Source organism: Arachis hypogaea, chromosome 1, assembly GCF_003086295.3.
Source record: "Arachis hypogaea cultivar Tifrunner chromosome 1, arahy.Tifrunner.gnm2.J5K5, whole genome shotgun sequence".
Taxonomy (NCBI): Eukaryota; Viridiplantae; Streptophyta; class Magnoliopsida; order Fabales; family Fabaceae; genus Arachis; species Arachis hypogaea.
In genome coordinates, this window is record NC_092036.1 from 79206209 (window position 1) to 79278297 (window position 72089).

The 72089-nt window shown below is 37.8% G+C and overlaps 2 non-coding genes across 2 annotated transcripts; one reads left to right on the top strand and one right to left on the bottom strand.

Annotated features, from left to right (window-relative positions):
- The first annotated feature begins 19228 nt into the window (after positions 1–19228).
- On the top strand, positions 19229–19332 carry LOC112713767 (small nucleolar RNA R71). The gene has a single exon (XR_003158732.1). It is a non-coding gene; the product is annotated as a small nucleolar RNA R71 (small nucleolar RNA).
- A 17043-nt stretch (positions 19333–36375) lies between these two features.
- LOC112712826 (small nucleolar RNA R71) lies at positions 36376–36479 on the bottom strand. The gene has a single exon (XR_003157910.1). It is a non-coding gene; the product is annotated as a small nucleolar RNA R71 (small nucleolar RNA).
- Between the last annotated feature and the right edge of the window lie 35610 nt (positions 36480–72089).

Sequence of the window (72089 nt, forward strand, 5' to 3'; positions counted from 1 at the left end):
TTGGTCTAATTTTAGGTCAAAACCTTTAAAATTAGTATTTTAATTTATATTTTAATCAATTTTACTTCTTCAAATTATAAATTTTAACTTTTTTAATTTCTTTGACTCTTAATTAATTTATTAATTTACCAGATTTTACATACAGTTGCCGGAGGAATTCCTAAAACAAAGCTTCTTAAGGTTAGGGTTTCAAAGACGAGATTAGGTGGTGGATCAACAGCTTCATATCTCATGTAAGTCCTCTTCACAAGTGAGCGTCGTCTGTGCGATAACGTATTCTCCAAAGGCGGAGCAACCATCTTGCATTTGGTGAAGTTTGCCAATGTCGTCGTGAGTGACGGTGTCTTGCCGAAGCAGTTGTTCCAAATTCTCTAGGTGTTCGACATAATGTGTGAACTAATTACTAAATTCGCATTGCTCTTCTCTAATTAACAATGTGAGATAGAAGCAATTGAAGTTTGGAATCAATTCAGGAAAGCAATCTTTGTCTGTCTCTTTCCTTCCTCAATTTTTCCATCTCTCTTTTTTTAGAAAATAAGTAAATTGAATAGTAGTATTGAGATTATAATTTAATATTTTTTGAATAGCAGTAGCAACTACAATAACAATAATAAAAGTAAATAAATTTATGGAAAGAATGTGAAAAAGTAAGAAGAGAGATATGTAAAGAATTATATTAGTAGAGTTAACATTTTGTTATTTTGTCAGATGGAAATAAACTTTGATCGTTACTAAATTTATTTAAATTTTTTGTGGTCAATTTTGTCAGTATCAAAATTTTTCATAGTTAAAAATAACTATTTACTTTTTTATTTTGGCATTAATAATATAAATATCACTCTTAATTTAAAAAATATTCCTTTCAATACAAAGTGCACCTATTATAATATTTTATTATATTAAAGTGATAATAATATATATTTCCTTTTCTTCTTTAATATTTATGTGATTTAGAAATAACAATAATTATCATTAATAACGATTTAACAAGTATTTGTATGTAAGAATATAATGAAATTACCTACGCATACAATGGCCGATAAGACTTTTATTTGAACATAAAATAAAATAATTTTTTTTGTGAAAATATTATTAAAGACGAATTTAACAATTTTATTTTTTAGAAAGACTAATTTATAAAGTAGATTCTTTTATTAAAAACCAATTTAAAAGTTTATGCAAAAATTAATTTTGTGAGTTGATTATGAGATTCACTTTTTTTTGCGTTGAATATGAGGCCTTAAAGTCTTAAAAAAATATTATACCTCTGGAATCAAACGAGAAAAACTACCCTTTTAAATTCATCAAAAATATCGACAAAAAAAAATCCATCAAAAATGGTATTCTTGAGCTTTTTTGATAGAGTATCTAAGATGTGGAAGCCAACTTTTCTATTTGTACTTTTTTCTGCTAACTAGTCTGCTACTCTGTTGTTTTTTCTATAGGTATGCTTTATAATAACTTGCCACTTTTTTGTTATTCGAAAATCTATTTTTCTGATTAGCATATTTAGATGATCTTCTCCTTTTCTTTTGTTAGGGATGCTTTGTACAGCCATAGAGATTGTTTTCATTTCTACTCTTCTAAAGTCTATATTCCATGCTATCTTTAATACATAATAGATTTCCCACAACTCAGTTTGCAAGGTAGTATAATCTCCTATGTTGTGCATGAATCTTGCAATTCACTGTCTAGAACTATTCCAAAAGATTTCGCCACATCCTGCTATTCTAGAGTTTTGTTGGAAAGTTCAGATGAGATTTACCATGACTCTATGAGCTTGATGATAGTGTTTAGACTTTTATGTCTCTTAAGTTGCTGTTGGACATAAACGTTTAGCAAATATATGAGGCCGAGGCTGCATAATGAAGTGGGTCACATTAAAAGGAAAAATAATATATGAATGGAGTTTAATGTTTAATTTTTTTATAATTATGGATGATTTTAATGTGAAATATGAGAATATTTGACTATTTTGATATTTTATACTGATATGATAGTAGCACAAAACATTGTCGATAGTGTACTAGGTATTTTATATTTTAATATGTATAATTACTAAAAACTTTTAGAGTGAATACCCGGTCCGGCCCCTGACAATTTTTGCGAAAGACAACGAGGCCCCTAGGAAAAAAAAATTACATTCCGGCCCCTGAAATTTTTTTCGTTAGACAAATTAGTCCCTACGTCACTAATTTATTTTTGGAGTTAACGGAATGTGAATACGTGGCAAGTTAAGATGGTAATGTGTTCGTTAAGTGCTAGCGTGGATTGGCATATTAATGAATCACCCAACCCGGTCCTTGATAATTTTTTGAAAATATAATTTCGTGTTTTATCTGCACTTCACAGAACATGATGAGCCCTAAACGCCTCTTCCTCCTTCCTTCTTGTGTAGAACCCTAACTGTCTACCACCATGAGCCATGGAGATCATTCTTTGGAAACTAGGAGTCACAACATGTGTGGTTATAGTGTTGGCGAAGAGAGTAAGTGCTGCACCTTTTCTTCTAGAAGAGTTGGACAGCCAAGAAAGAAGAAATTCATATCTCCAAAATGTCACTGTGGGTCCTATGCAATTCTATTCCAATCTTGCACAAAACTTAATCCGGATAGGTTCTTCTTGGGAGCCCTAATTACAATGTAAGTATTAATTTTTTTGTATATTTCTTAAATTTGAAAGATTTATGTAATTTTAGTTTTTTTTAACAATCAAAATTTTTTATTTCCAGGCACCCATCCCACATTGCAAGTATTTCAAGTGGCTAGATGTATTAGTTCACGAAAATATAGATGAGGACATTACTTCTAACAATGCTATTTTAATGGAAAGGAGATTGAAGGAAGTAGAACATAGAATGAAGGAGCTAGAGATGGAATTGAATTTGAAAAATCAAAACAAAATTGGATCTCAAGGTGGTAGATATTACTTCAGATATTTTAGGCTTATAATTTTGGGTACAATTAGTATCATAATTGCTGTATTCTTTAGGACATGTCTTAAGTAATTGTCACAACCGTAGCTGTAACATTTTGTGATAATTATGTTGTGTTGTAATGCTTTCAAGATGTAACTGAATCTGTGTAATATTATGTTTTATGTTAATGAATTTGCTATCACTTTAATCTGAGATGATATTGTATTGAAAGAAATTATATTATATTACAAATGTGGAATCACATATTTCGATGGATGAAGATATAAAAATCTGAGTATGCAATGATTGTAAGCTAAATATATGTTTCATCAAATTAAAAAAAAGTTTGTACAATATGATTTTCATATGTGCTATATGATAATAAAGATGGAACTATAAACACAATCCAAAATAGCAACGTAATGTATTATAATAAACTTAGCACCAAAGTATGATTGTTTGTGCTGTGCAATAGCAAAATAATATGTCTTTAAATTGCCAGTTGTCTAACTTATATACCAGCAAATTCATTTACAACTATTAGGGAACCAAAAGATAATTAATTGAGTTCATAAGATACATATGACTCTTCACTTATAGACCAACAAAATACATGAGTCTTCACTTGGTGCTTTTAATCCATTAATGAATCTCTTCAAGTGTTAGTTGGAGGCCTAAAATCAGGTGTTGGCATGAAGGTAAACAAGCTGCCAAATGTCCCTGAGGTAGCTGGTCCAAGTGGCTCTAATTGGTTTTGAGTGGGTGGTATTGGTGGCCTCACAATGGTTTGCTTCATTCGAAACCCAACAAAAGGTTCAGGAATTTGCTGTGTTGCCTACACAAGAAAGAAGAACCATTTCAGCACAAAAAATGAGTAAGACAAAAGCCACCAAATACAATCCTATACTCACAGGTCCATCATTAGGAGGTGCAGATTGAGATAAATCAATCTCTTCACCAAAATCTACATTGGGCGAGACTTTCAATTTTGGCATCTTTTTCTTATTCTTTTTTGCCTTTGCTTAGAAATGATGATGCAAATATAACATATAGATTCAGCAATTTGCAATCAACAACATAGGACAGACCTAGCAGAATTAATATAATTAAAAAAATAGAATACACAAAATAACAAATGCAACCAATGGATCATGTTGTTGTGCTAGCTTGTTTGTTGCTGCTCCCAATTCTCGTACCAACATGCTATTTCCAATCTCCATGTCACGTCAACTTAAGCAAACTTTGGTTCTATGCTTGACTTTGAATTTTTTTCCAAAAAGTATCCATATGTATATATTGCTATTTTTATTCAACAATTCAATTAGTGATTAAGTACACATACTATTTGGCTATAGTTTAATATCTAGAATCTGTTCCCTGTTTTGTGAACTGTGAAGAATAGGTTGGAAAAATGATCCATGACATGATATAACTGTATTATGGAGGTGTGTATACCATTTAAACATTTTTCAGGCTAAAGTGAAGTCACACCTTTAGGTTAGAAGGTATAAGTAGTAGTGGCTTATTACTACATGATATATATGTAGGACCCTGATGACATATTTTTATGCTCTTCTATAATTTTTCAAATTCAATCTATCTATATTATGTTCATCTACATATAAATTCTTTGAAATCACAGAGCTAGAGCTACAGATTCAGTGATAATTTAGTTTTCAACAATGCTTTACACTTAACAGTCTTCTATGTGGCTTAAGCTGAATATTAGATTTAACTTTCAAATAATAATGCAGGAAAAGAGTTCGATCGGAAAGTAACCAACCAAAAGTTACTTCTTGATTTGATGTGCTATATGCAGTAGCTATGACCCTGGGTTATTAAATATTGATGGTCAATTTAAGGAACTACTAAGTGTTAGCGGCACACAAATTCAGGATCCCAACTTAGAGCACACAATTTTTAGCAGCCTCTAATCACATTACTTGTAGCTTACACCAGTTGACAACACAAGCGAATCCATTCAAAATTCAGAGGGAGCAGGAGCACTGAACGATTTTCATTTGTAAATACATAAGCTTTTCAGTCAAAATATACAGAGCATATTTGTTGTTATTGAATCCTAAGCCATGTTCTAATTCAACCCTTCATGCAAAATTTGAATATAAACAATACTCCAAATCATAGGTTTCAAAACATGTTCAATGACAGAGATTGTTAATAAAATCACATTCAACTTGATCATACACATGCAATGGCAGAGAGAGTGAGTAACAAAGCTTACATCTCAACTATGCAATTCTCCGTCACGGCGCCGTCAATAGCTCCGTCGGGATCAACGTCTTCCTCCAAGTCAAGTGTCTTCAACGAATTTTGGAAGGGAGAGCATTAGGGGTTTTTGTAATTCTAGAGAGTAGAAGAGGAGTTCTTTGTCAGCACGTATGAAATTTGTTTATCCTAAATTGAATTGTTAGGGGCCGGATTGGATGGCCCATTAATCTGCCCATCCAAGTTGGCATTTAACTGTCACGTCATTAACTTAACGTACCACGTAGGCATGGTGAATCAGCTCTAGAGACAAATTATTAACGGAAGGGCTAACTTGTCTAACAGAGTTAAAAAATAGGGGCCGGATAGGGGTTTCTTTTTTCCTAGGGGCCTCGTTGTCTTTTTATGTTATTGTCAGGGACCGTTTTGGTATTTTTCTCAAACTTTTACCCTGTTGCTAGCGTCATTTTCTTATTTTGCTAAGGTTCAGCTTCTAATAAGGATCACAACAAGTTTGTGCATGATAATGAGGAGGATAAGTTTTTTCACTTTGAGGATGAAGATATTATGAAAGGAATGGAAAAATGCATAGAGTCTGGTGGGCAAACTTATGGCATACAGATAATTCAGTGCTGGAACCCTTGATGCGGAGTTATATGCTATATGGAGACAACCAGAGGACTTTAAGGTGATGGACCATAGGGAAAATCTATTCCAATTTCTCTTTGAAAAGGAAATTGACCTGGTTCAAGTAAAGAAGGGAGCACCTGGCTGTTTAGAAATTACATTCTAAACCTATCGAGGTGGTTCGTAGAGATTGAGATCAATGAGAAAGAATTTACTTTAGTTCCCATATGGGTGCAGATGTGGGAACTACCTGAGCAATACAAGATAGCAGGTGATGAGCAGATATTTTATACGCTTTTTGGCATCATTTTCATATAGTTTTTAGTATGTTTTGTTTAGTTTTTATTAAGTTTTTATAGATTTTAATGTTAAATTCATTTTTTTTAGATTCTCCTATGATTTTTTGTTTTTTGTACAATTTCAGATAATTTCTGGCTGAAATTGAGGAGTTGGAGCAAAAGTCTGATTCAGAGACAGAGAAAGCACTGCAGATGCTGTCCGTATCTGACTTTCTTGCACTCAGAAGAGCTTTTCTGGAGCTACAGAAGTTCAAATGTAGCGTTCTCAACAGCTACGAAAATCTGACTTCCAGAGCTTTCCAGCAATGTATAATAGTCCATATTTTGCATCGGATTAGAAGGCCCAAAACAGGCGTCTAACGCCAGCTTCCTGCCCCCTTCCATGCGTCCAGCGCCCAATGAACAGAGATCAGTGTCCAAATGCTCAGAGAGATCCCTCTAGCCAGCGTTCAATGCCCTAGAGGTCCCCTAGCACGTGGATCTCATCAAAGCTCAGTCCAAACACTCACCAAGTGGGCCCCAGAAGTGGATTTTAGCACTAAATAGACTGTTTTACCCTTACTAGTTACTAGTTTAGAATTTAAAAGACTTTTACACGTTTTGTGAGTCATTCTCCAGAGGGAGGATGCATACTTTACACACTTTACACGTTTTTACTTTGTATTTTCCTTTCAGTTTGAGTTTCTAATCCTCCTAGGTTGAGGGGAGGAGCCCTGCTGAGTCCTATGAATTAATAAAAGTATTACTATTTCTTCTTTAATCCGTATTTGATTTGCTTCTAAGATGTATATCTGCTCTTCAACATGGTGAATAGGATGATCAATGACGATGCTCTGTTCATCATACTAAGAAGGACGTGTCTGACAAACACCCGCGTCTACTTAGGTTCATGTGAATACGTGATTGGAAAGTGCGAACCAACAGCTATCTTTATACATCTCTTAGACGGTTAATCCACAACTTCGTTGGGGACTTCTCAAGACACCAGTTCAGCCAATTTCTAGGGGGATTAGGGTCTCCGTGGTATAGGCTAGAATCTAAAGAAGCAACATTCTCTGATCCAGAAGATTCGACCTTGTCTGTGGCATTTTGAGTAGGATCTCCAGGAGAATGACTTGCTAGAGCTTCACCCTCCGTCAGATTGGATGACCATAGCCAATGGCGTTCAATCTGTAGCAGAGGAGATCAATGACCATGGCCCATGGCGTTGATCACATACAGTCTGCCATGGAAGATATCACTCACAAGCAAAGAAGACAGTAATACCAGAGTTAATTCAGAAAGGCAAAGTGACGAACGGATTCTTGTGTGCTCTAGAATTTCACAAATAAATTCTCGTTGCAAGTATAGCTTCTAAACCAACAAAAAATCCCTTCGTACAAAAAACTTGATTGTCACAATTAACAAACCCCTAATAAAATTGATAACCGAAGTATTTAAACCTCGAGTCGTCTCTCAAAGAATTGCAGGAAAGTGTTCTTGTTATTTGTTATGTAAAGGTATATTTTGGGGTTTTATAAGATAAGAAGCAAGAATAGTAAATGGCAAAAGGAATAAACTAATAACTAGAAAAGCTCTTGGCAAGGTATGAGAATTGGATGTCCTATCCTAGTTATCCTTATCAATTGTGATGAGAATTGTTCATTGCTCCCACTTGGTCAACCTCTAACTATGAAGGTATGTCAAGTGGATAAATCAATTTGATTTCCCAGGTCCTAGTCAACTCCTATAGAAAGACTAGAGTTAGTGGAATTCAAATTAACTAGCAAACATAATAATTATCCATCAATAAAGGAGTTTGATAACTCAAGTGTCACCAATTACTCAACCAAAGCCAAGAGATTCAATAACAACAAATGGAGAAACAAACAATAAACATGAAATACCTCAAATTGTATTAATACGAGAAATCAAATCTAACATGAGAATTCATAAATTAAAGTAATAGAATAAATAAAAGTAGAAGAGAAACTAAATCAAAGGAACATTGAACCTGGAATTGGGAAGAAATAAACCTAAAACTAAGAGAAATCCTAAATCCTAAAACCTAGAGAGAGGAGAGAGCCTCTCTCCCTAGAATCTACATCTAAAAGCTAAAAATTGTGTATAATAAAAAGTGTTTGATGAATGAATGATTCCCCCTAGTATTTAAAAACAGCCCAAAAATCGCCCCCAGCGATTTCTGCAGTCACAGTACATTGCGCAAGTCGCGCGTACGCGCCAGGTGCACGTGCACGCCGATGGACTTTTCGACAATGTGCGCGTTTGCGTTGCCTAGATGCATGGCCACTACAATAAATTATATATCATTCTGAAGCCCCAAATGTTAGCTTTCCAACGTAATTGGAATCGCCTCATTTGGATTTCTGTAGCTCAAGTTATGATTGATTGAGTGCAAAGAGGTCAGGGTTGACAACTTTGTAGTTCCTTCATCTTCTTGTATTCTTTCCACTTTTGCATGCTTCTTTTCCATCCTATACGCCAATCCTGCCCTGTAATCTCTAAAAACACTTAACACACATATCAAGACATCAAATGGTAATGAGAGAGGATTAAAATTAGCTAAATTAAGACAAAAGAAACATGTTTTCAATCATAGTACAAAATCAGGAAGGAAAATGCAAAACATGCAATTTACATGAATAAATGTGAGATTAGTGGATAAAATCTACTTAATTAAGCACAAGATGTACCACAAAATAGTGGTCCATCAAATCTCCCCACACTTAAACATTAGCATGTCCTCATGCTAAGCTCAAGAGAAACTTTAAGAGTGAAGAGGAATGGTAGGATGTATGAAATGCAACCTATTCATATGAATGCAACTACATGCAAATGCTTTTACCTACTTGGTAAAAAGTAAACAAATCCTTCAAGAAAAAATATGAACTGGATCTCAGTAATTCAAATCATAAAATAAGGTACAAGTAATCTTGCAAAAGAAAATAGCTCATGAAAGCCGGGAACAAGGAATCGAGCATCGAACCCTCACTGGAGGTGTACACACTTTAATCGCTCAGGTGTTTAAGGTTCGATTCTCTCAATTCTCTACTAATCTTGCTTTCTAAGGCTTGCTCTTCTTCTACCAATCAACAAAGAATTAATGCATAAATACACATATCAAGAGGTCTTTTAAGGGTTGTATTGGGGTTAGGGTCAAGGTAGGATTGTATTTGGTCAAGTGGACTAGAATCTGAATCCTTAATTAACCTAAACTTCCCACCTAACTTAGGACAATCCATGTAATCAAAAGACACAACCTAACTTATCCATTAACCATGTTTTGCACATATTCAAGCACCCGAAATTTAGGTACAACTCATATGCATTGATATTATTACTTAACTTGGGGCATTTTGTCCCCTTTTTATTATTTGCTCTTTTTTTTCTTTTTCTCATATTTTTTTTCATTTCTCTTTTCTTTTCTTATGTTTTTCTCAATGCATATGATTAAAGTATTGCATGCATAAATATGTGCTTAACATTCTTGTTCATATTCTCTCAAGAATACACAACACCCAGGTCTCGAACCAAATGTTTCCAAACCCAATTTCCCCACACTTAATTCATGAGTACTCTCACTAGTCTAAGCTAACCAAGGATTCAAATTAGGGACATTATTGTTTTCCACTTAGAGTTAGTGATGTGGTAAAGTAAAGAATAAATGGGGTAAAATATGCTCAAGATTGGTTTGCAAGGGATAATGAAAGGGTAAGGCCATATGGGTATGTAAGCTCAGAGAAACAAAGGCCTCAATCATATAAGTGTATGCATACATTAAACTATGGAAATATAGAATTAAGCAAGATATAGATCACAATTTTAGAGAGAACAACACACACCAAAACAAAATATTGGTTGATAAAATGCAACCAATCAATTAGGCTCAAAATCTCACTGGTTTTGTGTGTTTGAGCTCTAAACCATGTTCCAATATAATATTTCTTCAAACAAGTTTAACAAAAAATTTATTCAAATTAGTGAAATACTATAAGAAGTTTCTTGAAGAAGAATTCATCATTTCAACCAAGCAGTGGTAGAATATGCACAAAAATAAACAAACAAGCAATCAAACATGCAAATGCAACAATGAACTAACAAAGAAAATCCCACATTGGTGTTGAAAAGGAACTAACTAACCTGCGGAAGTCGGTATCGACCTCCCCACACTCAAAGATTGCACCGTCCTTGGTGTATGCTGAGATGCGCAAGTGGGCGGGTTGCTCCAACTGGTGCCTATCTCGAAAGATTGTGCAACAGACTTGTTTATTGCTCCAGTTAGAGACTTTTCCTTTTTTCTCTTGGTGGCCATCCTGAAAGAAGAGAAAAAGGAAGGGAAAGAACCCACAAGCAAAGATATGAAAAGAAATAAAACATATGTGGGCTAGTACCAAATAATAAGGTTCTCAACTACATGGTAGCTACAACATGTAAGCGAGAAAAATAATTGAAGCACAGGGCATGTCAACTAAATAGCAAACAAGTCAAGAAGCACCAAAATAATGTGAGGAAAGATGCGATAGTTGAATAAGAACATATAACACCAATGGTGAAATAGGAAAGTAGAAAAGGAGATAAAAATATGAATAAAAATAAAACACAATGAAGGAAAGTATGCATATGCAACATGTAAAAGAGAAGGAAAGAGAATAAGGAGGAGAAAGGAGGAGAGAAACTTGAAAGCTAGCGGCGCAGTTGATGCGCACGCGTACGGCACGGGTACGCGTGCATAGAGAGAAAAGAAAGCGCGCGGAGGCGCACAATGCGCGGACGTGTGGGTGGCCATATGTGGAAAAGGACGCGCATGCATCAAGGACACGTACGCGTCGGTAATTTTGTGCCTCGAGCACAGTACCAGCCCCAGTCCAGCATAACTCTCGGGGAAAATAAGGTTTTATGCCGATTTCCCCAACCATGCAGACGCGCCAAGGGTGCGGACGCGTGGGTCACCAAAAGTGAAAACGGCGTGCACGCGTACAGTACGCGTACGCGTGGGTGGGATTGTGCCTAAGGCACATTTCTCGCCAAGCTCCTGCACCACTCTCTGTTCGATCAAACCCTTTTCGCATCCACAAAGGACGCGGACGCGTACTAGGCACTGGCGCATCGATCCCCTCTTCTTCTTTTTTTTAATGCAGAATGCATGTGAAGATGCAAAATGAATGAATGAATGAACACTAATAAAAATAAAACTAAGAACGAAAAGGAACGATCATACCATGGTGGGTTGTCTCCCACCTAGCACTTTTAGTTAAAGTCCTTAAGTTGGACATGTGGTGAGCTCCTTGTCATGGTGGCTTGTGCTTGAACTCATCCAGGAATCCCCACCAATGTTTGCAATTCCAATAGCCTCCGGGGTCCCAAATTAGGCACATACAGCCATCAAGCATTCTAAAGTAAGTGACAAGGCCCCAAGAGTGTTGATTGCTAGAATGAGTTCCGGGGTCCCAAACTTTGCTTTTGCACCCATCTTTGTGTTGATCATTATTGCTCCAACCGGGTGGCAAGCAATTTGAATTCTCACTGAAGCATCCAAATAACTTCCTAGACCCATTTAATTGAGCTCTACACCAAACCTTACCCTTCAATTTGGAGCATGCAACCATATCGAACCTTGCCTGGCAACTCTTACCACTAACCATCTTCCTTTTGCTCTTAATGCCACAAAAAGCTCTAAGTTGACCATCTGTCTCCAGTAGCCCATATTCAAGGGGGAAAGTAAAGGTTAAGGATAGGAATTTTACCCACTTGAATGTTGTATTGGATGGTAATGGCCTTGGGAGAGGTGTTTCTAGTGATCTTGCAAGTTCCATTCCCTTGTGTTCTCCCTGGATAACTTCCACCTCTTTGCAATCTTATTCAATATTAACCTCTTCCTCTTCCACTTGGTAGCTTTCTTCTAATTCAATCTCTTCTTCATTGCTTACCAAGGGCATGGAAGGTTGTGCTTCTTCTTCTTGAATCTCCATCTCTTGATCAACCTCTTCCAAGTCTTCAACCATGATATGCCTTGGAAGTTGTACATTATCCTGAACCTCAATTTCAAACGTCTTGGAAGGAAGCTCTATGACTTGAGTTTCCCGTGGGGGTTTCGCATCTCCTAAGTTTGCAATCACTTCCTCTTCTGTGATAATTTCGGCTTTCTCCACTTGCTTTAATACAAAATGAAACTCCTCCTTGATGATTTCCTTTCCATGACAACTCCCTTCAACTACCCCTTCATCTTCAAGGGTGTCTCCTACCTCCACCTTTAGGGCTTCCTCTAGCTTCTTATGAAGTATGAATTCGCGAAGATGATCCCTTCTCTCTTGTTCCATGTCAATAGCATAATTGGGATCATCTTACTCTTGGATTGATGGATATGGGTATTCTTGCACGGAGGGTGGTGGTGTGCTAAAGCTTGAGGGTTGAATATTGGAGGTAGAGGGTTGGTTCATGCGGGATAAAAGATTTTGGAGTGTAGAGGTGAGACCAATGATATTAGTGTGTTGTTATCCAATGGAGGTTGGGGTGGATATGAGGGTTCATTTGTTGGGAGAAAGGGCTCATAATACAGAGGTGATTCTTCTTGATAAGGGTATGAAGATGGTGTATATTGAGGGGGTGGTTCTATGTATGGTTCATATGGTGGTTGGTATGGTGTATAAGGGTTAGGGTCATATGAAGGTGAATGGTGGAAAGGGGCTTGTGAGTAGGGTTGAGGGCTATATTGAGGAGGTGGTCCAGAAGCATATGGTGGTGGTTGTTGATAATCAAAAGAGTGATCACCATAGCCATTATCTGGATATGCCTCTTGGAATGGCACTTGATCATAGTATGTTGGTGGAGGCTGTTGCCAAGAGGTTGATCAAATCCTTGTGGCTGCTCCCATCTTTGATTGTTCCAACCTTGATGCATATTCTCATTGTAGCTTCTATTTCCCACAACATAGTTTGAACCAAACTCATAGCCAAAGGGATGAGAATTCATAGTAGCAAATAAAAACAAAAACCAATAAAAATAAGCAACTAAGTCCTAAAAACCAACAAAAACTAACAAACAAGCAAAAAAAACAAATATTTACAATAAACAATAATAAGGCACACGTTTGCAATTTTCCGGCAACGGTGCCATTTTTTTGACGAACGGATTCTTGTGTGGTCTAGAATTTCACAAATAAATTCTCATTGCAAGTATAGCTTCTAAACCAACAAAAAATCCTTTCGTACAAAAAACGTGGTTGTCACAAGTAAAAAACCCCTAATAAAATTGATAACCGAAGTATTTAAACCTCGGGTCGTCTCTCATGGAATTGTAAGGAAGTTGGTGGACAAAATTGTGATTCATACTTAAATTGTTATTCGAAATTGATTCCCAGGTAATGGCCCCAAAAACTTGGTGCTCAATACCATGGTCTAAACATAATTTCACAACTTCGCTCTACTAACCAGCAAGTGTACTGGGTCGTCCAAGTAATAAACCTTACGTGAGTAAGGGTCGATCCCACTGAGATGGTTGGTATGAAGCAAGCTATGGTCATCTTGTAAATCTCAGTCAGGCGGATAATAAATGGTTATGGAGTTTTCGAATAATAATAGTAAATAAACAAAAAATAAAGATAAAAATACTTATGTAGATCATCGATGGGAATTTCAGATAGGCATATGAAGATGCTGTGCTCCTTCTGAATCTCTGCTTTCCTACTACCTTCATCCAATCCTTCTTACTCCTTTCCATGGCAAGCTGTATGTAGGGCATCACCATTGTCAATGGCTACATCCCATCCTCTCAATGAAAAAGGTCCAAATGCTCTGTCACGGCACGACTAATCATCTGTCGGTTCTCGATCATGTTGGAATAGAATCCCTTGATTCTTTTGCGTTTGTCATCATGCCGAACAATCGCGAGTTTGAAGCTCGTCACAGTCATTCAATCCCAGAATCCTACTTGGAATACCACAGACAAGGTTTAGACTTTCTGGATTCTCATGAATGCCGCCATCAATTCTAGCTTATACCATGAAGACTCTGATCTCACAGAATGGAAAGCTCGGTTGTCAAGAAAGGGCAACCATGTGTCGTGCATCAGGAATCCAAGTGATATGCGCCCAGTCTAAGGTAGAACGGAAGTGGTTGTAATTCATGCGTTCATAGGTGAGAATGATAATGAGTGTCACGGATCATCACATTCATCATGTTGAAGTGCAACGAATATCTTAGAATAAGAATAAGTTGAATTGAATAGAAAATAGTAGTAATTGCATTAAAACTCGAGGTACAGCAGAGCTCCACACCCTTAATCTATGGTGTGTAGAAACTTCACCGTTGAAAATACATAAGTGAAGGTCCAGGCATGGCCAAATGGCCAGCCCCCAAAATGTAAGAGCGTTGTAAAGGGTCGAGACATTGTTGGTCAACAAATTAACGTGACTTGTGAAGTACAGCAATCATTAGGAAATAATCGAGTTAGAGCTGTAGCTATGAGCGCTACAGATGGTCTAATGAGAGGAATGGAAGTGATTGATACGGGAGCTCCCCTAAGTGTTCCAGTGGGCGGAGCAACTCTAGGACGAATTTTTAACGTACTTGGCGAACTTATTGATAATTTGGGTCCTGTAGATACTCGCACAACATCTCCTATTCATCAATCCGCGCCTGCTTTGAAAATAGGGGGAAGGACCTATGGTCAAAAGACCAAATGGTCAAAGACCTAGAATACAATAGTAAAATGTTCTATTTATACTAGACTAGCTACTAGGGTTTACAGAAGTAAGTAATTGATGCAGAAATCCACTTCCGGGGCCCACTTGGTGTGTGCTTGGGCTGAGCTTGAGCTTTACACGTGCAGAGGCTTCTTTTAGAGTTGAACGCCAAGTTGTAACGTGTTTTTGGCATTCAACTCTGGTTCGTGACGTGTTTCTGGCGTTTGACTCCAGAATGCAGCATGGAACTGGGGTTGAGCGCCAGTTTACGTCGTTTAATCTCAAATAAAGTATGGTATATATTGCGGGAAAGCTCTGGATGTCTACTTTCTAACGCCATTGAGAGCGCACCATTTGAAATTCTGTAGCTCCAGAAAATCCATTTCAGGTGCAGAGAGATCAGAATCCAACAGCATCAGCAGTCCTTTGTCAGCCTTTTATCAGAGTTTTTCTCAGGTCCCTCAATTTCAGCCAGAAAATTTCTGAAATCACAGAAAAAAACACAAACTCATAGTAAAATCCAGAAATGTGAATTTAGCATAAAAACTAATGAAAACATCCCTAAAAGTAGCTAGATTATACTAAAAACTATCTAAAAACAATGCCAAAAAGCGTATAAATTATCAGCTCATGACAACACCAAACTTAAATTGTTGCTTATCCCCAAGCAACTGGAAATCAATTAGGATAAAAAGAAGAGAATATACTATAAATTCCAGAATATCAATGAATATTAGTCCTAATTAGACGAGCGGGACTTGTAGCTTTTTGCCTCTGAACAGTTTTGGCATCTCACTTTTTCCTTTGAAGTTTAGAATGATTGGCATCTGCAGGAACTTAGATATTCAGATAGTGTTATTGATTCTTCTAGTTAAGTATGTTGATTCTTGAACACAGCTACTTTTATGTGTCTTGGCCGTGGCTCTAAGCACTTTGTTTTCCAGTATTACCACCAGATACATAAATGCCACAGACACATAACTGGGTGAACCTTTTCAGATTGTGACTCAGCTTTGCTAAAGTCCCCAGTTAGAGGTGTCCAGAATTCTTAAGCACACTCTTTTTGCTTTGGATCACGACTTTAACCACTCAGTCTCAAACTTTTCACTTGGACCTGCATGCCACAAGCACATGGTTAGGGACAGCTTGATTTAGCCGCTTAGGCCTGGATTTTATTTCCTTGGGCCCTCCTATCCATTGATGCTCAAAGCCTTGGATCCTTTTTACCCTTGCCTTTTGGTTTTAAAGGCTATTGGCTTTTTCTACTTGCTTTTTCTTTTTTTTTTTGCCATTTTTTTTCAAGCTTTTGCTTTTTCACTGCTTTTTCTTGCTTCAAGAATCAATTTTCATGATTTTTCAGATTGTCAATAGCATTCTCTTTGTTCATCATTCTTTCAAGAGCCAACAATTTTAACATTCATAAACAACAAGATCAAAATTATGCATTGTTCAAGCATTCATTCAGAAAACAAAAAGTATTGTCGCCACATCAATATAATTAAACTAAATTCAAAGATAATTTCGAAATTCATGTACCTCTTGTTCTTTTGAATTAGGAATATTTTTCATTTAAGAAAGGTGAAGGATTCATGGAATTATTCATAGCCTTAAGACATAGTTACTAAATACTAATGATCATGTAATAAAGACACAAAACATAAACAAACATATAGCATAAAAATCGAAAAACAGAGAGATAAGAACAAGGAAGTTAAGGAATGAGTCCACCTTAGTGAGGGTGGCGCCTTTTGGAGGACCAATGGTGCTTTTTGAGCTCCTTTATGTCTCTTCCTTGCCTCTGTTGCATGATCCCTAGTGATTTTGGTGCTCCTATCCTTAGTTGCTCCCAATAGTTGTGGAGGAAAATGTATCCCCTAAGGTATCTCAGGAATTTCTTGATGAGGGAATTCCTCATGCTCTCTTGATGTGCAGTCAAATGCTCTATTACTGAGCTATGGACCCTTGAAATGAAAAATTTTTTGTCTTCCCTTTTCTATCCTTTTTTTTAGGTTTCTCTGGCCTTAGGTGCCACCAATGGTTATGGAAAAAGAAAAAAGCTATGCTTTTACCGCACCAAACTTAGAATTTTGCTCGCCCTCGAGCAAGAGAAGAAAGAAAAGAAGAAGAAAAAGAGAAAATATGGATGAGAGGGAGAGAAGTGTATGTTTCGGCCATATGGGTGGGATTAGGTGGGGAAGAGATAGATGGATGTGAGTGGTAAAGAGGTGATAGGGAAGAGAGATTGAGGTGATTGGTGAAGAAGAGAGAAGGTGAGTTGAGGTAGGTGGGGATCCTGTGGGGTCCACAGATCCTGAGGTGTCAAGGATTTACATCCATACACCAATTAGGCATTTAAAATGCCTTTGCATACAATTCTGGCATTTAAATGCCGAAGTGATGCTTATGATGGGCGTTCAACGCCCAATTGTAGCATGTTTCTGGCGTTGAATGCCAGTTCCATGCTTGTTTCTGGCGTTCAGCGCCAGCTCTCCTCAGGGTATACTCCTGGCGTTCAAACGCCAGGATGCTGCTTGTTTCTGGCGTTCAATGCCAGATCCATGCTTTGTTCTGGCGTTGAACGCTAGCCAGATGCTCCTTACTGGCGTTTGAACGCCAGTAAGTCCTTCCTCCAGGGTGTGATTTTTCTTCTGCTATTTTTGATTCTATTTTTAATTTTAGTATTTTTTTCGTGACTCCACATGATCATGAACCTAATAAAACATAAAAGAACAATAAGAGCTTCTTTAATGTCAATAGCTTGACAGTGGGCTCTCATGGAGCCACACAGGTAATCAGGTTAATGTTGTAGACTCCCAACACCAAACTTAGAGTTTGGATGTGGGGATTCAACACCAAACTTAGTGTTTTGCTGTGGCCTCCCAACACCAAACTTAGAGTTTGATGGTGGGGGCTTTGTTTGACTCTGTACTGAGAGAAGCTTTTCATGCTTCCTCTCCATTGTTAAAGAAAAATACCCTTGATCCTTAAACACAAGGTAGTCCCCATTCAATTAAAGGACTAATTTTCCTCTGTTAACATCTATCACAGCTCCTGCTGTGGCTAGGAAAGGTCTTCCAAGGATGATGCATTCATCCTCCTCCTTCCTAGTGTCTAAGATTATGAAATCAGCAGGGATGTAAAGGCCTTCAACCTTTACTAACACGTCCTCTACCACTCCATAAGCTTGTCTTACTGACTTTTCTGCCAATTGTAATGAGAATATGGCAGGTTGTACCTCAATGATCTCCAGCTTCTCCATTACAAAGAGTGGCATTAGATTTATGCCTGACCCTAGGTCACACAGAGCCTTTTCAAAGGTCACGGTGCCTATGGTACAGGGTATTAAGAATTTACCAAGATCTTGTTTCTTTTGAGGTAAAGTTTGCTGAACCCATGTATCTAGTTCACCAATGAGCAAGGGAGGTTAACCTTCCCAAAGTTTCATTACCAAATAACATGGCATTCAACTTCATGATAGCTCCTAGATATTGAGCAACTTGCTCTCCAGTTACATCTTCATCCTCTTCAGAGGAAGAATAGTCTTCAGAGCTCATGAATGGCAGAAGGAGGTTTAATGTAATCTCTATGGTCTCTATATGAGCCTCAGTTTTCTTTGGGTCCTCAATAGAGAACTCCTTCTTGCTTGAGAGACGTCCCATGAGGTCTTCCTCATTGGGATTCACGTCATCTCCTTCCTCTCTAGGTTTGGCCATATTGATTATATCAATGGCCTTGCACTCTCTGTTTGGATTTTCTTCAGTATTACTTGGGAGAGTACTAGGAGGAGTTTCAGTGACTTTCTTACTCAGCTGGCCCACTTGTGCCTCCAGATTTCTAATGGAGGACCTTGTTTCACTCTTGAAACTTAAAGTGGCCTTAGACAGATCAGAGACTAAGTTTGCTAAGTTAGAGGTGCTCTATTCAGAATTCTCTGTCTATTGCTGAGAAGATGATGGATAAGGCTTGATATTACTGAGCCTATTTCTTCCACCATTATTAAAGCCTTGTTGAGGCTTTTGTTGATCCTTGCATGAGAAATTTGGATGATTTCTCCATGATGAATTATAGGTGTTTCCATAAGGTTCACCCATATAATTTACCTCTGCTATTGCAGGATTCTCAGGATCATAAGCTTCTTCTTCAGAAGATGCCTCTTTAGTACTGTTGGATGCATTTTGCCATCCATTCAGACTTTGAGAAATCATGTTGACTTGCTGAGTCAACATTTTGTTCTGAGCCAATATGGCATTTAGAGCATCAATTTCAAGAACCCCCTTCTTTTGAGGTGTCCCATTATTCACGGAATTCCTCTCAGAAGTGTACATGAACTGGTTATTTGCAACCATGTCAATAAGTTCTTGAGCCTCTGCAGGCATTTTCTTTAGGTGAATGGATCCACCTGCAGAATGGTCCAGGGATATCTTTGAGAACTCAGAGAGACCATAATAGAATATATCTATCATGGTCCATTCTGAAAACATGTCAGAAGAACATCTTTTGGTTATCTGCTTGTATCTTTCCCAAGCTTCATAGAGGGATTCACCATCTTTTTGTTTGAAAGTTTGAACATACACTCTAAGCTTGCTCAGCTTTTGAGGAGGAAAGAATTTAGCTAAGAAAGCTGTGACCAGCTTATCCCAGGAGTCCAGGCTATCTTTAGGTTGAGAGTCTAACCATGCTCTAGCTCTATCTCTTACAGCAAAAGGGAAAAGCATGAGTCTGTAGACTTCAGGATCTACTCCATTAGTCTTAACAGTCTCTCAGATCTACAAGAACTCAGTTAAGAACTGGTAGGGATCTTCTGATGGAAGTCCATGAAACTTGCAGTTCTATTGCATTACAGCAACTAATTGAGGTTTCAGCTCAAAACTGTTTGCTCCTATGGCAGGAATTGAGATGCTTCTTCCATCAAACTTGGACGTAGGTGTGGTATAATCATCAAGCATCCTTCTTGCATTATTGTTGTTGGGTTCGGCTGCCATCTCCTTTTCTTGTTCAAAAATTTCAGCAAGGTTGTCTCTGGATTGTTGTAATTTAGCTTCTCTTAGTTTCCTCTTCAGAGTCCTTTCAGGTTCTGGATCAGCTTCAACAAGAATGCCTTTTTCCTTATTCCTACTCATATGAAAGAGAAGAGAACAGAAAAAAGAAGAGGAATCCTCTATGTCACAGTGTAGAGATTCCTTTATGTTAGTAGAAGAAGAAGGGAATAAAGAAAGGAGAATCCAAACACAAGGGTGAGGATAGGGGCAGAGATTTGAGATGAAGAGAAGTGTTAGTAAATGAACAAATAAATAGGATAAGATGAGAGACAGAAGTTTTCGAAAATAATTTTGAAAAGGAGTTAATGATTTTCGAAAATTAAGATAAGAAATAAAATTAAAATTAAAATTTAAAACAATTAATTAATTAAAAAGAATTTTTTGAAAATTAGAGAGAGAAAAGTTGTTAGGTGGTTTTGAAAAAGATAAGAAATAAACAAAAAGTCAAATAGTTAGTTGAAAAAGATTTGAAAGTCAATTTTTGAAAAGATAAGAAGATAAGAAGTAAGAAAAAAAATTTTAAAATCAAAATTTTTTGAAAAAGATAAAATTTTGAAAAAGATATGATATAAAATATAAGATAAAAAGATATGATTAAAATTAAAATTGATTACTTTACTAACAAGAAACTAAAAGATAAGATTCTAGAATTTAAAGATTGAACCTTTCTTAACAAGAAAGTAACAAACTTCAAATTTTTGAATCAATCATATTAATTATTAGTTAAGTTTCGAAAATAAAAATAAAATTAAGAAAAAGATTTTTGAAAAATATTTTAAAGAATTTTCGAAAATTAATAAGAAAAATGAAAAAGATTTAATTTTTGAAAAAGTTTTAAAAAGATAAGATTTTTAAAATTTGAAAATTTGACTTGACTTACAAGAAACAACTAATTTTAAAATTTTTTGACTAAGTCAACCCAAATTTTCGAAATTTTGAGAGAAAAAAAGGAAAAGATATTTTCTTTTATTTTAAAATTTTTAATGATGAGAGAGAAAAACAACAAAAATGACTCACAACATGAAAATTATGAATCAAAACACATGATGCATGCAAGAACACTATGAATGTCAAGATGAACACCAAGAACACTTTAAAGATCATGATGAACATCAAGAACATATTTTTGAAAAATTTTTGATGCAAAGAAAACATGCAAGACACCAAACTTAGAAATCTTTCATGTTTAGACACTATGAATGTAAAAATGCACATGAAAAACATCATGCAACACAAAACAAGAAAATTTAAAGATCAAACAAGAAGACTTACCAAGAACAACTTGAAGATCATGAAGAACACTATGAATGCATGAATTTTCGAAAAATGCAAGAACAAGATGAATATGCAATTGACACCAAACTTAAAACATGACACTAGACTCAAACAAGAAACACAAAATATTTTTGGTTTTTATGATTTTATGAATGTTTTTGTATTTTATTTTATATTTTTCGAAAAACATAAAGGAAAAAGGAAGTAATGAATTCAAAGTCCTCAATCAAAATCCCAGGAATCATACCAGGTTAGTCTAAAGCTTGATTGCCAGCCAAGCTTCAGCATACCATTTTGAAACTCTAGAATTCATTCTTAAAAACTCTGAAGGATTTTTCGAAAACAAAGGGAAAATTTTGAAAAATATTTTTGAAAACTTTTTGAAAAGAAAATAAAAAAGAAAATTACCTAATCTGAGCAACAAGATGAACCGTCAGTTGTCCATACTCGAACAATCCCCGGCAACGGTGCCAAAAACTTGGTGGACGAAATTGTGATTCATACTTAAATTGTTGTTCGAAATTGATTCCCAGGTAATGGTCCCAAAAACTTGGTGCTCAATACCATGGTCTAAACATAATTTCACAACTTCGCTCTACTAACCAGCAAGTGTACTGGGTCGTCCAAGTAATAAACCTTACGTGAGTAAGGGTCGATCCCACAGAGATTGTTGGTATGAAGCAAGCTATGGTCATCTTGTAAATCTCAGTCAGGCGGATAATAAATGGTTATGGAGTTTTCGAATAATAATAGTAAATAAACAGAAAGTAAAGATAAAAATACTTATGTAGATCATCGATGGGAATTTCAGATAGGCATATGAAGATGCTGTGCTCCTTCTGAATCTCTGCTTTCCTACTGCCTTCATCCAATCCTTCTTACTCCTTTCCATGGCAAGCTGTATGTAGGGCATCACCGTTGTCAATGGCTACATCCCATCCTCTCAGTGAAAAAGGTCCAAATGCTCTATCACCGCATGGCTAATCATCTGTCGATTCTCGATCATGTTGGAATAGAATCCCTTGATTCTTTTGCGTTTGTCATCACGCCTAACAATCGCGAGTTTGAAGCTCGTCACAGTCATTCAATCCCGGAATCGTACTCGGAATACCACAGACAATGTTTAGACTTTCCGGATTCTCATGAATGCCGCCATCAATTCTAGCTTATACCACGAAGACTATGATCTCACGGAATGGAAGGCTCAGATGTCAGGCGAGGGCAACCATGCGTCGTGCATCAGGAATCCAAGAGATATGTGCCCGGTCTAAGGTAGAACGGAAGTGGTTGTCAGTCACACGTTCATAGGTGAGAATGATAATGAGTGTCACGGATCATCACATTCATCATGTTGAAGTGCAACGAATATCTTAGAATAAGAATAAGTTGAATTGAATAGAAAATATTAGTAATTGCATTAAAACTCGAGGTACATCAGAGCTCAACACCCTTAATCTATGGTGTGTAGAAACTCCACCGTTGAAAATACATAAGTGAAGGTCTAGGCATGGCCGAATGGCCAGCCCCCAAAATGTAATATGAATTCGAAAATAAGGAGCAGGACCTATGGTCAAAAGACCGAATGGTCAAAGACCCAGAATACAATAGTAAAATGTTCTATTTATACTAGACTAGCTACTAGGGTTTACAGAAGTAAGTAATTGATGCAGAAATCCACTTTCGGGGCCCACTTGGTGTGTGCTTGGGTTGAGTTTGAGGTTTACACATGCAGAGGCTTCTTTTGGAGTTGAACGCCAAGTTGTAGCGTGTTTTTGGCGTTCAACTCTGGTTCGTGACGCGTTTCTGGCGTTTGACTCTAGAATTCAGCATGGAACTGGCGTTGAGCGCCAGTTTACGTAATCTAATCTTGAATAAAGTATGAACTATTATATATTGTTGGAAAGCTCTGGATGTCTAATTTCCAAAGCTGTTGAGAGCGCTCCAATTTAAGTTCTATAGCTCCAGAAAATCCATTTCGAGTGCAAGGAGGTCAGAATCCAACAACATCAGCAGTCCTTTGTCAGCCTTTTATCAGAGTTTTGCTCAGGTCCCTCAATTTCAGCTAGAAAATACCTAAAATCACAGAAAAAAACACAAACTCATAGTAAAGTCTAGAAATGTGTGTTTAGCATAAAAACTAATGAAAACATCCCTAAAAGTAGCTAGATTATACTAAAAACTATCTAAAAACAATACCAAAAAGCGTATAAATTATCCGCTCATCAGAAGTGTTATTGTTATTGGTTATGTAAAGGTATATTTTGGGGTTTTTTTAAGATAAGAAGCCAGAATAGTAAATGGCAAAAGGAATAAACTAATAACTAGAAAAGCTCTTGGCAAGGTATGCGAATTGAATGTCCTATCCTAGTTATCCTTATCAATTGTGATGAGAATTGTTCATTGCTCCCACTTGGTCAACCTCTAACTATGAAGGTATGTCAAGTGGATAAATCAAGTTGATTTTCCAGGTCCTAGTCAACTCCTATAAAAAGACTAGAGTTAGTGAAATTCAAATCAACTAGCAAACATAACAATTATCCATTAACAAAGGAGTGTGATAACTCAAGTGTCACCAATTACTCAACCAGAACCAAGAGATTCAATAACAACAAATGGACGAACAAATAATAAACATGAAATACCTCAAATTGCATTAATAAGAGAAATCAAATCTAACATGAGAATTCATAAATTAAAGTAATAGAATAAATAAAAGTAGAAGAGAAACTAAATCGAAGGAACATTGAACCTGAAATTGGAAAGAAATAAACCTAAAACTAAGAGAAATCCTAAATCCTCAAACCTAGAGAGAGGAAAGAGCCTCTCTCCCTAGAATCTACATCTAAAACCTAAAAATTGTGTATAATGAGAAGTGTCTGATGAATGAATGATTTTCCCACTCTGCAGCCTCTAATATGTGTTTTCTGGGCCAAAAACTCGGTCAAAAACAGTCCAGAAATTGCCCACAGCGATTTCTGTAGTCGCAGTATGTCGCGCATAAGCGCCAGGTGCGCGTGCGCACCGATGGACTTTTCGCTAATGTGCGCGTGCGTGTCAGGTGCACGTGCGTGTCGCCTAGCTGCATGGCCACTATGGCAAATTATATATCATTTTGAAGTCCCGGACGTTAGCTTTCCAACGCAACTGAAACAACCTCATTTGGATTTCTGTAGCTCAAGTTATGATCGATTGAGTGCGAAGAGGTTAGGGCTGACAGCTTTGCAGTTCCTTCAGCTTCTTGTATTTCTTTCACTTTTGCATGCTTCCTTTCCATCCTCTACGCTATTCTTGCCCTGTAATCTCTAAAAACACTTAAAACACATATCAAGGCATCGAATGGTAATGAGAGAGGATTAAAATTAGCTAAATTAAGACCAAAGAAATATGTTTTCAATCATAGCACAAAATCAGGAAGGAAAATACAAAACATGCAATTTACATGAATAAATGTGATATTAGTGGATAAAATCCACTTAATTAAGCACAAGATGTATCACGAAATAGTGGTGCATGACAAAGCAACTCCAATCATTCAACATATTCCTATTATTGATTCCATTTAATTCTTTATCCCTGTTTACCTTTCAAATATTTGATATAAAAAGTAATTTATACAAAGTTAAACCAACTCCTTCTGATTCGCCTGGCTAAGACCTACAAGATAACCATAGCTTGCTTCAAGCCAACAATTCTTGTGGGATCGATCCTGACTCACTCAAGTATTAATTGGATGACACAGTGCATTTGCTGGTACAGCTGTACGGAGTATGGGGATTCGTGCACCAACAGATTTAGGGGAAAAGGTGGGAGAGACGATAAGAAATGTCATAGATACTAATGTGTTCACTATGAGGGGGAAAGAAGAAACAATTCTCAAAATTCCAATACTGTTGGACATAACTAAACCTTTGAGAAGGATTTTAAAAATTTCAAGCAAAAACAACAAAGTCATAAAGACTCAGATAAAGTATAAGACAATTGGAAACTTTTTCCACTATTTTGGTTATTTAAGGTTTGAAATCAGAGCTTGCGGTTAATATTTGGAGGACTTGGTGAATGGAAGTTAACGGGAGGAACAATGGGGACCTTGGCTACAAGCTAAACAATTTGGGAGGAGGATTAGAAACCAAAAGGAAAATCAACACCCGAATTAGAGGAACAAATTTGGAGAAGGAAGAGAGAGAAAGAGATCAAACAAACCAACACCCGTGTGTCTAATCAAAGGTTTTTCCAACCTATCTATCTAGGATAATAATTCACAGCTACGGGGTGATGAATAAGCATCTTATAGTTATTTTCTAGCTAAATAGCTTAATAAAGTGAATAATTGCTGTTAAATCTATTGTATTTTGAGCAAAATCACTCCAATGATCTTGTGTGCATGTTTATAGGAAATTATTGAGAAACAAGGAGAAATGAGCCACTAGAAGGGTGAAGAATAGGGTAGTAGTGGAGCAAGGCTCTTCATGGACATGCAACCTCCTTCATGCCAGAACCACGCTGAGCCAAGTTCGAGAGGGATGGTGAATAAGGATTCATTGAGGGTGTCGCACGTTGCCCACGCTGCCCTCACGCCAGTCATGCATGGTTTGCTCCCAAGGACGTGCCCCAACGTCCTTCATGCCAACAACAACACCCATGAAATCTCTCTAAGAACCCAAGGTCACAGGCGTGCACTCTAGGGACACCAACAACACGCCAATTCATTCCAAAGCATGCATGCATTGAAGGCGTGCCAACCTCCCTCACGCTATTTCATCTAAAGGCAAGTGAGGATCACAGGCATGCACTCCAAGACACGCCCGTTCAAGTCAGGATCGTTGGCGTGCCAGCCTCTCTCACATTCTTCATGCCTGTGCATTCTCCCAGAGACGCCAGTTCATCCTCCTTCTTGCATGCATCGCAAGCATGTCACCACACACACGCAACCTCACGTCCACACATCTCCAGCATTTACTTCATTGAAGGCGTGTCATCCCAACGACGCCAACCTCATGCCAGTTCAAGCCTCCAAGTCTCCTTGTCGCAGGCATGTTCTCCCTCTCACGCCAGCGTCACATCCTTGAGACTCCCTTCTTGCATGAGTCGCAAGCGTGTCTCAAATCCATACTTCCCTCACGCTACACCCATGCCCTTGGAGCCCTCTTCATGCAAGGATCGAAGGCGTCTCTCCACAGCAATGCTAGCCTCACGGCCATGGAGTTCCATCCATGTAAGCATCACATACGCCCCACGTTTAGCACACCCCGGCCACACCCAAGCTTTCCTCCTTCCTTCTAGGGACGTGCTTCATGCCACTGTCATGCCAAGGCCACATTCGGCCAAACTCCAGGGGCTACAAACTTTGGAAGCATTAAAGGTGTGCAAACATTACTCATATCACACACACGCCAGCACTCTCTCATTACACACGTGCAACGTGGCTTACTTAAATCTCATGCCAATATTCCTTCAAGGTGCATCTCTAAGCCCAAAAGCTAATCAAGCCCATGAGGCATCAAAGAATAAGGATCCAACTGAGGAGAAGAATCATGGGGAGTGCATGACTTAGGAAGAAGAGTAAATTTGATGTCATTTGAATTTAATTTGAATTTGAATTTTAGTTTAATTAGGTTAGAGTATAAAAGCCCAAGGAGAACATGTTGTTAGGATTTTTTTTTGTTTTTGATTTTTTATTCTTTTACGTTTTGATCATTCTCTTTGAATTGGAATTTTTCTCACAATCATGAGTCACTAAATTCTCCTTCTTTAAGAGAAGGAGCTCTATTAAATTCTAATGGATTGATATAATTATTTTTCTACCTCTGATTCATGCATTGATTGTTCTTTAAAAAGAATTCTCGTTCTTCATTTTAAGGAATTGAATCTATTGGAAAATTGTTCAATTCTAATTTGCATTTTATGCTCATATGGGAAGAATGGGTTTTAGAAGTATGTTGAAACTCTTTCTCACACTTCTTATGGTTTTAGATCTAAATTTGATAAGTGACATTTACTCAACCAGATTTGGATCTTAAGAGGTGTGTGGTTTTAAATTAGGGAATGTGTTTCACTTCTTTTCATGGACAATTGATTAAGAAATTAGCAATCGATTAAATTAAGAGAAATTGAATTATCAAAAAATTGAGATTTAATTACTTATGATTTTCAGAGATCTATATTTGGATGATTGAGGTGAAAGTCAAAATCATTGATCCTGAGGATTTAGCATCTTTACACCTTAACGTTTTTAATCAACTTACTTTTTATTCCTTTAATTGCTTCTATTAAATCACTTTTCTTTAATTGCTTTCATTTCTATTAGTTCGTTGCTTCTATTCAATTCACTGTTGTTGCTTTTAATTCCTTGTTTAATTGTGATTGCCTTCAATTCAGTCATTATTATTTCATTAGATCTCTGCTTGTTTTTAATTCACTGATATTCTATTTAGATCTTAAATTTAAAATTGAACAATGTTTAACCACATTTTGAATTGTTCAACTAGATTAATCAATTAATCATTGCTTGCTTAATCGTTAATGCTTGTGAAAACGATAACTTACTCACTGTGGTATTACTTGATACGATTTGATGCATGATAAACTCCGATTTTGTGGTTTATCTTGTGCTTATTTTGGGAGATTTTATCACCTTTTCTCACATTTATTCAATGAAATAGCATGGTTTTGCAATTCTCCCTTGATTTGTACTTAAATGTGAAAACATGCTTTTTAGGCCCTAAAATAGCTAAATTTAATTCACTTTAATTTCATTTGATGCCTTGATATATTTGTTGAGTGATTTCAGGTTCATAAGGCAAGTATTGAATGGAAGAAGTGAGGAGAAAAGCATGCAAAGTGGGAGAACTCATGAAGAAATGAAGGAACCGTAAAGCTGTCAAGCCTGACCTCTTCGCACTCAATCGACCATAACTTAAGCTACAGAGATCCAAATGAGGCGGTTTCAGTTGCGTTGGAAAGCTAACATCTGGGGCTTTGAAATGAAATAAATTTTTCCATATGTTGCTTCGCGTATAGGGGCGCGCACGCGCAATGTGCGCGGACGCGCCGATTGAGCACGTGACCCACTAAAGAGCAACTCGTGGCCAGCGATTTCTAGCTCATTTTGGGCCCAATGCAACTCATTTCTGATGCTATTGAACCCAAGGATTGAGGGGGGAATGAACCAAGTAGTCATAGTTGAGTTTTCATCATGTTTTAGGCTAGAATTCTAGAGAGAGAGGCTCTCTTCTCTCTCTAGATTTTAGGGTAGCTTTAGTTAATTCTTCTTGGATCCAAGGTTTAATTCATGTTTTGATTTACTTTTCCTTTACAATTTCTTGTTCATCTACTCTTCCTCTCTCTAATTTTATATTTCATTCTTGCAATTGTTATTTTGTTGTTGATGCACTCTTTCTTCTTCTATTTCCCTTCAATGAAATTTGAAGTAATTCATGTAGATCTTGTTTCTTTTAATTGTTGTGTTAATTCTTTACATTTGATTATTGTTAGATTTAATTCTTGTTGTTGATTTACTATGCTTTCCTTTTATGCCTTCCAAGTGTTTGATGAAATGTTTGGTTGGATTTTAGTATAGATCTTGATCCTCTTGGCCTAGGGAGAGTAATTAGTGACGCTTGAGTTATCTAATTCTTTTGATTGATCGACAATTGGAAGTTGCTAATTGATTTGGATACCACTAACGCTAGTCTTCCCCTTGGGAGTTGGCTAGGACTTGTGGAATCAAGTTAATTCATCGACTTGACTTTTCTCCTTGGTTAGAGGTTAACGAAGTGGTAGCAATAAACAATTTGTGGTCATAATTAAGGAGGATAACTAGGATAGGACTTCTAATTTTCATATCTTGCCAATAGTTTTGTTAGTTGCTAGTCTATTTTCTTTGCCATTTACATTTCTTGTCCAAAATCTCAAAAACCCCAAAATACCTCATAACCAATAATCATACACTTCATTGCAACTCCTTGTGAGACGACCTGGAGTCCAAATACTCCGGTTAATTCTTATTTAGGGTTTGTTCTTTGTGACAACCAAAATTTTTGCATGAAAGGATTATTGATTGGTTTGGAAACTATACTTTACATCGAGACTCCATTAGATGAATTCTAAACCGTCAAGAATCCGATCATCAGTGCACTTGCCGATAGTTTGTGAATTTTTTGCATCAAGTTTTTGGCACCATTGTCGAGGATTAATCATGATTAACAACTACCATATTAATTGATTACCTAGATTAGACACTTTTTCGTTTGTTTTTGTTACTTACTTCACTGGAAATTCCCTTCACTTTGATGTAAGAAATTTTAATTTCTCTTTCTCTTGGTGTCTTTATGTTTATGTAGGGAAATCAAGAAGAGGAACCTCTTTAATTTTATCTTGAAATTGAACAGACCCTCTAGAGATTGAGAAAAACAAGCTAGAAACAAGAGGGTGGTAGAAGAAATCAAAGAGGAATCAGAGAACAACATGGCAGACAATCACAACAATGTTGTCAATGGCAAAAATGCTATCCATGGTCATCAAGCTAGAAGGATACTTGGATCCTACACTACTCCCAATCTTAGGAATTGTGGGAGTAGCATTATAACACCCACTGTGAAAACTAACAATTTTGAGCTGAAGGCATAACTTATCTCATTAGTACAACAGAATTGGCAATTTGGAAGAAGTTTTCAAGAGGATTGGTGGACGAAATTGTGATTCATATGTTCTTGTATTTTGTAAAATTTATTGCTTTTTCTTCCCTTGGCAATGGCGCCAAAAACATGATGCCAATACCATGGTTCACAACTTCGCACAACTTAACCAGCAAGTGTACTGGGTCATCCAAGTAATACCTTACGTGAGTAAGGGTCGATCCCACAGAGATTGTTGGTATGAAGCAAGCTATGGTCACCTTGTAAATCTCAGTTAGGCAGATTAAATGGTTTATGATAAGTTCGAAAATTAATAATAAACAGAAAATAAAATAGGATAGAAGTACTTATGTAAATCAATAGTGGGAATTTCAGATAGGCGTATGGGGATGTTGTGCTCTTCTTGAATCTCTACTTTCTTATTACATTCATCCAATCCTTCTTATTCCTTTCCATGGCAAGCTGTATGTAGGGCATCACCATCGTCAATGGCTACTTTTCATCCTCTCTGGAAAATGGTCCTATGCGCTGTCATTGCATGGCTAATCGTCTGGAGGCATCACCCTTGTCGATGGCTACATCCTATCCTCTCAGTGAAAATGGTCCAAATGCTCTGTCACAGCACGGCTAATCATTTGTCGGTTCTCAATCAGGTTGGAATAGAATCCCTTGATTCTTTTGCGTCTGTCACTAACGCCCAGCCTTCAGGAGTTTGAAGCTCGTCATAGTCATTCAATACCGGAATCTTACTCGGAATACCACAGACAAGGTTAGACTTTCCAGATTCCCAGAATCCTACTCGGAATACCACAAACAAGGTTAGACTTTCCGGATTCCCATGAATGCCGCCATCTATCTAGCTTATACCACGAAGATTCTATTGGGGAATCTAAGAGATATGTGCCCAGCCTAAGGTAGAACGGAAGTGGTTGTCAGTCACGCGCGTTCATAGGTGAGAATGATGATGAGTGTCACGGATCATCACATTCATCAAGTTGAAGTGCAACGTATATCTTGGAATAAGAATAAAAGAGAATTGAATAGAAAATAATAGTAATTGTATTGAAACTTTAGGTACAGCAGAGCTCCACACCCTTAATCTTTGGTGTGTAGAAACTCCACCGTTGAAAATACATAAGTGAAAGGTTCAGGCATGGCCGAATGGCCAGCCCCCAAAACGTGTTCAATAGTCTCCTAAGATGAAGAATAAAACAAAACTAAGACCAAAGATGAAACGTGGTCAAAAGAGACGTCTAATACAATAGTTAAATGTCCTATATATACTAGACTAGCTACTAGGGTTTACAGAAGTAAGTAATTGATGCATAAATCCACTTCCGGGGCCCACTTGGTGTATGTTTGGGCTGAGCTTGATCTATCCACGAGCTGAGGCTTCCTTTGGAGTTGAACGCCGAGTTATAGCATGTTTCTGGCGTTCAACTCCGGGTCGTGACGTGTTTCTGGCGTTTGACTCCAGACAGCAGCATGTACTTGGCGTTGAGCGCCACTTTACGTCGTCAATTCCCAAATAAAGTATGGACTATTATATATTGCTGGAAAGCTCTGAATGTCTACTTTCCAACGCCGTTAAGAGCGCGCCATTTGGAGTTCTGTAGCTCCAGAAAATCCATTTTGAGTGCAGGGAGGTCAGATTCCAACAGCATCAACAGTCCTTTTGTCAGCATTTTTCAGAGTTTTGCTCACGTCCCTCAATTTCAGTCAGAAATTACCTGAAATTACAGAAAAACACACAAACTCATAGTGAATTTAACATAAAAACTAATGAAAACATCCCTAAAAGTAGTTGAACTTACTAAAAACTACCTAAAAACAATGCCAAAAAGCGTATAAATTATCCGCTCATCATGGATCCTAATAAGCACATCTCTAACTTGCTCCAAATATGCAACACAATTAAAACTAATAGAGTGCCTGTTGGAGCATACCAGTTGATATTGTTCGCATTTTTTGTGAGAGATCGAGCTAAACAGTGGCTTGAAACTCAACTAAAGGAGAACATAGCAATTTGAGAAGATTTGGTTTGCAAGTTCATAACCAAATTCTTCTCACCATAAAGGTTAATCAAGCTAAGAACGGATGTCCAAACATTCAAATAATAAGAAGAAGAATCTCTTTATGAAACTTGAGAGAGATACAAAGAAATGCTTAGGAGATTCCCTTTGACATGTTTGTAGATTGTGTTCAACTTCAAATTTCCTATGATGGAATCAATCCCAATTCAAGGAATTCATTAGACAATTTAGCTGGAGGATGTTTACACATGAAGACTACTGGTGAAGCGTTAGAGTTGATAAAGATTATTACTAACAATCAATATTTGTACTCCTCAGAAAGAAATATGAAGAGAGGGGTAATGGAGCTAGATACATTGGATACTATTTTAGCACAAAACAATGCTATGTCCCAATAAATTACTGCACTCACAAAGCAACTTGGGAATATGCAAGTATTTGCATTAGGAACACAAGGCCTTTCTTATGAGATGGGTGGAGGAGCCTCTTTTAGTGAAGGTTGTGAACCATTTAATCTTAACCCTGTTGAGCAAGTAAACTATATGGGAAACCCTCCTAGACCACCACATAATGACCCTTACTCAAAAACCTACAATTTTGATAGAGGAATTACCCCAATTTTGGATGGAATAACCAAAGCCAGAGAAACAACAACAACTTCAACAACTTTAGCAACCCTCATCCATAACAACCAGCTCAGCCACCTCGAAACCCTCAAAAATCTTCTCCACTTGAAATTTTCTTGGAAAAGCTTCCTAATTCACAACCACATTTGTCCAATCAACCATAAACTTCATGCAAGAGACCAGAGCTAACTTTAAAAAACAAGAAGCATCCATTAAGAATTTGAAAGTGCAAGTGGGATAACTTCCTAAACAATTTGCTGAGAAACCTTCAAATTCCTTTCCAGTGATACTATCCTAAACCCAAGAGAGGAATATAAAGCCATCACCCTGAGGAGTGGCAAGGTGTTAAGTGAAGAAACCCCAAGCAAAGATACACAATTTGAAGTCATGGAGGAAGCCCCTCATCAAGAAGACCATGTCCCTATACCTTTGACTTAAACCCCACAAGACAAATCAGGAGGGAAGCCAAAAGTGCAAGAATACAAAGCAAGAATTTTATATGCTCAAAGACTACAAAAAGAGACTGATGAGTTTGAGATTCACTCTCCTCCCAATAATATTGATGAATCCGCTCTTGGCAAGCGCACCAAAATTATCATCAAGTATTAACCTACAGTGGAGTGGGATCGTATCCATAGAGATTGGTAGATTTGAACAATTTAAATTAATTGGTGAATTAGTCAAGCTTAACAGAGTAAGTTGTAAGTGCAGAATTATAAATGGCAGAAACATAAATGGCAAAAGAATAAAGGAAAGCAATAAAGTGCAGAAATGGAAATTGCAGGAATGTAAAGGGGAATGGGAATTTGCAAAATGTAAATAAAAGCTATAAAAGAACGGGAGATATAAGAATGGGGGAATTCATTGAGATCAGGAGATATTGTCTCTTTGGATTAAATCCAACTCATATCCTCTTCAATCATGCAACTCATTGACCTCTTGGCAATCATGATTGATTGAGCCCCAATCCCTTGGTGACTCAATCTCTCAGATCTTGAGCAATAGCCATTTTCTTGGTCTAATTGCTCATGAAGAGAGATATGCTTGGTCCCTGATTATACCATACATCATCATAGATCCAAGTAGAGGGAGGATTGTATGTCGCCATATCCAAAACAAAACCCAGATTCTACTCAAGTGTGAGAAGGTATTTCTAGCATGGTTTCATGTTTCCTTTTCCAAGGTTCCCATGAAACCCATTTTGCATTCAATCTCTTTTCTAAGTTAATTGAACACTAAGCATGAAAATCAAAATTCCTTCTAGAAAATCAAAGAGAAGATGAAGAGAAGAAGAAATTTACTATCATTAATCCATCAAGTACAATAGAGCTCCCTCTCTCAATGAGAGGGAATTTAGCTACTCATAGCTCAGAAAGAAAGTACTAAAGATGGAAGAGATGAAGTGTGAAAAGTGAAAAGTGAAAAGTGAATTGAAAACTAAAACTCTACAATCTCTTGAGATAATGATCTCTGTGACTTCTTAACCCCCTTTTTCCAATAATTCCAAGGGTATTTATACTACTCCTAGATCTAGAAAATAAAGGAAATTACAAAAGTGAAAATAAAATTACAATTTGGAGGGAAAAGAAACTCAACAAACATGATCTTCTAGCTAGCGTGTGACTGGCGCTACTCTGTCGTGTCACGCTCCCTTTGTTTCTAACTTGGCGCACCACGCCTCACCATTCAAGTGGCACGCCGTCCTCTATTTCACCCTTGGCGTGCCACGCCTTTGAGCCAAAGTGGCACGCCCAGGACATTTTAATTGGCCCAAGTAACCTGGCGTGCCACGCCTTCGACACCAAGCGGCACGTCCAAGGCCATCTTTCACATCTCCATGCTTCTGGAAGTTTGTACCAGCGTGGCACGCCCAGGGTTTGGCGTGCCACGCCCCTCTGAATGCATCATCTTCTTGATGACGTGACACGCCTCGTCATCCAAGTGGCACGCCCCAGTTCATCGGCTTCTCTCCTTCTTCTCTGGAAAATACTACCAACGTGCCACGCCATGAGACTGGCATGTCACGCCCTCTATTTGCCTTGGTCCCAAAGGTTGGCGTGCCACGCCTAGATATAATAAAAATACAAAAAAATCATAAAATCATAAAAAAACCAAAAATATTTTGTGTTCTTGTTTGGGTCTTGAGTCAATTTTTAAGTTTGATGTCAATTGCATGTTTTTAAAATTTATGCATTAGTTTTTCGAAAATTCCATGCATTCATAGTGTTCTTCATGATCTTCAAGTTGTTATTGACAAGTCTTCTTGTTTGATCCTGATGTTTTCTTGTTTTGTGTTGTTTGTTGTTTTTCATATGCATTTTTTTGTTTGTTAGAGTCCATGCATTAAAGATTTCTAAGTTTGGTGTCTTGCATGTTTTCTTTGCATCAAAAATCTTTCAAAATTATGTTGTTGATGTTCATCATGATCTTCATAGTGTTCTTGATGTTCATTTTGACATTCATAGTGTTCTTGCATGCATTCTTTGTTTTGATCCATAAAGAAAAGAGAAAAACACAAAAATGACGTTTTTAATTTTTCTCTCTCCTTATTAAAAATTCAAAAATCAAAAAATATCTTTTTCTTATTTCCCTCCAAATTTTCGAAATTTTAGGTTGTCTTGGTCAAAAATTTTTAAAAATTAGTTGTTTCTTATAAGTTAAGTCAAATTTTCAATTTTAAAAATCTTATCTTTTCAAAATCTTTTTCAAAAATCACATCTTTTTCATTTTTTTTGTAATTTTCGAAATTTTAAAAAATTTATTTTCAAAATCTTTTTCTTATCTTTTAAAAAAAAATTGAAATTTTACTAACAATTAATGTGATTGATTCAAAAATTTGAAGTTTGTTACTTTCTTATTAAGAAAGATTCAATCTTTAAATTCTAGAATCTTATCTTTTAGTTTCTTGTTAGTCAAGTAATCAATTTTAATTTTGAAAATTAGATCTTTTTCAAAATATCTTTTTCTTAAAAACCTTATCTTTTTATCATATCTTTTTCAAAATTTTATCTTTTTCAAAAATTTGATTTCAAAATATCTTATCTAACTTCTTATCTTCTTATCTTTTCAAATTTGATTTTAATATCTTTTTCAATTAACTATTTGACTTTTTGTTTGTTTCTTATCTTTTTCAAAACCACCTAACTACTTTTCCCCCTCTAATTTTCGAAAATACCTCCCTCTTTTTCAAAAAAATTCTTTTTAATTGTTTAAATTTTAATTTTAATTATATCTTATCTTTAATTTTCGAAAATCACTAACCACTTTTTCAAAATTATTTTTGAAATTCTCTATCTCTCCTTCTATCTATTTATTTATTTATTCACTAACACTTCTCTTCATCTCTCTTCATCTCAGATCACCACCTCTATCCTTACCCATTCTTCTTCACTACTCTACCCTTTTTTTTTCTTCTACTAACATAAAGGAATCTCTATACTTTGACATAGAGGATTTCTCTTTCTTTTCTTGTTTTCTTCTCTTTCATATGAGCAGAAACAAGGATAAAAGCATCTTGTTCAAGCTGATCCAGAACCTGAAAGGACTCTGAAGAGGAAACTAAGAGAAGCTAAATTACAACAATCCAGAAACAACCTTTCAGAAATTTTCGAACAAGAGAAGGAGATGGCAGCCGAAAATAATAATAATGCAAGGAGGATGCTTGGTGACTTTACTAAACTCACTTCCAAATTTAATGAAAGAAGTATCTCTATTCCTGCCATTGGAGCAAACAATTTTGAGCTGAAACCTCAGCTAGTTGCTTTAATGCAACAAAACTGCAAGTTTCATGGACTTCCATCTGAAGATCCTTATCAGTTTTTAACTGAGTTCTTGCAGATTTGTGAGACTGTAAAGACGAATAGAGTAGATCCTGAAGTCTACAGGCTCATGCTTTTCCCTTTTGCTGTAAGAGACAGAGCTAGAACATGGTTGGATTCACAACCTAAAGATAGCCTGGACTCCTGGGAAAAGCTGGTCACGGCCTTCTTGGATAAATTCTTTCCTCCTCAAAAGCTGAGCAAGCTTAGAGTGGATGTTCAAACCTTCAAGCAAAAGGATGGTGAATCCCTCTATGAAGCTTGGGAAAGATACAAGCAGTTGACCAAAAGGTGTCCATCTGACATGTTTTCAGAATGGACCATATTAGATATATTCTATTATGGTCTATCTGAGTTTTCGAAACTGTCACTGGACCATTCTGCAGGTGGATCCATTCACCTAAAGAAAACGCCTGTAGAAGCTCAAGAACTTATTGACATGGTTGCAAATAACCAGTTCATGTACACTTCTGAGAGGAATTCCGTGAATAATGGGACGCCTCAGAGGAAGGGAGTTCTTGAAATTGATACTCTGAATGCCATATTGGCTCAAAACAAAGTGTTGACTCAGCAAGTCAACATGATCTCTCAAAGTCTGAATGGATGGCAAAATGCATCCAACAGTACTAAAGAGGCAGCTTCTGAAGAAGCTTATGATCATGAGAACCCTGCAATGGCAGAGGTTAATTACATGGGTGAACCTTATGGAAACACCTATAACTCATCATGGAGAAATCATCCAAATTTCTCATGGAAGGATCAACAAAAGCCTCAACAAGGCTTTAACAATGGTGGAAGAAATAGGCTCAGTAATAACAAGCCTTTTCCATCATCTTCTCAGCAACAGACAGAAAATTCTGAACAGAGCCCCTCTAATTTAGCAAACTTAGTCTCTGATCTGTCAAAAGCCACTTTAAGTTTCATGAGTGAAACAAGGTCCTCCATTAGAAATCTGGAGGCACAAGTGGGACAGCTGAGTAAGAAAGTCATTGAAACTCCTCCCAGTATTCTCCCAAGCAATACAGAAGAGAATCCAAAAGGAGATTGCAAGGCCATTGAAGTAATCAATATGGTCGAATGCACAAGGGAGGAGAAGGACAAAAATCCTAGTGAGAAAGACCTCCTGGGACGTCTCTCAAACAAGAAGGAGTTCCCCATTGAGGACCTAAAGGAATCTGAGGCTCATATAGAGACCATAGAGATTCCACTAAATCTCCTTCTGCCATTCATGAGCTCTGAAAACTATTCCTCCTCAGAAGAGGATGAAGATGTAACTGGAGAGCAAGTTGCTCAATATCTAGGAGCTATCATGAAGCTGAATGCCAAGTTGTTTGGTAATGAGACTTGGGAAGGTGAATCCCCCTTGCTCATTAGTGAACTAGATACATGGATTCAGAAAACTCTACCTTAAAAGAGACAAGATCCTGGTAAATTCTTAATACCCTGTACTATAGGCACCATGACCTTTAACAAGGCTCTGTGTGACCTGGGGTCAGGCATAAATCTTATGCCACTATCTGTAATGGAGAAACTGGGGATCATTGAGGTACAGCCTGCCTTATTCTCACTTCAATTGGCAGACAAGTTAGTAAGACAAGCTTATGGATTAGTAGAGGACGTGTTAATAAAGGTTGAAGGCCTTTACATCCCTGCTGATTTCATAATCTTAGACACTAGGAAGGAAGAAGATGAATGCATCATCCTTGGAAGACCCTTCCTAGCGATGGCAGAAGCTGTGATTGATGTTAGCAGAGGAGAATTAGTCCTTCAATTGAACGGGGATTACCTTGTGTTTAAAGCTCAAGGACCTTCCTCTGCAACCATGGAGAGAAAGCATGAAAAGCTTCTCTCAGTACAGAGTCAAAAGGAGCCCACACAGTCAAGCTCTAAGTTTGGTGTTGGGAGGCCACAACCAAACTCTAAGTTTGGTGTTGAGAAGCCCCCTCATTCAAACTCTAAGTTTGGTGTTGGGATGCCCTCATCATGCTCTGAATATCTGTGAGGCTCCATGAGAGCCCCCTGTCAAGCTAATGACACTAAAGAAGCGCTTGTTGGGAGGCAACCCAATTTTTATATATCTAATTTTAATTTTATTTTATTGTTATTTTGTGTTTTATTAGGTTCATGATCATGTGGAGTCATGAAAAAAATACTAAAATTAAAAACAGAATCAAAAATAGCAGAAGAAAAATCAGACCTTGGAGGAAGGACTTACTGGCGTTTAAACGCCAGTAAGGTGCATCTGGCTGGCGTTCAACGCCAGAACAGAGCATGTTTCTGGCGCTGAACGCCAGAAACAAGCAACATCCTGGCGTTTGAACGCCAGGAATATGCCTTGAGGAAAGTTGGCGCTGAACGCCAGTAACAAGCATGGAACTGGCGTTCAACGCCAGAAACATGCTACACATGGGCGTTGAACGCCCAGAGTGTGCATCACTTTGGCGTTTAAACGCCAGAATGGTGTGCAAAGGCATTTTACATGCCTAATTGGTGCAGGGATGTAAATCCTTGACACCTCAGGATCTGTGGACCCCACAGGATCCCCACCTAACATATTCTCCCCTTTTCTCAACATTCATTCTCTCTTTCCAATAAACACACTTCCTCAAAAAACCCTTCACCAATCACCTCAAACCTCTCTTCCCAATTACCCCCTTCACCACTCACATCCATCCACTCTTCCCCATAAACCCCACCCACCTTCAAAATTCAAAAAATCTTTCCCACCCAAACCCACCCTAAATGACCGAAACTACACCCACTCCCCTCCCTATATATACCCTTCCATTCTACTTCATTTTCACACAACACAAACCCCCTCTTCTACACCTTAACCGAAACACCTTCCCTCACTCTCCTCCATATTTTCTTCTTCTTCTTCTTCTCTTCTTTCTTCTCTTGCTCGAGGGCGAGCAATATTTTAAGTTTGGTGTGGTCAAAGCATAATCTTTTTGTTTTTCCATTACCATCAATGGCACCTAAGGCCGGAGAATCCTCTAGAAAAGGAAAAGGGAAGACAAAAGCTTCCACCTCCGAGTCATGGGAGATGGAAAGATTCATCTCCAAAAGCCATCAAGACCACTTCTATGATGTTGTGGCAAAGAAGAATGTGATCCCTGAGGTCCCTTTCAAACTCAAGAAAAATGAGTATCCGGAGATCCGACATGAAATCCGAAGAAGAGGTTGGGAAGTCCTAACCAACCCCATGCAACAAGTCGGAATCTTAATGGTTCAAGAGTTCTATGCCAATGCATGGATCACTAGGAACCATGATCAAAGTGTGAATCCGAGTCCAAAGAATTATCTCACAATGGTTCGGGGGAAATACTTAGATTTTAGTCCGAAATATGTGAGGTTGGCATTCCACTTGCCCATGATGCAAGGAGATGAACGCCCCTACACTAGAAGGGTCAACTTTAATCAAAGGTTGGACCAAGTCCTTATGGACATATGTGTGGAAGGAGCTCAATGGAAAAGAGACTCCAAAGGCAAGCCGGTTCAACTAAGAAGACTGGACCTCAAGCCTGTGGCTAGGGGGTGGTTAGAGTTCATTCAACGCTCCATCATCCCCACTAGCAACCGATCTGAAGTTACTGTGGATCGGGCCATCATGATTCATAGCATCATGATTGGAGAGGAAGTAGAAGTTCATGAAGTCATCTCCCATGAATTCTACAAAATAGCCGAAAAGTCCTCCACCATGGCAAGGCTAGCTTTTCCTTATCTTATTTGCCATCTATGTTACTCAGTTGGAGTTATCATAGAAGGAGACATCCTCATTGAAGAGGATAAGCCCATCACCAAGAAAAGGATGGAGCAAGCAAGAGAGACCCTCCACGGATCTCAAGAGATGCATGAGGAAGCTCATCATCAAGAAATCCTCGAGATGCCTCAAGGGATGCACTTTCCTCCCAACAACTATTGGGAACAACTCAACACTTCCCTAGAAGATTTGAGCTACAATGTGGAACAATTAAGGGTGGAACATCATGAGCACTCCATCATTCTCCATGAAATAAGAGAAGATCAAAGAGCAATGAGGGAGGAGCAACAAAGGCAAGGAAGGGACATAGAAGAGCTCAAGGACATTGTTGGTCCTTCAAGAAGAAGACGCCACTAAGGTGGATTCATTCCTTGTTCTTACTTTTCTGCTGTTCGGTTTTTATATTATATGTTTATCTATGTTTTGTGTCTCTACTTCATGATCATTAGTGTTTAGTAACTATGTCTTAAAGTTATGAATAATTCCATTAATCCTTCACCTCTCTTAAATGAAAAATGTTTTTAATTCAAAAGAACAAGAAATACATGAATTTCGAATTTATCCTTGAATTTAGTTTAATTATATTGATGTGGTGACAATACTTCTTGTTTTCTGAATGAATGCTTAAACAGTGCATATTTTTTATCTTGTTGTTTATGAATGTTAAAACTGTTGGCTCTTGAAAGAATGATGAACAAAGAGAAATGTTATTGATGATCTAAAAAATCATAAATTGATTCTTGAAGCAAGAAAAAGCAGTGAATAGCAAAAGCTTGCGAAAAAAATAGAAAGAAAAAGAAAAAGAAAGCAGAAAAAGCCAATAGCCCTTAAAACCAAAAGGCAAGGGTAAAAAGGATCCAAGGCTTTGAGCATCAATGGATAGGAGGTCCCAAGGAAAAAAAATCCAGGCCTAAGCGGCTAAACCAAGCTGTCCCTAACCATGTGCTTGTGTCATGAAGGTCCAAGTGAAAAGCTTGAGATTGAGGGGTTAAAGTTGTGATTCAAAGCAAAAAGAGTGTGCTTAAGAGCTCTGGACACCTCTAACTGGGGACTCTAGCAAAGCTGAGTCACAATCTGAAAAGGTTCACCCAGTCATGTATCTGTGGCATTTATGTATCCGGTGGTAATACTGGATAAAAAAATGCTTAGGCCCACGGCCAAGACTCATAAAAGTAGCTGTGTTCAAGAATCAACATACTTAACTAGGAGAATCAATAACACTATCCAAAATTCTAAGTTCCTAGAGAAGCCAATCATTTTGAACTTCAAAGGAAAAAGTGAGATGCCAAAACTGTTCAGAAGCAAAAAGCTACAAGTCCCGCTCATCTAATTAGAATTAATATTCATTGATATTTTGAGATTTATAGTATATTCTCTTCTTTTTATCCTATTTGATTTTCAGTTGCTTGGGGACAAGCAACAATTTAAGTTTGGTGTTGTGATGAGCGGATAATTTATACGCTTTTTGGCATTGTTTTTAGGTAGCTTTTAGTAAGTTCAAGCTACTTTTAGGGATGTTTTCATTAGTTTTTATGTTAAATTCACATTTCTGGACTTTACTATGAGTTTTTGTGTTTTTCTGTGATTTCAGGTAATTTCTGGCTGAAATTGAGGGACTTGAGCAAAACTCTGATAGGAGGCTGACAAAGGACTGCTGATTGGTGCACGAAATTGCAATCACACTTTTGCAATCCCGCACAACTAACCAGCAAGTGCACTGGGTCGTCCAAGTAATACCTTACGTGAGTAAGGGTCGATCCCACGGAGATTGTCAGATTGAAGCAAGCTATGGTTATCTTGTAAATCTTAGTCAGGATATCAGAAATTATCAGGATTGATTGTAAAAAGCAAAAGAACATGAATTAAGTACTTGTTTTGCAGTAATGGAGAATAGGTTGAGGTTTTGGAGATGCTCCATCTTCTGAATCTCTGCTTTCCTACTGTCTTCTTCTTCAAGCACGCAAGGCTCCTTCCATGGCAAGCTGTATGCAAGGGTTTCACCGTTGTCAGTGGCTACCTCCCATCCTCTCAGTGGAAATGTTCAACGCACCCTGTCACGGCACGGCTATCCATCTGTCGGTTCTCAATCAGGCCGGAATAGAATCCAGTGATTCTTTTGCGTCTGTCACTAACGCCCCGCCTTCAGGAGTTTGAAGCTCGTCACAGTCATTCAATCATTGAATCCTACTCAGAATACCACAGACAAGGTTTAGACCTTCCGGATTCTCTTGAATGCCGCCATCAGTTCTAGCTTATACCACGAAGATTCCGGTTAAAGAATCCAAGAGATATCTACTTAATCTAAGGTAGAACGGAGGTGGTTGTCAGGCACACGTTCATAGTTGAGAATGATGATGATTGTCACGGATCATCACATTCATCCGATTTAAGAACAAGTGATATCTTAGAATGGAAGCAAGCATGATTGAATGAAAAACAGTAGTAATTGCATTAATCCATCAAGACACAGCAGAGCTCCTCACCCCCAACCATGGGGTTTAGAGACTCATGCTGTGGAAGGTACACAAAGAAACGTGTAAAGTGTCATGAGGTGCAGATACAATGTCAAAAGATCCTATTAATAGTAAACTAGTAACTTAGGGTATACAGAAATGAGTAAATGACGTAAAAATCCAGTTCTGGGTCCACTTAGTGTGTGCTTGGGCTGAGCAATGAAGCATTTTCGTGTAGAGACCTTTTCTGGAGTTAAACGTCAGCTTTTATGCCAGTTTGGGCGTTTAACTCCAAGTTTTATGCCAGTTCCAGCGTTAAACGCTGGAATTTCTGAGGCTGATTTGCCACGCCGGTTTGGGCCATCAAATCTCGGGCAAAGTATGGACTATTATATATTGTTGGAAAACCCAGGATGTCTACTTTCCATTGCCGTTGAGAGCGCGCCAATTAGGTCTCTGTAGCTCCAGAAAATCCACTTCAAGTGCAGGGAGGTCAGAATCCAACAGCATCTGCAGTCCTTTTCAGTCTCTGAATCAGATTTTTGCTCAGGACCCTCAATTTCAGCCAGAAAATACCTGAAATCACAGAAAAACACACAAACTCATAGTAAAGTCCAGAAAAGTGAATTTTAACTAAAAACTAATAAAAATATACTAAAAACTAACTAGATTATACTAAAAACATACTAAAAACAATGCCAAAAAGCGTATAAATTATCCGCTCATCACAACACCAAACTTAAATTGTTGCTTGTCCCCAAGCAACTGAAAATCAAAATAGGATAAAAAGAAGAGAATATACTATAGACTCCAAAATATCGAGGAAACTTAGCTCCAATTAGATGAGCGGGACTAGTAGCTTTTTGCCTCCGAACAGTTTTGGCATCTCACTCTATCCTTTGAAGTTCAGAATGATTGGCATCTATAAGAACTCAGAACTCAGATAGTATTATTGATTCTCCTAGTTAAGTATAATGATTCTTGAACATAGCTAATGTATGAGTCTTGGCTGTGGCCCAAAGCACTCTGTCTTCCAGTATTACCACCGGATACATACATGCCACAGACACATAATTGGGTGAACCTTTTCAGATTGTGACCCAGCTTTGCTAGAGTCCCCAATTAGAGGTGTCCAGGGTTCTTAAGCACACTCTTTTTGCCTTGGATCACAACTTTATTTCTTTCTTTTTTTTTCTTTTTCTTTCTTTCTTCTCTTTTTTTTTTCGAAATTTTTTTTCACTGCTTTTTCTTGCTTCAAGAATCACTTTGATGATTTTTCAGATCCTCAATAACAGTTCTCTTTTTCCATCATTCTTTCAAGAGCCAACAATTTTAACATTCTCAAAACAACAAATTCAAAAGACATATGCACTGTTCAAGCATTCATTCGGAAAACAAAAAGTATTGTCACCACATCAAACTAATTCAACTGGTTTCAAGGATAAATTCGAAATCCTGTACTTCTTGTTCTTTTGTGATTAAAGCATGTTTCATTTAAGAGAGGTGATGGATTCATAAGACATTCATAGCTTTAAGGCATAGACACTAAGATACTAATGATCATGTAATAAGACACAAACATGGATAAACATAAGCATAAAGATTCGAAAAATAGAAAATAAAGAACAAGGAGATTAAAGAACGGGTCCACCTTAGTGATGGCGGCTTGTTCTTCCTCTTGAAGATCTTATGGAGTGCTTGAGCTCCTCAATGTCTCTTCCTTGCCTTTGTTGCTCCTCTCTCATGATTCTATGATCTTCTTTAATTTCATGGAGGAGGACGGAATGTTCTTGGTGCTCCACCCTTAGTTGTCCCATGTTGGAACTCAATTCTCCTAGGGAGGTGTTGATTTGCTCCCAATAGTTTTGTGGAGGAAAGTGCATCCCTTGAGATAAATCTCTCCGTCTCCCATGGCTCGGAGGTGGAAGCTTTTACCTTCCCCTTCCTCCTTCTAGAGGTTTCTCCGGCCTTAGGTGCCATAAATGGTTATGGAGAAACAAAAAGCAACGCTTTTACCACACCAAACTTAGAAGGTTTGCTCGTCCTCGAGCAAAAGAAGAAAGAAGAGAGAGTGGTGGGGTAGGTGGGGATCCTGTGGGGTCCACAGATCCTGAGGTGTCAAGGATAATTCATCCCTGCACCAAGTGGTAAGCAAAAATGCTCCTCCTGCCAATCCTGGCGTTAAACGCCGGGCTGGTGCCCATTTCTGGCGTTTAACGCCAGCTTGGTGCCAATTCCTGGCGTTTAACGCCAGTCTGGTGCCCTTTTCTGGCGTTAAATGCCCAGAATGGTGCCAGACTGGGCGTTAAACGCCCATTTGCTGCCCTTACTGGCGTTTAAACGCCAGCAAGTTTTCCTCCAGGGTGTGCTGTTTTTCTTTCTGTTTTTCATTCTGTTTCTGCTTTTTCAATTGATTTTGTGACTTTCCATGATCATCAACCTATAGAAAACATAAAACAACAAAGGAAAAATAATAAATATAACATTGGGTTGCCTCCCAACAAGCGCTTCTTTAATGTCAGAAGCTTGACAGTGGGCTCTCATGGAGCCTCACAGATGTTCAGAGCAATGTTGGAACCTCCCAACACCAAACTTAGAGTTTGAATGTGGGGGTTCAACACCAAACTTAGAAGTTGGTGGTGGCCTCCCAACACCAAACTTATAGTTTGACTGTGGGGGCTCTGTTTGACTTTGTTTTGAGAGAAGCTCTTCATGCTTCCTCTCCATGGTTACAGAAGGAGAACCTTGAGTCTTATAGTTTGCACTGTCTGCAAGCCATGGAGCTTCCTGAATAGCAAACAATTGCTCATCCGGAAAGGTTTCAGAGATCTCAGTAGGAGGGAGGGATGCTCTTGCTACTGGTTCTATCCGGGACAGGTGATTAGCTACTTGATTTTCTATCCCTTTTCTGTCTCTTATTTCTATATCAAACTCTTGCAGAAGCAACACCCATCTTATGAGCCTGGGTTTTGAATCCTGCTTTGTGAGTAGATATTTAAGAGCAGCATGGTCAGTGTACACAATCACTTTTGATCCTACTAAATAAGATCTGAACTTGTCAATGGCATAAACCACTGCAAGTAACTCTTTTTCTGTGGTTGTGTAGTTCTTCTGTGCATCATTTAGAATACGGCTGCCATAATGAATGATGTGCAGAAGCTTACCATGCCTTTGTCCCAATACTGCACCAATGGCATGGTCACTGGCATCACACATTAGTTCAAATGGTAATGTCCAGTCTGGTGCAGAGATGACTGGTGCTGTGACCAGCTTAGCTTTCAGGGTCTCAAACGCCTGCAGACACTCCTTATCAAAGATAAATGGCGTGTCAGCAGCTAGCAGATTACTCAGAGGTTTGGCAATTTTTGAAAAATCCTTTATAAACCTTCTGTAGAATCCTGCATGCCCCAGAAAGCTTCTGATTGCCTTAACATTGGTAGGTGGTGGTAATTTTTCAATTACTTCAACTTTAGCTTGATCCACCTCTATTCCCTTGTTTGAAATTTTATGCCCAAGGACAATCCCTTCAGTCACCATAAAGTGACATTTTTCCCAGTTTAAAACTAGGTTGGTCTCTTGGCATCTTTTTAGAACAAGTGCTAGATGGTTAAGGCAGGAGCTGAATGAGTCTCCAAATACTGAAAAGTCATCCATGAAGACTTCCAGAAATTTCTCTACCATATCTGAGAAGATAGAGAGCATGCACCTCTGAAAGGTTGCAGGTGCATTGCACAGACCAAAAGGCATCCTTCTGTAGGCAAATACTCCAGAAGGACATGTAAATGCTGTTTTCTCTTGGTCCTGAGGATCTACTGTAATTTGGTTGTAACCTGAGTAGCCGTCCAAAAAGCAGTGGTATTCATGACCTGCTAGTCTCTCTAGCATCTGGTCTATGAATGGTAAAGGAAAATGATCCTTTCTGGTGACTGTATTGAGCCTTCTGTAGTCAATACACATGCGCCACCCTGTAACTGTTCTTGTAGGAACTAGTTCATTCTTTTCATTATGAACCACTGTCATGCCTCCCTTCTTAGGGACAACGTGGACAGGGCTCACCCAGGGGCTATCAGAAATAGGATAAATAATCCCAGCCTCTAGTAACTTAGTGACCTCTTTCTGCACCACCTCCTTCATGGCTGGATTTAGCCGCCTTTGTGGTTGAACCACTGGCTTAGCATCATCCTCCAATAGGATCTTGTGCATGCATCTTGCTGGGCTAATGCCCTTAAGATCACTTATGGACCACCCAAGAGCTGTCTTGTGTGTCCTTAGCACTTGAATTAGTGCTTCCTCTTCCTGTGGATTTAAAGCAGAGCTTATGATCACTGGAAAAGTGTCACCTTCTCCCAGAAATGCATATTTCAGGGATGGTGGTAGTGGCTTGAGCTCTGGTTTAGGAGGCTTATCTTCTTCCTGAGGAATTTTCAGAATTTCTTTTATTTCCTTTAGTTCCTCCAGATCAGGCTGAACATCTTTAAAGATGTCATCTAGCTCTGATTCAAGACTTTTAGTCATATTGACCTCCTCCACCAAAGAATCAATAATATCAGTGCTCATGCAGTCGTTTGATGTGTCTGGATGCTGCATAGCTTTGACAACATTCAACTTGAACTCATCCTCATTGACTCTTAGGGTTAATTCCCCTTTCTGGACATCAATGAGGGTCCGTCCAGTTGCTAGGAAAGGTCTTCCTAGAATGAGAGTTGCACTCTTGTGCTCCTCCATTTCCAGCACTACAAAGTCAGTGGGAAAGGCAAATGGCCCAACCTTGACAATCATGTCCTCAATTATGCCTGATGGGTATTTAATGGAGCCATCAGCAAGTTGGAGACATATCCTAGTTGGTTTGACTTCTTCAGTCAAGCCAAGCTTTCTGATAGTGGATGCAGGTATTAGGTTTATACTTGCCCCAAGATCACATAGAGCTTTCTTGGTACAATTACCCTCTAATGTGCATGGTATCATAAAGCTTCCAGGATCTTTAAGCTTCTCTGGTAAGCTCTTTAATATGACTGCACTGCATTCTTCAGTGAGAAAAACTTTTTCAGTTTCTCTCCAATCCTTCTTATGACTTAAGATCTCTTTCATGAACTTAGCATAAGAAGGTATTTGCTCAAGTGCCTCTGCAAACGGAATCTTTATTTCAAGAGTCCTTAGATAGTCTGCAAAGCGGGAAAATTGCTTATCCTGTTCCGCTTGGCGGAGTTTCTGAGGATATGGCATCTTGGCTTTATATTCTTCAACCTTAGATGCTGCAGGTTTATTCCTTACAGAAGTGGTTGAAGAAGACTTTTTAGAGGGATTACTATCAGCACTCTCAGGTGTCTGATTCCTCTTTTGCATTTGAACGCCAGGATTGGGTGGAAAATGGGCGTTTAACGCCAACTTTTCCCCCTTTTCTGGCGTTTGAACGCCAGAACTAGGCAGGGAATGGGCGTTTAACGCCAGCTTTCCCTCCTTTTCTGGCGTTTGAACGCCAACAGCATTCCTCTCTGGGCTCTTACTGTCCTCAGAGGGATTTTGAACAGTGGTTTGGTTATCCTCTGTCAATTGTTCCTTATTTGGCTTTTTGCTACCTTGAGCAGTGTTATTCAATGTCTTCCCACTCCTTAGTTGAACTGCTTGACATTCTTCTGTTATCTGTTTAGATATCTGCTGTTTTGCTTGATTTAACTGCAGTTCTATGTTCTTGTTAGCAACTTTAGTTTCATGGAGCATCTCTTTAAATTCTGCTAACTGTTCTGTCATCAGGAGCAATTGTTGACTAAGCTCAATCATCTGTTCTTGAGGATTAGGATCAGTGGCTACTGCCCTAACTTCCTCTTTTGGGGAGAACTCATTGCTAGAGTACAAATATTGGTTTCTAGCAACAGTGTCTATGAGCTCTTGAGCCTCTTCAATTGTCTTCCTCATGTGTATAGATCCACCAGCTGAGTGGTCTAAAGACATCTGAGCTTTTTCTGTAAGCCCATAGTAGAAGATGTCTAACTGCACCCACTCTGAAAACATTTCAGAGGGACATTTTCTTAGCATACCTCTATACCTCTCCCAGGCATTATAAAGGGATTCATTATCCTCTTGTTTAAAGCCTTGGATGTCCAGCCTTAGCTGTGTCATCCTCTTTGGAGGGTAAAAGTGATTCAGGAATTTGTCTGATAACTGTTTCCATGTCTTTATGCTTGCTGTAGGTTGGTTATTCAACCACCTCTTAGCTTGATCTTTTACAGCAAATGGAAACAGTAATAGTCTGTAGACATCCTGATCCACCTCTTTATCACGTACTGTGTCAGCAATTTGTAAGAATTGTGCCAAAAACTCAGTAGGCTCTTCCTGTGGAAGACCGGAATACTGGCAATTTTGCTGCACTATGATAATGAGTTGAGGATTTAGCTCAAAGCTGCTTGCTTTGATGGGAGGTGTACAGATGCTACTCCCATATGCAGCTGTAATGGGGTTAGCATATGACCCCAGAGTCCTTCTGGACTGTTCAATTCCACTTAGGTCCATGATGGAGAAAGGGAATATGATATGGATTCACAAGTAAAGTTTTTTTATTTTATTTTAATTAAAAGTGACCGAAAATAATAAAAGAAAATAAATAGAAAATAAAATAAAATTTCGAAAAATAAAATCAAAGCAAATTGAAAACTAAATTAATTAATTAATTAAAAAGATATGATTGAGAATTATTTTGAAAAAGATATGATTGAGAAGATATGATTGCAAATAAAAATGATTGAAAAGATATGATTTTGAAAATCTTTGACTAATTTAATGCAAAATTTCGAAAATTATGAGTAAAACAAGGAAAGAATAATTTTTTATTTTTAAATTTTAATGAGGAAAGAGAAAAACAACAGAACGACACTAAACTTAGAAATTTTAGATCAAAACAAAGAGAACAAACAAGAAAACTTTGAATGTCAAGATGAACACCAAGAACACTTTGAAGATCAAGATGAACACCAAGAACAAATTTTTGAAAAAATTTTAAGTGACTAAAAGCACAAAAGACACCAAACTTAAAATTTTTAGAAAATCAAACACAAATTTTCGAAAACTTAAAGGAAAACACAAAGAAGACACCAAACTTAAAATTTTTAAGGATAAAAAAGAGACTAAGGACATGCAAATTCGAAAAACTAAAAGAAAAAAAACAAAAGCATGCAATTGACACCAAACTTAAAATACGAAACTAGACTCAACTAAAAGACTCTAAACCAACAAAAATAAAACAGTCCTAATCTAAGCAACAAGATAAGCCGTCAGTTGTCCAAACTCGAACAATCCCCGGCAACGGCGCCAAAAACTTGGTGCACGAAATTGCAATCACACTTTTGCAATCCCGCACAACTAACCAGCAAGTGCACTGGGTCGTCCAAGTAATACCTTACGTGAGTAAGGGTCGATCCCACAGAGATTGTCGGATTGAAGCAAGCTATGGTTATCTTGTAAATCTTAGTCAGGATATTAGAAATTATCAGGATTGATTGTAAAAAGCAAAAGAACATGAATTAAGTACTTGTTTTGCAGTAATGGAGAATAGGTTGAGGTTTTGGAGATGCTCCATCTTTTGAATCTCTGCTTTCCTACTGTCTTCTTCTTCAAGCACGCAAGGCTCCTTCCATGGCAAGCTGTATTCAAGGGTTTCACCGTTGTCAGTGGCTACCTCCCATCCTCTCAGTGGAAATGTTCAACGGACCCTGTCACGGCACGGCTATCCATCTGTCGGTTCTCAATCAGGCCGGAATAGAATCCAGTGATTCTTTTGCGTCTGTCACTAACGCCCCGCCTTCAGGAGTTTGAAGCTCGTCACAGTCATTCAATCATTGAATCCTACTCAGAATACCACAGACAAGGTTTAGACCTTCCGGATTCTCTTGAATGCCGCCATCAGTTCTAGCTTATACCACGAAGATTCCGGTTAAAGAATCCAAGAGATATCTACTTAATCTAAGGTAGAACGGAGGTGGTTGTCAGGCACACATTCATAGTTGAGAATGATGATGATTGTCACGGATCATCACATTCATCCGATTTAAGAACAAGTGATATCTTAGAATGGAAGCAAGCATGATTGAATGAAAAACAGTAGTAATTGCATTAATCCATCAAGACACAGCAGAGCTCCTCACCCCCAACCATGAGGTTTAGAGACTCATGCTGTGGAAGGTACACAAAGAAACGTGTAAAGTGTCATGAGGTGCAGATACAATGTCAAAAGATCCTATTAATAGTAAACTAGTAACTTAGGGTATACAGAAATGAGTAAATGACGTAAAAATCCAGTTCTGGGTCCACTTAGTGTGTGCTTGGGCTGAGAAATGAAGCATTTTCGTGTAGAGACCTTTTCTGGAGTTAAACGCCAGCTTTTATGCCAGTTTGGGCGTTTAACTCCAAGTTTTATGCCAGTTCCAGCGTTAAACGCTGGAATTTCTGAGGCTGATTTGCCACGCCGGTTTGGGCCATCAAATCTCGGGCAAAGTATGGACTATTATATATTGTTGGAAAGCCCAGGATGTCTACTTTCCAATGCCGTTGAGAGCGCGCCAATTGGGCTTCTGTAGCTCCAGAAAATCCACTTAGAGTTCAGGGAGGTCAGAATCCAACAACGTCTGCAGTCCTTTTCAGTCTCTGAATCAGATTTTTGCTCAGGACCCTCAATTTCAGCCAGAAAATACCTGAAATCACAGAAAAACACACAAACTTATAGTAAAGTCCAGAAAAGTGAATTTTAACTAAAAAATAATAAAAATATACTAAAAACTAACTAGATTATACTAAAAACATACTAAAAACAATGCCAAAAAGCGTATAAATTATCCGCTCATCACTGATGCTGTTGGAATCTGACCTCCCTGCACTCAAAATGGATTTTCTGGAGTTACAGAACTCCAAATGGCGCGCTCTCAACGGCGTTAAAAAGTAGACATCCAGAGATTTTCAGCAATATATAATAGTCCATACTTTATTTGGGAATTGACGATGCAAACTGGCGCTCAACGCCAGTTCCATGTTGCTATTTGGAGTAAAACGCCAGAAACACGTCACGACCCAGAGTTGAACGCCCAAAACACGTTACAACTTGGCGTTCAACTCCAAAAGAAGCCTCAGCTTGTGGATAGATCAAGCTCAGCCCACACACACACCAAGTGGGCCCCGGAAGTGGATTTATGGATCAATTACTTACTCATGTAAACCCTATTAGCTAGTCTAGTATAAATAGGATAATTTACTATTGTATTAGACATCTTTGGTCTCAGTTTTGTTTTATTCTTCATCTTAGGAGGCTATTGATCACGTTTTGGGGACTGGCCATTCGGCCATGCCTGAACCTTTCACTTATGTATTTTCAATGGTGGAGTTTCTACACACCATAGATTAAGGGTGTGGAGCTCTGCTATACCTCAAGTTTTAATGCCATTACTATTATTTCCTATTCAATTCTCTTTATTCCTATTCTAAGATATTTGTTGCACTTCAACTTGATGAATGTGATGATCTGTGACACTCATCATCATTCTCACCTATGAACGCGCGTGATTGACAACCACTTCTGTTCTACCTTAGACCGGGCGCACGTCTCTTGGATTCCTTGATCAGAATTTTCGTGGTATAAGCTAGAATTGATGGCGGCATTCATGGGAATCTGGAAAGTCTAACCTTTTCTGTGGTATTCCGAGTAGGATTCCGGGATTGAATGACTATGACGAGCTTCAAACTCCTGAAGGCTGGGCGTTAGTGACAGACGCAAAAGAATCAAGGGATTCTATTCCAACCTGATTGAGAACCAACAGATGATTAGCCATGCTGTGACAGAGCATTTGGACGTTTTTCACTGAGAGGATGGGATGTAGCTATTGACAACGGTGATGCCCTACATACAGCTTGCCATGGAAAGGAGTGAGAAGGATTGGATGAAGCAGTAGGAAAGCGGAGATTCAGGAGGAGCACAGCATCTCCATACACCTATCTGAAATTCCCACCATGGAAATACATGAGTAACTTTATCTTTATTTTATGTTTATTATTTATTATTAATTTTCAAAAATCCATAATCAATTACTATCCGCCTGACTGAGATTTACAAGATGACCATAGCTTGCTTCATACCAACAATCTCTGTGGAATCGACCCTTACTCACGTAAGGTTTATTACTTGGATGACCCAGTACACTTGCTGGTTAGTTGAACGGAGTTGTGTCCACACATACCAAAGAGCCATTATAATTATTCCATACAACAACAAAGAATACAACATTGATGATCACAATTTCATCCACCACACACGTTCATGGATTTAGGAAGGTGATGAGTGTCACGGATCATCACCTTCTTTATAGTGAAGCGCGAATGAACATCTTAGATAGGAACAAGCGTGTTTGAATGGAAAACAGAAATCATTGCATTAATTCATCGAGACGCTGCAGAGCTCCTCACCCACAACAATGGAGTTTAGAGACTCATGCCGTCAAAAATACAAAATTCAGATCTAAAATGTCATGAGATACAAAATAAGTCTCTAAAAGTTGTTTAAATACTAAACTAGTAACCTAGGTTTACAGAAAATGAGTAAACTAAGATGGATAATGCAGAAATCTACTTCTGGGGCCCACTTGGTGTGTGCTGGGGCTGAGACTTAAGCTTCTCACGTGCCTGGGCTGTTTCTGGAGTTGAACACCAGGTTGTAACCTGTTTCTGGCGTTGAACTCTAACTTGCAACCTGTTTCTGGCACTGAACACCAGACTGCAGCATGGCACTGGCGTTAAACGCCAATTTACATCGTCTATCTTTTCAACCCAATTGAGAGCGCACCAATTGGACTCCTATAGCTCCAAAAAATCCATTCCGAGTGTAGGGAGGTCAAAATCCAACAGCATCAGCAGTCCTTTTTCAGCCTAAATCAGATTTTTGCTCAGCTCCCTCAATTTCAGCCAGAAAATACCTGAAATTACAAAAAAACACACAAACTCATAGTAAAGTCCGGAAATATGAATTTCGCCTAAAAACTAATAAAATTATACTAAAAACTAACTAAAACATACTAAATCTACATGAAATTACACCCAAAAAGCGTATAAAATATCCGCTCATCACAACACCAAACTTAAACTGTTGCTTGTCCCTAAGCAACTAGATAAATAAAATAAGATAAAAAGAAATTAAGAAGCAAAAATATCTCAGAGTTTTAAGTGAAGCTCAGATTCCAATTAGATGAGCGGGACTAGTAGCTTTTTGCTTCTGAACAGTTTTGGCATCTCACTTTATCGTTTGAAATTCAGAATGATTGGCATCCATAGGAACTCAGAGTTCAGATAGTATTATTGATTCTCCTAGTTTAGTATGTTGATTCTTGAACACAGTTACTTTATAAGTCTTGGCAGTAGCCCTAAGCACTTTGTTTTCCCGTATTACCACAGGATACATAAATGCCATAGACACATAACTGGGTGAACCTTTTTAGATTGTGACTTAGCTTTGCTAGAATCGCCAATTAGAGGTGTCCAGAGTTCTTAAGCACACTCTTTTGCTTTGGATCACGACTTTAACCACTCAGTCTCAAGCCTTTCACTTGGACTGCATGCCACAAGCACATGGTTAGGGACAGCTTGATTTAGCCGCTTAGGCCTGGATTTATTTCCTTGGGCCCTCCTATCCATTGATACTCAAAGCCTTGGATCCTTTTCACCCTTGCCTTTTGGTTTAAAGGGCTATTGGCTTTTTCTACCTCTTTTGCTTTTTTTTATTATAATTTTTTCTCTTTTTTTTTTTCACTGCTTTTTCTTGCTTCAAAAATCAATTTTATGATTTTTCAGATCTGCAATGATATTTCTCTTGTTCATCATTCTTTCAGGAGCCAACAATTTTAACATTCATAAAATTCAATATAAAAAATATGCACTGTTCAAGCATTCATTCAGAAGACAAAAAGTATTGCCACCACATATAAATAATTAGAATTTTCCTTATTAAGAACTAGTAAAAAAATATTGCCTCTTTATTCTAAAAATCTACTATTTTATTCATGTTTGATGATGATGAGAAAAATAACTTATAGCTTAATTGTAAATAAAATCAAAATAGATATACTAATTACTACTACTCCTATATAACTTCTAAGGTAAATTCCTATAAGAACAACTATCACAGAAGTAAAGCTAAGATTAGGACTCAACAACCTTTATTTTGGGAAGTGGATGTTCCTCTAGTCTGTGGGGTGCTTGGTCCTTCAAGAGATAATTTCTAATACTTTAGTTCCTTCAAGTTACGCCTTTGCTCTTCTTGTTCCCCAAGCAATTTGCAAAGCATGCTATTTTGATTATTCTGTTCTTCCTTTATTTGGTCCATAGCTTCTTGCAACTTGGTAACAGATGCTTTAAGATGCTCCTAGTATTCAATTTGAGGGATTTTCGGGAAGAATTCATGTGCTCTCCTCTTGATGGGATCATCCTGCACTTATTGTTTTTCCATTGATATTTTGGTGATTGGTCGCTCAACTTAGATATACTCAGTTATTCCCATCTTCACTCCAGCATCTTTACATAGCATAGATATTAAGTTAGGTTAAGCCAATTTGGCATCTTTGGAGTTCTTGTTTGCAATTATATAAAGTTCACACGAAATTAGCTAATGAACTTCCACTTCTCTTCCTAACATAATGTAGTGGATCATCACTGCTCTTTTAATGGTGACTTCAGAGCGGTTGCTAGTGGGTAGTATAGAACGCCCAATAAAGTCCAGCCAGCCTCTGGCGACTGGTTTGAGATATTCTCTCTTGAGTTGATTTGGGACGCCCTTGGTGCTGGTGGTCCACCTGGTTCCAGGGATGCATATGTCCTCTAGAATCTTGTCCAGGCCCTTATTTGTTCTCATCATTCTCTTATTAAAGGAGTTTAGGTCATCTTTTAGCTGAGGTAGCTTAAAGATCTCCCTGATTTTGTCAGGGTGGATGTGAACAATCTTTCCTCTAACCAAGGACCGATAGTCATAGAGGGCAGTTCCAGATATTCTCTGCCTGCCTGTTTTCCACAGATTAGCATAGAATTCCTGAACCATGTTTCTTCCCACCTTTGTTTCAAGATTAGCTAGGATTTCCCAGCACCTGTGTCGAATTTGCTCTTGGATCTCCGGATATTCATCTTCTTTCAAATCGAATTTGACTTTCGGGATCACTGACCTTAGACCCATTATTTTGTAGTAATGGTCTGAATGTTCTTTGGTTAAGAACTTCCCTTGATTTCAAAGTGGTTTTGGAATACTCTTCTTTTTGCCTCTCGGAGTGGGTTGTTTTCCTTTAGGAGCCATGATCTTAGTGGGTATGGTTTAGTGATCACGGATAAACACACCAAACTTAGAGGTTTGCTTGTCCTCAAGCAAAAGAAAAGAAAGGAGAGGGATAGAAGGAGAGCTAGTTTTCGAATTTTGGAGGAGAGGAGAGAGGCCGAATGTGGATTTAAAGGGAGCGGGGTGGGTTTTTGAAAATTTTGAAGAAAGATAAGATAGAAGATATGATTTGTAAAAGATAAATATGATAGGAAAAAGATATAATTGAAAATTTAAAAGATATAGAAGATATTTGAAAAAGATAAATCTGAATTTTAGAAAAAAGATTTGGGATTAATTTGAAAGGATATTTGAGTTTTGAAAAAAAATTTGAAAAGAAGTTGGATGGGATTTGAAAAAGGATTTGTGTTTATGAATTAAGATACATTTGATATTTTTGAAAAAGGGATTTTAGAAATTAGGATTAAAATTTTTGGAATTGAAGGATGAGAGTTTGTAGCATGTTTATGCAAGAAATCATGAACTGAAATATGAAAATTGAAAAAATGTGAAGTAAAAACGAATTTACCTCCTCCCCATAATGCTAGCGTTAAACGATCAAACGCTGCATGTTTTGGGCGTTTAACGCCCATTTGCAGCTTCTTCTGGGCGTTCAACGCCCAGCTGTTGCTTCTAGCTGGCGTTGAACGCCAGGAACTTCTTTGTCATTGGGTCATCCAAGTAATAAACCTTACGTGAGTAAGGGTCGATCCGACGGAGATTGTTGGTATAAAGCAAGCTATGGTCATCTTGTAAATCTCAGTTAGGCGGATAATAATAATTAGTAAACAGAAAATAAGGATAGAATTACTTATGTAAATCATTAGTGAGAATTTCAGACAAGTGTATGGAGATGCTTTGTCCTTGTTGGATCTCTGCTTTCCTATTGCCTCCTTCAATCTTTCTTACTCCTTTCCATGGCAAGCTGTATGTAGGGCATCACCGTTGTCAATGGCTACATCCCATCCTCTCAGTTAAAAAGGTCTAAATGCTCTGTCATGGCACGACTAATCATCTATCGGTTCTCGATCATGTTGGATTAGAATCCATTGATTCTTTTGCGTTTGTCATCACACCCAAGAATTGCGAGTTTGAAGCTCGTCACAGTCATTCAATCCCTGAATCCTACTCGGAATACCACAGACAAGGTTTAGACTTTCTGGATTCTCATGAATGCCGCCATTAATTCTAGCTTATACCACGAAGATTCTGATTAAGGAATCCAAGAGATATGCGCTCGGTCTAAGGTAGAACGGAGGTGGTTGTCAGTCACGCGTTCATGGGTGAGAATGATGATGAGTGTCACGGATCATCACATTCAACATGTTGAAGTGCAACGAATATCTTAGAACTGGAATAAACTGAATTGAATAGAAAATAATAGTAATTGTATTAAAACTCGAGGTACAGCAGAGCTCCACACCCTTAATCTATGGTGTGCAGAAACTCCACCATTGAAAATACATAAGTGATGAAGTTCCAGGCATGGCCGAATGGCCAGCCCACATGGTCTAAGAACTAAATGTCCAAAGATGTCTAATACAATAGTAAAATGTCTTATTTATACTAGACTAGCTACTAGGGTTTACAGAAGTAAGTAATTGATGCAGAAATCCACTTATGGGGCCCACTTGATGTGTAACGTGTTTTTGGCGTTCAACTCTGGTTCGTGACGTGTTTCTGGCATTTGACTCCAGAATGCAACATGGAACTGGCGTTGAGCGCCAGTTTGCATCGTCTAATCTCGAATAAAGTATGGACCATTATATATTGCTGGAAAGCTCTGGATGTCTACTTTCCAACGCCGTTGAGAGCGCGCTATTTGAAGTTCTGTAGCTCCAGAAAATTCATTTCGAGTGCAGGGAGGTCAGAATCCAACAGCATCAGCAGTCCTTTGTCAGCCTTCTTATCAGAGTTTTGCTCAGGTCCCTCAATTTCAGCCATAAAATACCTGAAATGATAGAAAAACACAAAAACTCATAGTAAAGTCCAGAAATGTGAATTTAGCATAAAAACTAATGAAAACATCCCTAAAAGTAGCTAGATCCTACTAAAAAATACCGAAAAACAGTGCCAAAAAGCGTATAAATTATCCGCTCATCACAACACCAAACTTAAATTGTTGCTTGTCCCCAAGCAACTGAAAATCAAATAGGATAAAAGAAGAGAATATACTATAAATCCCAAAATATCAATGAATATTAATTCTAATTAGATGGGCGGGACTTGTAGCTTTTTGCTTCTGAACAGTTTTGGGATCTCACTTTTTCCTTTGAAGTTTAGAATGATTGGCATCTATGGGAACTTAGAATTTCAGATAGTGTTATTGATTCTCCTAGTTAAGTATGTTGATTCTTGAACACAGCTACTTTTATGAGTCTTGGCCGTGGCCCTAAGCATTTTTTTCCAGTATTACTACCGGATACATAAATGCCACAGACATATAACTGGGTGAACCTTTTCAGATTGTGACTCAGCTTTGCTAAAGTCCCTAGTTAGAGGTGTCCAGAGCTCTTAAGCATACTCTTTTAGCTTTGGATCACAACTTTAACCACTCAGTCTCAAGCTTTTCACTTGGACCTGCATGCCACAAGCACATGGTTAGAGACAGCTTGACTTAGCCGCTTAGGCCTGGATTTATTTCCTTGGGCCCTCCTATCCATTGATTCTCAAAGCCTTTGATCCTTTTTACCCTTGCCTTTTGGTTTTAAGGGCTATTGGCTTTTTCTGCTTGCTTTTTTCTTTTTCTTTTTGTATTTTTTTAACACTTTTTTTTCACAAGCTTTTGCTATTCACTGCTTTTTCTTGCTTCAAGAATCAAATTTATGATTTTTTTCAGATTATCAATAACATTTCTCTTTGTCCATCATTCTTTCAAGAACCAACAATTTTAACATTCATAAACAACAAGATAAAAAATATGCACTGTTCAGGCATTCATTCAGAAAACAAAAGGTATTGTCACCACATCAATATAATTAAACTAAATTCAAGGATAAGTTCGAAACTCATGTACTTCTTGTTGTTTGGAATTAGGAACATTTTTCATTTAAGAGAGGTGAAGGATTCATGGAATTATTCATAGCCATAAGACATAGTTACTACATACTAATGATCATGAAGTAGAGACACAAAACATAAACAAACATATAGCATTAAAAACCAAAAAAAAAAAACAATAGAGAAATAAGAACAAGGAATGAGTCCACCTGAGTGATGGTGGCGCTTTCTTCTTGAAGAACCAATGATGTCCTTTATGTCTCTTCCTTGCCTTTGTTGCTCCTCCCTCATTGCTCTTTGATCTTCTCTAATTTCATGGGGAATGATGGGGTGCTCTTGATGTTCCACCCTTAATTGATCCATATTGTAACTCAAATCTTCTAGAGAAGTGTTGAGTTGTTCCCAATAGTTGTTGGGAGGAAAGTGCATCCCTTGAGACATCTCCGAGATTTCTTGGTGATGAGCTTCCTCATGCGTCTCTTGGGATCCATGAGTGGGCTCTCTTGTTTTCTCCATCCTCTTCTTAGTGATGGGCTTATCCTCCTCAATGGGGATGTCTCCTTTTATGATAACTCCAGCTGAGTAACATAGATGGCAAGTAAGATGAGGAAAAGCTAGCCTTGCCATGGTGGAGGACTTTTCGGCTATTTTGTAGAATTCAAGGGAGATGACTTCAAGAACTTCTACTTCCTCTCCATTCATGATGCTATGAATCACGATAGCCCGATCCACAGTAACTTCGGATCGGTTGCTAGTGGGGATGATGGAGCGTTGAATGAACTCCAACCATCCTCTAGCCACAGGCTTGAGGTCCAATCTTCTTAATTGAACCGGCTTGCCTTTAGAGTCTCTTTTCCATTGAGCTCCTTCCACACATACGTCCATAAGGACTTGGTCCAACCTTTGATCAAAGTTGACCCTTCTAGTGTAGGGGCATGCATCTCCTTGCATCATCGGCAAGTTGAATGCCAACCTCACATTTTTCAGACTAAAATCTAAGTATTTCCCCCGAACCATTGTAAGATAATTCTTTGGATTCGGGTTCGCACTTTGATCATGGTTCCTAGTGATCCATGCATTAGCATAGAACTCTTGAAACATTAAGATTCTGACTTGTTGAATGGGGTTGGTCAGAACTTCCCAACCTCTTCTTTGGATCTCATGTCGGATCTTCGGGTACTCATTTTTCTTGAGTTTGAAAGGGACCTCGGGGATCACCTTCTTCTTGGCCACAACTTCATAGAAGTGGTCTTGACGGGCTTTGGAGATGAATCTCTCCATCTCCCATGACTCAGAGGTGGAAGCTTTCGTCTTCCCTTTCCCTTTTCTAGAGGTTTCTCCAGCCTTAGGTTTCAACAAAAAAACTATGCTTTTACCACACCAAGCTTAGAGTATTGCTCACCCTCGAGCAAAAGAAGAAAGAATAGATGAAGAAGAAGAAGATATGGAGGAGAGGAAGAGGGTTATATTTTGGCCAAGGAGGAGAAGAGAAGGTTGTGTTGTGTGAAAATGAAGAAGAATGGAGGGGTTTATATAGTGGAGGGAGAGGGGTTAAGGTTCGGCCATATTGGGTGGGTTGGGTGGGAAAAGGGATTTTGAATTTTGAAGGTAGGTGGGGTTTGTGGGGAAGAGTGGATAGATGTGAGTGGTGAAGAGGTGATGGGGAAGAGAGATTAAGGTGATTGGTGAAGGGTTTTTGGAGAAGAGTGTTATTGGATTGTGTGAAGAGGAGAGAAGGTGAGTTGAGGTAGGTGGGGATCCTGTGGGATCCATAGATCCTGAGATGATCCTATGGGGTCCACAAATCCTGAGGTGTCAAGGATTATCATCCCTGCACTAATGAGGCATGTAAAATGCCCTCTGCATGCAATCCTGGTGTTCAACATCAGATTGATGCTTGTTTTTGGTGTTGAACGCCAGCTTCATGCTTGTTTTGGGCGTTCAACGCCCATTTGCAGCATGTTTCTGGCGTTGAACGCCAGTTCTATGCTTGTTTCTGGCGTTCAGCGCCAGCTTTCCTCAGGGTGTATTCCTGGCGTTTAAACGCCAGGATGCTGCTTGTTTCTGGTGTTCAATGCCAGATCCATGCTCTGTTCTGGCATTGAACGCCAGCCAGATGCTCTTTACTGGCGTTTCAACGGCAGTAAGGCCTTCCTCCAAGGTGTGCTTTTTCTTCTACTATTTTTGATTCTATTTTAAATTTTAGTATTTATTTTGTGACTCCACATGATCATGAACCTAATAAAACATAAAAGAACAATAAAAGAAAAATAAAATTAGATAAATAAAAATTGGGTTGCCTCCCAATAAGCGCTTCTTTAATGTGGAGCCTCACAGGTGATCAGGTCAATGTTGTAGACTCCCAACACCAAACTTAGAGTTTGGATGTGGGGATTCAACACCAAACTTAGAGTTTGGGTGTGGCCTACCAACACCAAACTCAGAGTTTGATTGTGGGGGCTTTGTTTGACTCTGCACTGAGAGAAGCTTTTCATGCTTCCTCTCCATTGTTACAGAAGAACACCCTTGGGTCTTAAACACAAGTTAGTCCCCATTCAATTGAAGGACTAATTCTCCTCTGTTAACATCTATCACAGCTCCTGCTGTGGCTAGGAAAGGTCTTCCAAGGATGATGCATTCATCCTCCTCCTTTCTAGTGTCTAAGATTATGAAATCAGCAGGGATGTAAAGGCCTTCAACCTTCACTAACACGTCCTCTACCAATCTATAAGCTTGTCTTACTGACTTATCTACCATTTGCAATGAGAATATGGTAGGTTGTACCTCAATGATCCCCAGCTTCTCCATTACAGAGAGTGGCATAAGATTTATTCTTGACCCTAGGTCACATAGAGCCTTCTCAAAAGTCATGGTGCCTATGGTACATGGTATTAAGAATTTGCCAGGATCTTGTCTCTTTTGAGGTAAAGTTTGCTGAATCCATGTATCTAGTTCATTAATGAGCAAGGGAGGTACACCTTCCCAATTCTCATTACCAAACAATTTGGCATTCAGCTTCATGATGGCTCCTAGATATTGAGCAACTTGCTCTCCAGTTACATCTTCATCCTCTTCAGAGGAAGAATAGTTTTCAGTGCTCATGAATGGCAGAAGGAGGTTTAATGGAATCTCTATGGTCTCTATATGAGCCTCAGATTTCTTTAGGTCCTCAATAGGAAACTCCTTCTTGCTTAAGAGATGTCCCATGAGGTCTTCCTTATTGGGATTCACATCCTCTCCTTCCTCTCTAGATTCGGCCATGTTGATTATGTCAATGGTCTTGCACTCTCTTTTTGGATTATCTTCAGTGTTGCTTGGGAGAGTACTAGGAGGAGTTTCAGTGATTTTCTTACTCAGCTGGCCCAGTTGTGCCTCCAGATTTCTAATGGAGGACCTTATTTCACTCATGAAACTTAAAGTGGCCTTAGACAGATCAGAGACTAAGTTTGCTAAGTTAGAGTTGCTCTGCTCAGAATTCTCTATCTGTTGCTGAGAAGATGATGGATAAGGCTTGCTATTGCTGATCATATTTCTTCCACCATTATTAAAGCCTTGTTGAGGCTTTTGTTGATCCTTCCATGAGAAATTTGGATGATTTCTCCATGATGAATTATAGGTGTTTCCATAAGGTTCACCCATATAATTTACCTCTGCTATTGAAATGTTCTCAGGATCATAAGCTTCTTCTTCAAAAGATGCCTCTTTAGTATTGTTGGATGCATTTTGCCATCCATTCAAACTTTGAAAAATCATGTTGACTAGCTGAGTCAACATTTTATTCTAAGCCAATATGGCATTCAGAGCATCAATTTTAAGAACTCCCTTCTTTTGAGGCGTCCCATTGTTCACGGAATTTCTCTCAGAAGTGTACATGAACTGGTTATTTGCAACCATGTCAATAAGTTATTGAGCTTCTGCAGGTGTTTTCTTTAGGTGAATGGATCCACCTGCAGAATGGTCCAATGACATCTTGGAGAACCCATATAGACCATAATAGAATATATCCAGAATGGTCCACTTTGAAAGCATGTCAGAAGGATTCACCATCTTTTTGTTTGAAGGTCTGAACATCCACTATAAGCTTGCTCAACTTTTGAGGAGGAAAGAACTTAGCCAAGAAGGTCGCGACCAGCTTATCCTAGGAGTCCAGGCTATCTTTAGGTTGTGAGTCTAACCATGTTCTAGCCTTGTCTCTCACAGCAAAAGGGAATAGCATGAGCCTGTAGACTTCAGGATCTACTCCATTAGTCTTAACAGTCTCACAGATCTGCAAGAACTCAGTTAAAAACTGGTAGGGATCTTCTGATGGAAGTCCATGGAACTTGCAGTCCTGTTGCATTAGAGCAACCAATTGAGGTTTCAGCTCAAAATTGTTTGCTCCAATGGTAGGGATTGAGATGCTTCTTCCATCAAACTTGGAAGTAGGTGTAGTGTAATCACCAGGCATCCTCCTTGCATTATTATTTTTGGCTGCAATCTCCTCTTCTTTTTTGAAAATTTCTGTAAGGTTGTCTCTGGATTGTCGTAATTTAGCTTCTCTTAGTTTCCTCTTCATAGTCCTTTCAGGTTCAGGGTCTGCTTCAATAAGAATATTCTTGTCCTTGCTCCTGCTCATATGAAAAAGAAGAAAACAGAAAATAATAATAGGGATCCTCTTTACCACAGTAAAGAGATTTCTTTATGTTAGTAGAAGAAGAAAGGAATAGAAGAAGGAAAAGGTAAGAATCCAAACACAAGGGTGAAGATAGGTTCAGATTCTTGAGATGAAGAGAAGTGTTAGTAAATAAATAAATAAATAGAAAGAGATGAGATGGAGAGAATTCAAAAATTAATTTTGAAAAAGGGTTAGTGATTTTTAAAAATTAAAAGAAGAATTAAAATTAAAATTAAAATTTGAAACAATTAGTTAATTAAGAAAATTTTGAAAAAAAGAAGGAAGTGATTTTCGAAAATTAGAGATGGAAAAGTAGTTAGGTGGTTTTGAGAAAGATAAGAAACAAACAAAAAGTCAATTAGTTAGTTGAAAAAGATTTGAAAATAAATGTTGAAAGGATAAAAAGTTAGAAAAGATATTTTGAAAAAAAAAATTTTGAAAAAGATATGGTTTAAGAAGATATAAAAAGATATGATTAAAAAGATATGGTTGAAAAATATTTAATTTTTAAAATTAAAATTAATTACTTGACTAACAAGAAACTAAAAGATAAGATTCTAGAATTTAAAGATTGAACCTTTCTTAACAAGAAAGTAACAAACTTCAAATTTTTGAATCAATCAGATTAATTGTTAGTAAAGCCTTTGAAAATCATGAATTAAAAATAAGAAAAATATTTTAAAATTCAAATTAAAAATTTTCGAAAAATAGTAAGAAAAATGAAAAAGATTTGATTTTTGAAAAAGTTTTGAAAAGATAAGATTTTTAAAATTAAAAATTTGACTTGACTTATAAGAAATAGCTAAGTTTTTTAAAATTTTTTGACTAAGTCAACTCAAATTTTCAAAATTTTGAGAAAAATAAGGACAAGATATTTTTTTGATTTTTGAATTTTTAATTATGAGAGAGAAAAACATAAAAATGACCCAAAACATGAAAATTTTTATATCAAAACCAATGATGCATGCAAGAACACTATGAATGTCAAGATGAACACCAAGAACACTTTGAAGATCATGATGAACATTAAGAACATTTTTGAAAAATTTTTGATGCAAAGAAAACATGCAAGACACCAAACTTAGAAATCTTTAATGCTTAGACACTATGAATGCAAAAATGCATATGAAAAATAACAAAAGACACAAAAAAAGAAAAGTTAAAGATCAAACAAGAAGACTTACCAAGAACAACTTGAAGATCATGAAGAACAGTATGAATGCATGAATTTTCGAAAAATGCATAATTTTTTTAAAAAACCTGCAATTGACACCAAACTTAAAATTTGACTAAAGACTCAAACAAGAAACACAAAAATAAATTTTTTTTATTTTAAGATTTTATAATTTTTGTATATATTTTTTGAAATTTTATAGGAAAAATAAAATAAGAAATTCAAAAATTTTTAATAAGAATTCTAGAAATCTTTCAATGTTAGCCTAATGCTCCAATCCAAGGGTTGGACATGGCTTAATAGCCAGCCAGCTTTAGGATATAAATCAGGCATGCAACAGCTGATACTTCATCTAACTCCATATACATGCCTTTTATGTTGACAAGTGGAAGCCTCAATCCAAAAGAATTTGGATATGGCTTTACAGCCAGCCAGGCTTCAACATGTTACCATGAAACTATAGAATTCATTCCTAAAAATTTAGAATAATTTTCGAAAACAAAAGGAAAATTTTTTTGAAAGAATTTTGAAAATGTTCCGAAAACAGGTGAGAAAATTATTTTTTTTGAAAATTTTTTGAAAATAAAACAAAAAGAAAATAATTTCTGAGCAACAATATGAACCGTCAGTTGTCCATACTCGAACAATCCCTGGCAACGGCGCCAAAAACATGGTGCATGAAATTGTGATCTCTAATAATGGCATTCAACTTGGTATGCGCATATACTAACTCAACACTTTCTTCACAACTCTGCGCAACTAACCAGCAAGTGCACTGGGTCGTCCAAGTAATACACCTTACGTGAGTAAGGGTCGATCCCACAGAGATTGTTGGTATGAAGCAAGCTATGGTCATCTTGTAAATCTCAGTTAGGCGGATTTAAATGATTATAATGGTTTTCGAATAATAATAATAAATAAATAGAAAATAAGGATAGAATTACTTATGTAAATCATTGGTGAGAATTTCAGACAAGTGTATGGAGATGCTTTGTCCCTGTTGGATCTCTGCTTTCCTACTGCCTTCCTTCAATCATTCTTACTCCTTTCCATGGCAAGCTGTATGTAGGGCATCACATTGTCAATGGCTACATCTCATCCTCTCAGTGAAAAAGGTCCAAATGCTTCGTCACGGCACGGCTAAGCATCTGTCGGTTCTCGATCATGTCGGAATAGAATCCATTGATTCTTTTGCGTTTGTCATCACGCCCAACAATTGTGAGTTTGAAGCTCGTCACAGTCATTCAATCCCTGAATCCTACTCGGAATACCACAAACAAGGTTTAGACTTTCCGAATTCTCATGAATGCCGCCATCAATTCTAGCTTATACCACGAAGATTCTGATTAAGGAATCCAAGAGATATGCGCTCGGTCTAAGGTAGAACGGAGGTGGTTGTCAGTCACACGTTCATGGGTGAGAATGATGATGAGTGTCATGGATCATCACATTCATCATGTTGAAGTGCAACGAATATCATAGAACAGGAATAAACTGAATTGAATAGAAAATAGTAGTAATTGTATTAAAACTCGAGGTACAGCAGAGCTCCACACCCTTAATCTATGGTATGCAGAAACTCCACAGTTGAAAATACATAAGTGATGAAGTTCCAGACATGGCCGAATGGCCAGCCCTCATGGTCTAAGAACTAAACGTCTAAAGATGTCTAATACAATAGTAAAATGTCCTATTTATACTAGACTAGCTACTAGGGTTTACAGAAGTAAGTAATTGATGCAGAAATCCACTTCCAGGGCCCACTTGGTGTGTGCTTGGGTTGAGCTTGAGCTTTACACGTGCATGGGCTTCTTTTGGAGTTGAACATCAAGTTGTAATGTATTTTTAGCGTTCAACTCTGATTCGTGATGTGTTTCTGGCATTTGACTCCAGAATGCAACATGGAACTGGCGTTGAGCGCCAGTTTGCATAATCTAATCTCGAATAAAGTATGGACTATTAGCGTATAAATTTAGCATAAAAACTAATGAAAACATCCCTAAAAGTAGCTAGACACTACTAAAAAATACCTAAAAACAATGCCAAAAAGCGTATAAATTATCTGCTCATCACAACACCAAACTTAAATTGTTGCTTGTCCCCAAGCAACTGAAAATCAAATAGGATAAAAGAAGAGAATATGCTATAAATCCCAAAATATCAATGAATATTAATTCTAATTAGATGAGCGGGACTTGTAGGTTTTTGCTTCTGAAGAGTTTTGGCATCTCACTTTTTCCTTTGAAGTTTAGATAGTGTTATTGATTCTCCTAGTTAAGTATGTTGATTCTTGAACACAGCTACTTTTATGAGTCTTGGCCGTGGCCCTAAGCATTTTGTTTTCCAATATTACCACCGGATACATAAATGCTACAGACACATGACTGTGTGAACCTTTTCAGATTGTGACTCAGCTTTGCTAAAGTTCCCAGTTAGAGGTGTCCAGGGTTCTTAAGCACACTCTTTTTACTTTGGATCACGACTTTAACCACTCAGTCTTAAGCTTTTCACTTGGAACTGCATGCCACAAGCACATGGTTAGGGACAGCTTGATTTAGCCACCTAGGCCTGGATTTTATTTCCTTGGGCCCTCCTATCCATTGATGCTCAAAGCCTTGGATCCTTTTTTGTGATGAGCGGATATTTTATACGCTTTTTGGGGGTAATTTCATGTAGATTTTAGTATGTTTTAGTTAGTTTTTAGTATAATTTTATTAGTTTTTAGGCAAAATTCATATTCCTGGACTTTACTATGAGTTTGTGTGTTTTTTTGTAATTTCAGGTATTTTCTGGCAGAAATTGAGGGAGCTGAGCAAAAATCTGATTTAGGCTGAAAAAGGACTGCTGATGTTGTTGGATTCTGACCTCCCTGCACTCGAAATAGATTTTTTGGAGCTACAGAAGTTCAATTGGCGTTTTCTCAATTGGGTTGGAAAGTAGACATCCAGGGCTTTCCAGCAATATATAATAGTTCATACTTTGCATGAAGATAGACGACATAAACTGGCGTTTAACGCCAGTTCCATGCTGCAGTCTAGCGTTCAGCGCCAGAAACAGGTTGCAAGTTAGACTTCAATGCCAGAAACTGGTTACAACCTGGCGTTCAACTCCAGAAACAGCCCAGGCACGTGAGAAGCTTAAGTCTCAGCCCCAGTACACACCAAGTGGGCCCTAGAAGTGGATTTTTGCATTATCAATCTTAGTTTACTCATTTTCTATAAACCTAGGTTACTAGTTAAGTATTTAAACAACTTTTAGAAACTTATTTTGTATCTCATGACATTTTAGATCTGAATTTTGTACTTTTTGATGGCATGAGTCTCTAAACTCCATTGTTGGAGGTGAGGAACTCTGCAGCGTCTCGATGAATTAATGCAATGATTTCTGTTTTCCATTCAAACACACTTCTTCCTATCTAAGAAGTTCATTCGCGCTTCACTATGAAGAAGGTGATGATCCGTGACGCTCATCACCTTCCTCAATCCATGAACGTGTGCCTGACAACCACCTCCATTCTACATTAGATTGAATGAGTATCTCTTAGATTCCTTAATCAAAATCTTTGTGGTATAAGTTAGAATCCATTGGCAGCATCCTTGAGAATCCGGAAAGTCTAAACATTGTCTGTGGTATTCCGAGTAGGATTATGGGATTGGATGACTGTGACGAACTTAAAATTCGCGAGTGTTGGCCATAGTGACAAACGCAAAAGGATCAATGGATCTTATTTCGACATGATCGAGAACCGACAGATGATTAGTCGTGCTGTGACAGAGCATTTGGACCATTTTCACTGAGAGGATGGGAAGTAACCATTGACAACGGCAATGCCCTACATACAGCTTGCCATGGAAGGAGCATTGCATTTATGAAAGTGAGAAAGCATTATGTTGCAGGAATTCAGAGGACAAAGCATCTCCAAGACTCCAACATATTCTCCATTACTGCATAATAAGTATTTATTTCATGCTCTTTTACTTTTTACAATTAAAACTAAAAATTATTATTGATATTATATCTTGACTAAGAATAATAAGATAACCATAGCTTGCTTCAAGCCAGCAATCTCCGTGGGATTCGACCCTTACTCACATAAGATATTACTTGGACGACCCAGTGCACTTGTGATGCCAAGGCATCTTAGGCTAGTTTCACTAGCATTTTTCTGTTAGTTTTAGTTGTTTTATGCATTTTTTTGAGCTTAAAGTAACCAAGAATGGTTAAATGAACAACAAAGTAATGAATCATCCAAACAGTGTAATTTTGATGCAAATTCCATGAGTTTTTAGTTATATTACTTGAATGCTATGAATGGATGAATTCTCATGAAATTTTGCAAGATTTTGATGCAATTGTTTGGATGATTTCAGGGAAGAGAGGCTAGGCAAGGAAGCAACAAAATCAATGAAGGAAGCTTGAAATTCAAATGGGACGTTTAAGCTCCAGTTTAAGCCTAAACTGGAGCTTAAACGCCAAAATTATGAGAAGAGAGGAAATGCTGTAACTGGCGTTTAACCTCCAGTTTGACCTCAAACTGGAAGTTAAACGCCAGAATGAGAAAGGGCACTAAGGAGCATTCCACGTTTAACCTCCAGTTTGACCTCAAACTGGAGGTTAAACGCCAGAATGAGAATTGAACTAAGGGAGGCACAAAAGCATTTCCACGTTTAACCTCCAGTTTAACCTCAAACTGGAGGTTAAACGTGTTCGACACTTTCTTTTCTCACCAAGAAGCATTCCACGTTTAACCTCCAGTTTGACCTCAAACTGGAGGTTAAACGCCAGAATGAGAATTGAACTAAGGGAGGCACAAAAGCATTTCCACGTTTAACCTCCAGTTTGACCTCAAACTGGAGGTTAAACGCCAGAAGCAATAGAGAGGCACCAGAAGAGTTCCACGTTTAACCTCCAGTTTGACCTCAAACTGGAGGTTAAACGTGTTCGATGGTTTTTCTCCTCCAGGGTGTGTTCTTCATTTCCAAGTTTAACCTCCAGTTTGACCTCAAACTGGAGGTTAAACGTGTTCGATCCTAATGGCCTCCAGGGGTTGCTTTCTTCATTTCTAAGTTTAACCTCCAGTTTGACCTCAAACTGGAGGTTAAACGTGTTCGATCCTAATAGCCTCCAGGGGTTGCTTTCTTCATTTCCAAGTTTAACCTCCAGTTTAACCTTAAACTGGAGGTTAAACGTGTTCGACTATGTACACTCCTGGGGTGCTTTCTTCCAATTCCACGTTTAAGTTTTAGTTTGACCTTAAACTGAAACTTAAACTTCAACTTAAACGCCACTCTTTGAAAGGGTTTCTGGGCCAATTATATTGAGGTTTAAGTTAGCATTGGAGCACAAATATTAACTTAAACCTATTATGGTATGAAACCCAATTGAATATCATAGTTTATGGGATTGGGCCTGAAGAATTGATGAGTCTGGAACTTCAAATTGTTGAGTCTTGTGTCATTACTTGTTTATCACTAAGTTTGCTCAATGAATGTTACAGAATGGGATCACAGCCTCATCAGGATTATGGATCATAAACCCAAAGCAAAAAGGAAATCAGGGAAAGGCCTCAAAGCCCAAGAATCACAACAGAAGCTCAATTTAGAAAGTGTATAAATAGGATAGAATTGAAGTCAAGGAGGACTTTTTTTTTACTTTTGGACACTTGAGAATTTTTCATCAATTTTTCTAGTTTTGAATTCGGAGCTATGACTCACTAAACCCCTTTCATTGGGTTAGGGAGCTCTATTGTAATTCAATGAATCAATAATAGTTTTATCTTCTTCTTCAATCTTTTCTCTTGAATTTTGTTAGAAAGCTTCTCGATCTAATTCCATTGGGTAGTTGTCTTGGGAAAGAAACTACCCATAATTGGAATCCTTCGGAACCTTGGGAAAGGAATGGAGGATTCATGCTAGAGAAGCTTTCTCACAGTGAATTGGATTGGGGTTTGGATGGATATTGTGACATGTAATCCTACCAAATTGTGGTTCATGAAACTGTGTGGTATAATCAGTGATCGAGCTTCATCTCTTCTTATGAACATTTAAACCAAGGGATTGGGAATTTGTTTGTTTTTAGAGAGAATTGGTGAGCCAAGGAATTGGGATCCAATCATATAAGATTGCCAAGCAAGATTCAAAGAATGCATTGGTCGAGGAAGAGATGAAAATGTTTTGATTCGGAGATCTCAATATCTCCTCATACCCAATGAACTCCCCATCTCTGATCTACCTTTTCTATTTACATTCTGCAATTTCAATTCATGCAAATCCTCCCCAATTCCCTTTTAATTTCAGCAATTTACTTTTCCGCACTTTAATTCTCGCAATTTAAGATTCAGTCATTTCAATTCCTTGCAATTTACATTTACCGCCAATTTACTTTATGCAATTCACACCCAATTCTTGATTCCGCTCAACTAATCAAACTTCTAATTCGAATTGCTCATTCAACCAATCCTTGTGGGATTCGACCTCACTCTATTGTGAGTTTTTACTTGACGATAACCGGTGCACTTACCGGAAGGAATTTTGCCGATTGTGCAATTTCCTTAATCGTAGCTATACTCAGTTATAGCACATCAACTTGCTGGTTAGTTGTGCGGATTGCAAAAGTGTGATTGCAATTTCGTGCACCAAGTTTTTGGCGCTATTGCCTGGGATTGTTTGAGTTTGAACAACTGACAGTGAATCTTGTTGCTTAAATTAGGAAAAATTTATCTTTTTGGTTTAGAGTCACTATAATTGCATTTTCTATTATTCCTTTTTAAAAATTTTTCTTCAAAAAATTTTATTTTTCTTTATTAATTGTTAGTTTTTCATGAGTTTAGTGTCTTGTTGTAAGTCTGGTGTCAATTGCATGCTTGTCTTTGTCTTTCAATTTTCGAATTGCATGCTCTTTATTTTTCCTTGATCTTCAAATTGTTCTTGTCAATTTTTCTTGTTTAATCTTTGGTTTTTCCTATTCTATGTGTTTTTCGTGTTTTCCTTGTGCATTTTCAAAATATTTATTTTTAGTTATTAAAAATACCTCTTTAAAACACGTTACATTTATAGCTCAATTGGCTAGAGCATTGGTTTATGTTCTTGGTAATTGGGCATCTTCTTTTTAAAATCCTTTTCAAAAATAATTTTTCTTTGATTGAATCTTGTGCCAAACTTTAAGTTTGGTGTTCTCTTGTTATTTTCTTCAATTTTTGAAAATTTAATTTGGTTTTCAAAAAAATTTTAAGTTTGGTGTTCTTTCTTTTGTTCTTGTTGTTCTTGTGAATCTTCAAAGTGTTCTTAAGTCTTCTTTGTGTTTTGATCTTAAATTTTTTAAGTTTGGTGTCCCTTGGTGTTTTTCCTCCAAAATTTTTGAAAGCAAGGAACATTAGATCTAAAAATTTTAAGTCTTGTGTCTTTTGTGTGTTTTTCTCTTTCATCATAAAATTCAAAATTCAAAAAATTATCTTCTCTAACTATTTTCAAGCAAATTTTTCGAAATTTTCTATAAAAATTCAGATTTAAATTTCAAAAATTTTCAAAATCTTATACTTTTAAGATAAAA